The 72,089-nt window shown below is 46.7% G+C and overlaps 4 protein-coding genes and 1 pseudogene across 4 annotated transcripts in view; 3 read left to right on the plus strand and 2 right to left on the minus strand.

The window, feature by feature from the left end:
- Positions 1-8,094: 8,094 nt before the first annotated feature.
- Positions 8,095-9,060, plus strand: LOC119565177 (olfactory receptor 51G2-like). The gene has a single exon (XM_037889632.2). The coding sequence runs from the start codon at positions 8,125-8,127 to the stop codon at positions 9,058-9,060; it is 936 nt and encodes a 311-aa protein (XP_037745560.1). The 5' UTR covers positions 8,095-8,124.
- A 9,448-nt stretch (positions 9,061-18,508) lies between these two features.
- Positions 18,509-19,436, minus strand: LOC119565178 (annotated as a pseudogene).
- Positions 19,437-34,259: 14,823 nt separating this feature from the next.
- Positions 34,260-35,195, plus strand: LOC119565179 (olfactory receptor 51G2-like). The gene has a single exon (XM_037889633.1). It carries the CDS (start codon positions 34,260-34,262, stop codon positions 35,193-35,195), a length of 936 nt encoding a protein of 311 aa, XP_037745561.1.
- A 9,938-nt stretch (positions 35,196-45,133) lies between these two features.
- LOC119565180 (olfactory receptor 51G2-like) lies at positions 45,134-46,069 on the minus strand. Its single transcript, XM_037889634.2, has one exon. The coding sequence runs from the start codon at positions 46,067-46,069 to the stop codon at positions 45,134-45,136; it is 936 nt and encodes a 311-aa protein (XP_037745562.1).
- Positions 46,070-71,538: 25,469 nt separating this feature from the next.
- LOC119565181 (olfactory receptor 51G2-like) overlaps positions 71,539-72,089 on the plus strand; it is a 966-nt gene continuing 415 nt past the window's right edge. The window contains exon 1 of the mRNA XM_037889635.2: positions 71,539-72,089. This exon is cut by the window's right edge and continues 415 nt beyond it. Within this exon, the coding sequence (XP_037745563.1) occupies positions 71,569-72,089 (521 nt within the window). The 5' untranslated portion in view covers positions 71,539-71,568.

Here is a 72,089-nt window from a genome sequence, read left to right on the forward strand (position 1 = left end):
GCATAGGCGAGAGGAGGGGGTCTCCACCCACAAGAGAAAGTTAAGCCCGTGGGAGACTCCTCCATTTTGTTTTCAGCTGGCTAAGGGTATAGCGTCTCCACCCCCAAGGATACCTGAATGAAACTGGAACAAAGGACAGTAACTACAGGGGCTGTGAGTGCTTGCTGGACCCAGACTAGAAGGAGGCTGGTCTGTAAAAGAGAGCTTACGGGAACTGCTGAGGTTTTTGTCTGTATTCTGTTTGATTCGACATAGACTTGCCTCTTTTATTTTGTTTTGCTTGGTAATACACTTTGTTCTGTCTGTTACTACTTGGAACCACTTAAATCCTACTTTCTATATTTAATAAAATCACTTTTTATTTATTAATTAAACCAGAGTATGTATTAATACCTGGGGGGCGGGGAGCAAACAGATGTGCATATCTCTCTATCAGTGTTATAGAGGGAGAACAATTTATGAGTTTACCCTGTAAAATCATAAATGGTTGGCATCTGAGTGTTAAAGGCAGGAACACTTCTGTAAGCTGCTTTCAGTTAGGCGTCCAGCTGTTAGGGGACGTAGTTCAGGCCTAGGTCTGGGTTTGCAGCTGGCTAGCAGGTTTGGCTCAAACGAGGCAGGGCACTGATATCCTCAGCTGCCAGGGCAGGAAAGCAGGAGCAGACGTCGTCTTGGCACATCAGGTGACAGCTCTCAGGGGGTTTCTGTGATCCAACCCATCACAGGAGGCATTTCTATGTGCTTCCCCTGCCCCGCAGACCCACTCCCCCGCTCCCCTCCAGGGGCACACAGAGATGTTCCAGCAGCTGCACAGCAGGCCGGGGAGTAACGATGTTGTCTCTGCTGGGACTCAACTGAGATTGTCAATTCAGGACAAATTGCTTCGAGCAGGGCAGTCACAGCCCAAAGCTGGGGGTCCTTTACATCTAAGGCACGCCAAACCAGCAAACAGAGAGGACTTTGGTTTTACCCTACTGGCTAATCAGAAGTCACACAAGCAATTCCCTTAGACACTCCAGTTTCCCAGTATCATCACCAGTGCCACTCATTATGAGGGTGAATAGTTATTAAAACCAATGCCCCAGTAAAAGAAAAAAGGTTCTCCCGATCCCAAAGGAACAAGCCCCTGACCCAGGTCAATATACAAGTCAGATCTTACCCACAAATCATGCTGTTGCCAATCCTTTAGAATCTAAAACCTAAAGGTTTATTCATAAAAAGAAAGAAATATATAGATGAGAGCTAAAATTGGTAAAATGGAATCAGACAGTTCTTGGTTCAGCCTTTGCAGCAGTGATGGAATAAACTGCAGGTTCAAATCAAGTCTCTGGAGTCCATCCACAGCTGGGATGGGTCATTCAGTCCATTCTTCAGAGCTTCAGTTTGTAGCACAGTTCCTCCAGAGGCAAGAAGCAGGATTGAAGACAAAATGGAGGAATTTCCAAGGCCTTTATATTCTCTGCCATGTGGAAAGACACCCCTTTGTTCTTACTGTGGAAATCACAGCAGCAAGATGGAGTTTGGAGTCACATGTCCATGCATGACTCAGTTCTTTGCAGGCCAATGCCATTGTTTACATGATAGTTTGAACGTTCCCAGCAAAACTCAGGTGTGGTTTGGAGTCCCTCAAAGTCAATTGTGAGTTAAGTGTTTCTTGATTGGGCACTTAATCTGCAGAGTCCCTTCTCAAGAGGCTCACCAAATGCTTCACTTATGCGACACATTGAGATACAAGTACGTAGCCAATATTCATAACTTCAACTACAAAATGATACACACATACAGATAGCATAATCATAACCAACAAATCATAACCTTTTCATAGACCCCTCATATGACAACCTTTGTACAATATTTGCTGCAAATATATAACAGTGGTTGCAACAATGATCTATACGGTCACAGTTTTTGTCAATAATATCACACAGGGCTAAGGGGGCTCCCTCCCCACTCTGCCTCCCTCCCTCCACCCCGCTCCCAGAAGTGGCAGGCACGTCCCTCCAGCCCCTGGGGCCAGGGGGGTGTCACTGTGTGCTGCCCTCACCCTGAGCGCTAACTCCACAGCTCCTATTGGCCAGGAACTGCTGCAAATGGGAGCTGCTGGGGTGGCGCCTGCCGCCAACCGCCGCCCCCCCCTCCCCCCCGGCCTAGAAGCTGCTGCCAAAGGGGAGTGAATGCCAGTCACTTTGGGAGCCGCGCCACCCTAGGTAAGTGCCACGCCCCTGACCCCCTCCCACACCGCAAGGCCCTGGCCCAGCCCAGAACCCACACCCATCACCCAAACTTCGTCTCAGAGCCCGACCCCCTCACGGCCTCCCATACCCCAACCCCCTGCCTCAGGCCAGAGCCGTCACTCCAACCTCCTGCCCCAGCCCAGAACCCACACCCAAACTTCCTCCCAGAACCTGACTCCCCACAGCCCCTCCCATACCCCAACCCTCTGCCCCAGGCCAAAGCCTGCACCCCGCACCCAAACGACCTCCCGGAGCCCAACCCCCACACCCCTTCCCACACCCCAACCCCCTGCCTCAGCCCAGATCCTGCACCCCGCTCCCAAAGGTCCTCCCAGAGCCCAACCCCCACACCCCTTCCCACACCCCAACCCCCTGAATCAGCCCAAAAACTGCACCCAAACTTCCTCCCAGAACCTAACTCCCCACACAACCTCCCATACCCCAACACCCTTCCCCCGGCCAGAGCCTGCACTCTGCACCCACACCCCCTCCCACACCCCAACCCCCTGCCCCAGGCCAGAGCCTGCACCCTGCACCCACACCCCCTCCCACACCGCAACCCCCTGCGCCAATCAAGGTACCTCACTCTATTTTCATTTACTTCCTATTACTTATAGTAGAGGAGGAGGAGGAAGAAAAACAGAATGAAAAATGGGAGGGGCAGATAAGAGAGAATGTTCTTTTCTTGGCTGGGTCCCAAACGGGGGGGAGCCCTGTCAAGGTTCCTCCCCCACTCTGAACTCTAGGGTACAGATGTGGGGACCTGCATGAAAAACCTCCTAAGCTTATCTTTACCAGCTTAGGTCAAAACTTCCCCAAGGTACAAAATATTCCACCCTTTGTCCTTGGATTGGCCGCTACCACCACCAAACAAATACTGGTTACTGGGGAAGAGCTGTTTGGACACGTCTTTCCCCCCAAAATACTTCCCAAAACCTTGCACCCCACTTCCTGGACAAGGTTTGGTAAAAAAGCCTCACCAATTTGCCTAGGTGACTACAGACCCAGACCCTTGGATCTTAAAAACAATGAACAATCCTCCCAACACTTGCACCCCCCCCTTTCCAGGGAAATGTTGGATAAAAAGCCTCACCAATTTGCATAGGTGACCACAGACCCAAACCCTTGGATCTGAGAACAATGAAAAAGCATTCAGTTTTCTTACAAGAAGATTTTTAATAGAAATAGAAGTAATTAGAAATAAGAAATCCCCCCTGTAAAATCAGGATGGTAGATACCTTACAGGGTAATTACATTCAAAACATAGAGAACCCCTCTAGGCAAAACCTTAAGTTACAAAAAAGATACCCAGACAGAAATAGTTATTCTATTCAGCACAATTCTTTTCTCAGCCATTTAAAGAAATCATAATCTAACACGTACCTAGCTAGATTACTTACTAAAAGTTCTAAGGCTTCATTCCTGGTCTATCCCCGGCAAAGACAAAATATAGACAGAGACACATACCCTTTGTTTCTCTCCCTCCTCCCAGCTTTTGAAATTATCTTGTCTCCTCATTGGTCATTTTGGTCAGGTGCCAGCGAGGTTACCTTTAGCTTCTTAACCCTTTACAGGTGAGAGGAGATTTCCTCTGGCCAGGAGGGATTTTACAGGGGTTTACCCTTCCCTTTATGTTTATGACAAGCCCAAAAATAAAGCGACACATGGGGCCCCACTAACTCTAAATCCCCCACTGGTAACGACAAGCCCGGACTCCAGGAATAGAGCCTGTGGCAGGGTTGGAGCTGCCGTCCAGTTGGGCAGCATCACCGGGCGTCCCCTGTGAATTGGCCTCCGGCAGTTTGCCGTTGGTCACGACAGGAGTTAAAGCTGGTGCGTACAAAGCCAGGCAGCTGACATTCCCTGATGGCCAAGTGGCCCCCGAGGGACTGTGCCGGCACGCTTCATAAAGACAGTTGCCTCCCTATCTGAACAGAGACTGCCTGCTGCTGATGCAACCGCTCCGATGACTCCTTGTCCTTTAGGGTGAAGACCTCTGGTGTCAGCGGCTCCCCTTCTAGCAGGAATTGGGTAAATTGGCAGGTTTCACTGTCTTTAAAATGTGAAGTGGAGGGGAAAGGCTGGAAGCTGTTTCCATTGGCAGATGTTCTGTGCAGTGCAGAGGACACAGCTGGGCTGTCGGGGTGACTCAGTGAGGGGTTTGGAAGACAGGCAGCACTAGGCAGCTTGGGAACCGTGCTCCACGGTGGGCTGCTCAAGCTACACAGAAATCTGACATTCAAAGTGAGCTCAGACTATGACAATTCCCATGCCCTGCATCAGGATCTCTCAGTGGATCCTATGTCTAGGTGCCGTGTGCTCTGGGCCTGATCCTGCCAGTGGCTGAGCGAGAGGAGATCCCACTGATTATCAGTGACTAGTCCCCAAATCGCCTCACGTTTATTTGCTCCTGGAATTTTATTCAGCAAATGCATTTTGAAAGATTTTATTGTCTGGCTCGATTGTGAACTCAGGAATTCAGAGCTGCGTTGCTCTGTGGTAACAGGTCCGATAGGGTGTATGTCTGTTTCAAGAATGGCTGAGGGCTATAGAATCTCTGCTCTATAGAAACCCCTCAGAGTTACAGGGCTCCCGGCATCTCTGTCCTCTCTCTGGTTTCCTAGTTCCATTTTCAAAGATTTTACTCTCTGGCTCAATTGTGAATGCAGGAATTCAGAGCTGCAGATTCTCCGTGCACAGGCTACAGACTGACAGAACAGACCCTGAAGAGACCCAGTCAGCTATGAACCCAGGGACAGGGGAGCTACTAGACTTTTGTTTGCTGACAAGCGACTTAATGAGGGTTGAGACACTGCAATCTTTTCAGATTCTGAAGAAATCCAGATGACAGACGCTCCATTTTAAGTCCCACTGTATCCTGACAAATCATAGAATATTAGGGTTGGAAGAGACCTCAGGAGGTCATCTAGTCCAGTCCCTGCTCAAAGCAGGACCAATCCCAACTAAATCATCCCAGCCAGGGCTTTGTCAAGCCTGACCTTTAAAACCTCTAAGGAAGGAGATTCCATCACCTCCCTAGGTAACCCATGCCAGTGCTTCACCACCCTCCTCGTGAAATATTGTGTATATTAAAGTACAGATGTGTAAATGTTATGCCAAAACTTCTCATTGTAATACAAATATTACAAATCAAACTTTCTTGACATGCCTGTATATTGAAAGCCAGCAGTGGAGTTGTTGGAATCTCTACAGGAAAGAGTAGTGGAAACTTTACTGCTTAATGGCTTTTGCTTTAGAAAGTATTTCGGAAATACTCCACATACTGGTTGCAATGGGTTTCTGCTATGGACTCTTTGTTCAGTGAACAGTTGTCTGACACTGTCTCCTGGTAATTGACCAGAAGATGTTTCTAACACTTACATTCAAGGTCATGAACACAATCCCTCTGCAAATCTCTCTTTCAGCAGTAGAGAGCTGAGGTGCAGGAAAGAGGAGTGTTATAGAGGTTGTATGAAATTTACAGATATCACCTCTTACATGAGCATGGCAGAAGTAACTTGGACACTCGACTGGATATGAGGGGCAACCTAGTGTTTGCACGGCGTCAGACGTGGGTGACGCCAACCCCTCCCCCATCCAACTGAAGTAACTGTCCATGTTAGCTTATAACTTGCCAGATAACTACAATCCCTTGCATGGGGAGAGGATGCAGGTCCTATGAGGATTAAGAGAAGGCTGTAGGATGATCCTCATCTCTGGATTCAGGCAACGCTATTCAGGCAAAGCACTTCAGCTTCTCTTGGAGGGATTCTTGGGGCTCAGATTGTATCACCGGGAGCATTTGGTAAGGGAAAGTTCATAGATCCCAGTTCTGATCAAATTTACACATTTAAATCGAGAGTGATGCAGTTGAAGTCTCTATTATTGAATTAAGAACCTGGCCCTAAGAATTTATCCCATGTACCTTAAGAGACAGTGGCATAATTTGGACTCTCAGGAGGTAAAAAAATTATATATAATGTCACCCTTCTGCCAATCAGAGTTGGCAGCAACAAGGGCCAGGTTCAGTATCTAGGGGGTCCATTCCAATAACACAATGCAAAACCGGCTCGAGCCCCCACCCAGTGACCTGGGACAAATATATACCACGCCCTCTCACAAGCACAGAGTCTGAGTGTAGCAAAAAGCCTTTTAATAACAGAGGGAAATAATGTGGCATTATGTTGGGCAAACACCACCAATAGGATTCGTAACACAACCCAGGAGCAAAAAAAACACCCCAAGCAAATTGGGACATGTCCTTTCCCTTTGGTTCTTGAGTCCAGCAACCCAAAATCACCCAAAGTCCCAAAAGTCCAACAACCCAAAAGTCTCTGTCCCTGGTCAGGGCAGCCCCAGAGTTCGAAAGTTTATCTGCAGTTTTACCTCCCAGCCTGGGTGGAGATGCGGGGGGAAGGGGGGGACGAAGAAGGTTAAGGGGCACCTTAAGTGGTCCAAAGCTGATTGTCCCACCTCTCCATGGGGCTCCACTCTGCCAGCTGCCCCCATGAGCTGCTCCAGGCATCCGACAAACTGCTCCGCTCCATCAGCCGCTCTGCTCTGCCAACCAGCCGTCCCACAAACTGCTTTGCGATATATTTTCAAGCTCCCCCACTACGTAACGCAACACTCAGTGATTTCAGCTCTTAGTAAGTTTAGCTCTTTTGTGATTTCAGCTTGTAGTAGGGGAACCTCAGTGCTCATACACCATTAGTCCAAAACGAATTCAGCTTAACATCCTGTGACTAGACTCCTAATAGAATCATAATTAGCTCTGATAGTACACAGTAGAGAGAAAAAGAGGCACAATCAACATGTAATACCCTCACTAGGAGGACCCATACCACCAAGTATTAACACCTGTCCCCATCCTCTCTCCAGTCACTGGGTTTTGGAACCCATGACCCTTGCCTAGCGAGTGCTGCTTAGTTGAAGGTGAGTCCCTCCATCATAACAAAAGGCCAAGTACAGCTCCACTGTCCTTGAGTCACATAATCAGGATAATAACAGTTTATTCCTGTCCCAATAACAGAGAAACTGGGGCTCTTAAAGCAGCCAAAGTGACCACTAGGCAGGGTGGGTGTGCCTATGCAAATGAGATCAGCCACTGAAGTTCTTTTCCACAACACACCATGACTCGCCACCAGATGTCAGGGTAGAGCTCATCCTGACTCTGCTTACATATATATATATAGATAGATAATGAGGCAATGAAACACGTTTATGAATGGCTTCTATGCAGGGCAGATAAATACAATGACCTTTTTCACCATGCACTTTCCATGTGTTTACACAAATGTCATGATACAATGGGCCATACTCAGAAGTTAAGAGCCAGAAAGGGTGTCTCTGCGAAGATCACAATTGTAAAATAACAGCGTTCAAGTAGGCTGCGGAACTCAAAGCCACAAGATATCAGTGGGGCCAAGAGCTTAGAACCTTTCAAAGAGTGACTGGGTGTGTATATGGGTAACCAGAATATACAATTCCAGTGTTGAGGATTGTTTTAAAAAGTCTTGGAAGGGCACACAACCTTCCTGATTTATACCACAAAATATGTCTTACTAGTGGGTGTTCAGGGAAACTTTTCCTGGGAGCAGGTCGTCTCATAGCTGCCTATTATAGGGCTTCTTCCACCTTCCACTGAAGCATCAAGAACTGGTCACTGGATACTGAGCTAGATGGACTGCAGGTCCAGTCTGGCAGTGCCTATCTTCTAATCCGTGGTGTAAATCCAAGACTATGTTTTTGCTGATCTTCCTTGAGCTCCTGGGAGTCTCTAGAATTGCACAGAGAGCAAAATGATGTCTCATTAAATATCACCTTGTCACCTGTTCTTTTTCCTTTCAGGAAGGAAAGTCCAAAACTCTTGGGACCTCCCGTGTACATTATGTCAGCTGTCAATGACACCAAACTCAACTCTGCAATGTTCCTTCTCACCGCGATACCTGGGCAGGAAGACCTCCATCTCTGGACCTCTATCCCCTTCTGCTTCATTTATGTTTTTTCAATATTGGGAAATTCAACCATTCTGTTCATTATAAAAACAGATTCAAGCCTTCATGAGCCCATGTACATTTTCCTTTCCATGTTGGCCGTCACAGATCTTGGCTTATCGATATCCACCATACCGACAATACTGGGTATATACTTGTTTAACTCTAGGGAGATCAGCCTCGATGCCTGTTTTGCCCAGCTGTTCTTCATCCACTCATTTGCAATGATTGAATCCTCCATACTCTTGCTCATGGCATTTGACCGCTTTGTCGCAATCTCTAACCCACTGAGATATGCTTCCATCTTAACCCTGCCGAGAATATTCAAGATGGGACTGGTATGTGTGCTAAGAGGGGTGGCCGTATCATTCCCATTCCCCTTTCTCCTGAAACGGTTCCAATACTGTCGAGTCAATGTCCTCTCCCATTCCTACTGCCTGCACCAGGATGTCATGAAGCTGGCTTGTTCGGATATCACAGTCAACTACATCTATGGCTTGTTTCTTACCGTTTCCATGGATGGGTTAGATTCACTGCTCATCTTCCTCTCTTATGTGATGATCCTCAAAACGGTGCTGAGTGTTGCATCCCACACGGAGTGCTTCATGGCCCTGAACACCTGCGTCTCCCACCTCTGTGCCGTCCTGCTCTTCTACATACCAGATATCGGCTTAGCTTTGATACACAGATTGGGGAAGGGCTCTTCTCCCTTACTACAGATTGTCCTGGGCTACATCTACCTGCTCGTCCCACCCCTGATGAACCCAATCGTGTACAGTGTGAAAAGCAAACACCTTCGTGGGAGGATAATCAGAGTGTTTCTCAAGTGAAAGGTCAATGCTGGCTCCAGTGCTGCTGACCTGGGAGATGAAAAACATGGGCCACCATTCCTAGCTGGACCCTTACATCTGAGACAACATGAGCTACTGATCTCCAGTCTGTAAGGAGAGGTTCAGACAGTGTTTAAGGCCTGGAGCAATGGGAGAGGGGCTGGTGAGGAAGGACAGCTCACTGCGGGATGGAGACCAAGGCAGTCAGCAGCATTTACAAAGGGCTTTTCTACACTGCCAAATTTTGTCAATGAAATTATGTTGACATGAAAAAATCGACAGAAGCATAGTCACCAAAGCGAGTCTACATTTGCTCTCCCTGTCAACAGATTGTGTCCACATTTGGGGCACCATTGTCGACAGCGTGAGCGATGCATTGTGAGTATCTATCCCACAGTGCCTGGTGACACCATTCTGACGTTGCACCCTATAATGCTTTCTGGAAATATGCTCATGAATGTAGATATGACATAACTGGAATATGTTTGATTCTACCTATGACATGAAACATATCCCTGTAAAGGTTTTGATCTACTGAATATATTCATCCTATTTGTATGCATGTGTCATTATTGTGTTTAAAGTTATGAATAGTGGCTGTGTACTTGTTTGATTTTAAGTAGCCTTCGTAAGACATTTGGTCATCCTCTTAAGAAAGGAATTTACAAGTTAAGTGCCCAATCAAGAAACACTTAATTGACAATGGAACCTTGGAAGACTCCAATCCACATAAGAAGTCTACTTGTGATGTTCAAGGTAGCATGTGAAGAATGGCTGCCACCTGTAAAGTTCTGAGTCATGCATGGACATGTGACTTGCCCATGTGACTCCAAAACTGCAGCTTGTAGCTGGATTCTGCATAGGAGAGAGAAGGGATTTCCACCCACAAGAGAAAATCTATTTAAGCCTGGTGGAGACCCCTCCAATTTGTCTTCAGCTGGCTCAAGAGATAGCCTTTCCACTCCCAAAAGAATACCTGAAAGAAACTGCAACAAAGGACAGCAACCACAGGGGTGTGAGTGATTGCTGGACCCAGACTAGAAGGAGGCTAGTCTGTCAAAGAAACTTACTGGAATATCTCTGAGGTTAAGATTTCATCCTTAATCATTTTCTTATTGTACTAGCTTTAGACTTGCGTGCTTTATTTTATTTTGCTTGGTAATTCACTTTGTTCTGTCTGTTATTACTTGGAACCACTTAAATCCTACTTTCTGTATTTCATAAAGTCACTGTTAACTTATTAATTAACCCAGATTATGTATTAATACCTGGTGGGGGAGGGGGGGTATTTGAAATACAGATATATAGTCCATGTTGATAACTTCAGGTACAAAAATGAAACATGCACACAAATAGGATAATAATATTCAGCAAATCCTAACTTTTCCAGTGACACACCACAAGACATATCTTATACCAGATGCAACATAATTATGTCATAATCATGTCATAATCATACCACTATCATCAATATGGGATGTAGTGTCACAACCTCCTTTACTGACCCCTCGATGTGGGATTCAATTTGTCTCCTAAAAAGAGGGACTCGGGTGTGGGAAACTCCCTCACATCCTCTGCAGTGAACACCAATGCAAAGAATTAATTTAGCCTCTCCGTAATGGCCTCATATTCCTTGAGTGCTCCTTTAACACCTCAGTCATCCACTGGCCCCACTCATTCTTTGGCAGGCTTCCTGATTCTGATGTACTATAAAAAATTTTTCCTAATTTTTATGACTTTTCCTAGTTTCCCTTCACATCTTTTGAACTACTTGCGCAGTATTGCCGAGCCCAATTCAAAAACTATGAGCCATACCCCAGAAAATCATCACATGGTTCAAAATAATGAGATTTAGAAATATACTTAGGAGAGCCCCGTTACGCCACAGACCTCCGGACATAACAGTGACTAGCTCGCAGAGACACTTGGTACCTGAGACACAACTCACTCTCTCCCCTTCTTCAGCCAAGAGACATGCAAACACTGGGTAAGCAAGGTTATGTACATTCTGAATAGAAAGAGGCATGGCCCAAATCCAGCTACAACTCTCTGTTGGACCCAAACAACCCCCTCCCCCGATCCAGCTACCCCCAAACTGGGTGATAATGGAAATTTGGATGCAGAGTGTGAGGTCTATCACCAGCACTAGAGCGGCTCTCACTGATCATGGAGCAGCTGGGGGTCAGGAACAAAGTGAGGGGCAGCCCAGCAGGGCTCTGTTTGCCCAGACAACACTCTCCAGATCCTTCACTCTCTGAAACCACGTCCTGATTCTCCCTCTTACTGCCGAGCTGCAGGAGGGGCCCAGAACTCCCTCATCAAAAGGTGCTGTGCTAATGACAGGCCTCATCACCACGGGGTGTTGGGAAGAGTTCAGGTTCTCCACCCAATACTCCAAATCATCCTTATGAGGCATAGAGCTCAAATCTCTCTAAAGCTCTTAGCTCCAGCCCCAATTATTGTAGCGTTTGAGCACCTCTCAAACTGTGACATATTTATCAGTACAACATCCCAAGCGGCAGGGCAGAGCTACTGACACCACAGGGCAGATCCCAAAGCCAGAAGGCACCATTGCTATCTCGTAGTCTGACGGCCTTTATAGCACGTGGCAGAGACCTGCACCAAAATACGTCCTTGAGCAGAGCTGTTAGAACCACATCCTGACTTGATGTAACAATTGTCAGTGATGGCAAATCTACTACTGCCCTTGGTAAATTGTTCCAATGCTTAATTACCCTCATTGTTAGAAAACATTACACCTTAGTTCCAGTCTGAATGTGTCTTGCTTCGGCTCCAGCCACTGGATCCTGTTACAACTTTCTCTGGTAGATTGAAGAGCCCATTGTTAAATGTTTGGTCCACATGCAGGCACTTACAGACTGTGATTAAATCACCCCTTAACCTTCTTTTCCTTATGCTAAATACATTGAGCTCCTTCAGTCTATCACTCTAAGCCCTGGTCTAAACTTGGAGTTGAGGTCGAATTTAGCAGCGTTAAATTGATTTAACCCTGCACCCGTCCACACAAAGAAGCCCTTTTTTTCCACTAAAAAGGCTCTTAAAATTGATTTCCTTACTCCACCCCCGACAAGGGAATTAGCACTGAAATCGGCCTTGCTGGGTCGAATTTGGGGTATTCTGGATGCAATTAGATGGCATTGGCCTCCGGGAGCTATCCCAGAGTGCTCCATTGTGACAGCTCTGGACAGTACTCTCAACTCAGATGCACTGGCCAGGTAGACAGGAAAAGGCCCGCGAACTTTTGAATTTCAATTTCCTGTTTGGCCAGCGTGGCACGCTGCATGTGAGTGCAGAGCTCATCAGCAGAGGTGATCATGATGGAGTCCCAGAATTGCAAAAGAGCTCCAACATCGACCGAACGGGAGGTACAGGATGTGATTGCTGTATGGGGAAAGGAACTCCATTCCAGGTTTTGAAATGCCAAAATATTAGTCAAAATCTCCCAGGGCATGAAGGACAGAGGACATAACAGGGACCCGAAGCAGCGCCGCGTGAAACTTAAGGAGCTGAGGCAAACCTACCAGAAAACCAGAGAGGCAAACGGCCGCTCCGGGTCAGATCCCCAAACATGCCACTTCTACGATGAGCCGCATGCCATTTTAGGGGGTTCAGACACCACCACCCCAGCCTTGTTGTTTGACTCCTTCAATGGAGATGGAGGCAACATGGAATCAGGTTTTGGGGACAAGGAAGATGATGATGATGAAGCTGTAGACAGCTCACAGCAAGCAAGCGGAGAAACCGGTTTTGCCGACAGCCAGGAACAGTTTCTCACTCTGGACCTGGAGCCAGTAGCCCCCGAACCCACACAAGGCTGCCTCCCAGACCCGCCAGGCACTGAAGGGACCTCTGGTGAGTGTACCTTTTAAAATACTATACATGGTTTAAAAGCAAGCATGTTTAATGATTAATTTGCCCTGGCCTTTGCGGCTCTCCTGGATGTACTCCCAAAGCCTTTGCAAAAGGTTTCTGGGGAGGGCAGCCTTATTCCATCCACCATGGTAGGACACTTTACCACACCAGGCCAGTAGCACCTACTCGGGAATCATTGTAGAACAATGCATTGCAGGGTATGTTTGCTGGCATTCAAACAACATCCGTTCTTTATCTCTCTGTATTATCCTCAGGAGAGTGATATCATTCATGATCACCTGGTTGAAATAGGGTGCTTTTCTTAAGGGGACATTCAAAGGTGCCCGTTCCTGCTGGGCTGTTTGCCTGTGGCGGAACAGAAATGTTCCCCGCTGCTAGCCACGGGGAGGGGGGAGGGGCTAGCCATGCGCTGGTGGGAGGCAAAATGCGACCTTGGAACGGAAGCACATGTGCTGTGTATGTAATGTTAACAGCAAGGTTTACCCTGAAAGAGTGTACCCATTGTTCTATAAAATGTGTCTTTTTAAATACCACTGTCCCTTTTTTTTTTCTCCACCAGCTGCATGTGTTTCAAGGATCACAGGATCTTTTCCTTCCCAGAGGCTAGTGAAGAGTAGAAGGCAAAAAAAACGCACTCGTGATGAAATGTTCTCTGAGCTCATGCTGTCCTCCCACACTGACAGAGCACAGACGAATGCATGGAGGCAGACAATGTCAGAGTGCAGGAAAGCACAATACGACCGGGAGGAGAGATGGCGGCTGAGGAGAGTAAGTGTCGGGCTGAAGAGAGGGCTGAAGCTGAAAGGTGGCGGCAGCATGATGACAGGAGGCAGGATTCAATGCTGAGGCTGCTGCAGGATCAAACTAATATGCTCCAGTGTATGGTTGAGCTGCAGGAAAGGAAGCAGGAGCACAGACTGCTGCTACAGCCCCTGTGTAACCAACCGCCCTCCTCCCCAAGTTCCATAGCCTCCTCACCCAGATTCCCAAGAAAGCGGTGGGGGGGCCTCCGGCCACCCAGCTACTCCACCCCAGAGGATTGCCCAAGCAACAGAAGCCTCGCATTCAATAAGTTTTAAAGTTTTAAAATTTTAAAGTGCTGTGTGGCCTTGTCCTTCCCTCCTCCACCGCCCCTCCCGGTGCTTCTCTCCTCCACCACCCCTCCCAGGCTACCTTGGCAGTTATCCCCCTATTTGTGTGATGAATTAATAAAGAATGCATGAATGTGAAGCAACAATGACTTTATTGCCTCTGCAAGCAGTGATCAAAGGAAGGACGGGAGGGTGGTTAGCTTACAGGGAAGTAGAGTGAACCAAGGGGCAGGGGGTTTCATCAAGGAGAAACAAACAGAACTTTCACACCACAGCCTGGACAGTCATGAAACCTGGTTTTCAAACCTTCTCTGATGCGCACCGCATCCTCCTGTGCTCTTCTAAGTGCCCTGGTGTCTGGCTGCGCGTAACCAGCAGCCAGGCGATTTGCCTCAACCTCTCACTCCACCATAAACGTCTCCCCCTTACTCTCGCAGATATTGTGAAGAAAACAGTAAGCAGTAACAATAGTAGGAAGATTGGTTTCGCTGAGGTCTAACCCAGTCAGTAAACTGCGCCAGCGCGCTTTTAAACATCCAAATTCACATTCTACCACCATTTTGCACTTCCTCAGCCTGTAGCTGAACAGCTCCTGACTACTGTCCAGGCTGCCTGTGTACGGCTTCATGAGCCAGGGCATTAAGGGGTAGGCTGGGTCCCCAAGGATAACTATAGGCATTTCAACATCCCCAACGGTTATTTTCTGGTCTGGGAAGAAAGTCCCTTCCTGCAGCTTTTGAAACACACCAGAGTTCCTGAAGATTCGAGCGTCATGTACCTTTCCCAGCCATCCCACGTTGATGTTGGTGAAACATCCCTTGTGATCCACCAGTGCTTACAGCACCATTGAAAAGTACGCCTTGTGGTTCATGTACTCACCGTCTTGGTGCCCTGAACCATCCTTCTTCTCTGGGGCAAGTGACTGAGTGGGGGCAGCTGGCAGCTCAGCATGCTGCAATTACCAGAAACTCATGCAATTACAGTCCTGTGACAACACTAAACAGGAACCCAAGAACAATTCCTTTTCCAGACAATAAGGCTGAGTCATACTTTCTCCTGAATCTCCTGAGGGACAGATCCATCGGCCAGGGCACAGAGCAGGGTCATAGTGGACAAGCAATTCCACAGGAGCTCTCAGTGTGACTCAGAATGGCCTAATGTGATCCATAGCAACATGAGACTGGAAGGGACCTCCTGGGTCAATGAGTCCAGTCCCCTGTTATGGCAGGCGATCCCGCCATATCACCCAGTGCATAAACCTGTCAAGCTCTATCTTCAAATGTTGTTTCCCCCCCTTTCTGTTGGGAAGCTGTTTCAGAACCTCCCTACTCTAATGCTCAGAAACCAACTTCTCATTTCCAGCCTCAGTTGGCCCTTGGCCAGTTTCTCCTCATTTGTTCTTGTGCCAATGCTCTCCTTTAGCTTCAGGAGCTTGGCTCCCTCCCTGGTGTTTCCCCCTTCCCCGACCTGATGTATTTATACAGCAATCTGATCTCCATGCAATCTGCATTGTCTTATGCTGAACCAGCCAAATTCTTCCAGTCTCCTCCAAAAGCCGGGCCCTCCATTGCCCTGACCATCCTAGGAGCCCTTCTTTGCACCTTTTCCAGTCTGAATTCTTCTTTCTGTAATATGTGTGACCAGAATTTTACATAGTTTGCCAGAGGAAGTCTGACCAGTGTCTTACTACTTCCCTATCTCGCCTCACACATTCTAGGATCTCATTTGCTTTGTTCACTCCTGCAGCACACTGGCACACATATTTTTGACTGTGTTTGTCATTAACCAGGGGAACAAACTCTCAAAGGATGTTGTGGATTCTCCTGATGTCTCCAAACCAATATTACATGCCTTCCTAAAAGATACGCCTTAGAGGCACAGAAGTGATACTTTAGTCAGATAGAAGTCATTGGGCTCAATATGGGGGTAAACTAGGAAAAAGTCTCCAGGAGGTCAGACTTGATAATCTAATGGTCCCTTTTTTCCTCAACTTCTATAAATCTATCATTTGTTGTCTTGAGTGAATTTCTATTTTGAATGCAACTGGAGAATGTAAGCATTCAGAATAGCAACTATCACTCAACAAGAATATATGCTGGCCTAGAAGACTCAAGACTGTCACAGTGAAACCAGGATATATGGTCTCTTTACCCTGTAAACCAGATGCTTTCCTGTCATGAGAGGAATCTAACAATTTAATCATGACATGTGTACGGAAAGTACATAGGGAAGTGTTATTTATTCCTTCTCATAACATAAGAACTAGGGTCACCAAATGAAACTAATAGGCAGCAGGTTTAAAACAACAAAAGGAAGTATCTCTTCACACAACGCACAGATACCCTATGGAACTCCTTGCCAGAGGATTTAGTGAAGGCCAAGATTATAACAGGGATCAAAAAAGAACTAGATAAATTAGTGGAGGAGAGGTCCTTCAATGCCTATTAGCCAGGATGGGCAGGGATGGTATTTCTCGCTTACGTTTCCCAGAAGCTGGCAGTGGATGACAGGAGAAGGATCACTTGATGATTCCCTGTTCTGTTCATTCCCTCTGGGGCACCTGGCATTGGCCACTATTGGAAGACAGGATACTGGGTTAGATGGAACATTTGTCTGACCCACTATGGCTCTTCTTGCATTCTGATGTTTTTAATTGTCCCACTGTTTGAGCTGGGAACAACATCCCATCGATGATAAAAGCTTATCACCCAGCAGCACTGAATGGACACTTGAGACTCTTACTTGTGACCAGAGCTATACAGTCACCCCCAGCCTCCTTGAAATGAGTAGCTTTCGTAGCAAACAGAACTGGCCCAACTTACATTCTTTTGGGAAGACAAGAAGCTCTTGGGACCCAGCCTAGTTTCCCTGTGGCTCTTGGAGCATCGTCCCATCTGTCTTTCCTTTTTGGGTGGAAGCAGCCTTTGCTGAAACCTGTGAGAGCCTAGGCGCAGCCACCATAGTGCTCAGCCGCATCTGTGTTACAGGGCCTAGGTGTGAAGCTGACCTTTGCCCTCAGACTGCTTTCTCTCAACCAGACAATCAAAGAGGAGGCCCCCGAGGCCATTGATCCATAGTTTGGCAGTGAGACCCATTTAGCCTCAATGGCTTACAATCACTGGTTCTGTGACTGTGCTGAACCTCCCTGCGACACTCCAACATTACCCTCAGAAATCCACTACTTAAACTTCACTCTCACCCCCACATCTGCCACACACACTAAGGGGCTGGAGTCATGGGGCTTCCCAGAAGCCAGCTGTCACAGGAGGCTAATGGTAAGAGGCCTTTTATAGACAAATGTCAGAGGTGTTGCTCTGTGGAACCCTGACAGAGACTTGATCTTAGGGTCTCAGAGTATCTAACTGCATTGAAAGTATTTATTCTCTCACCACAGCTGTGAGGCAGGGCACGGCTATTATCCACCTGTGCAGAGATATCCAATGGCTTGGCCACAGTCACACATGGCCTGGGAATCAAACCCAGCTGTCTGGAGTTGCAGAGCTGTGCCCAGACAACAGGACCAGCCTTCCAGACACCTGAGCGGTGACAGGCCTGGTTGCATTCTCTGCTGCGCCAGCAGACCTCCCCTCTTCACTGTATAGAGTGGGCATGGCCATGTGCCAGTTACAGGGGTTTGATTCACTGGCCTGTTTTCTCCCTGCCTCAGCACAGTTTAGAGCAGCCTGGGGGCTGGGATGACATCTGCCCATTGGTAACGACTTCCAAGAGAACAGCCCACTTTGGCCAAGTCCCTGCGGATGGAACCACCCCAGAGTGCTCCCTTGGGGTCTGAGGTGGCCCTGCAGGAACCCTGCCCATCCCTCTACGGTCCTTGCAATCACTTACTCTCAGCCTCGGATACTTAAAACAAGAGCCCCCTTTGTGGGGTTGCATTTATTTAGTCTTCTCCAAAACACAAGGTCTCTTACCCTCCAGCCCCAGCCTTCTCCTGCACTCAGGATCACCCCCACGGTCCTGATTACTGCAGACAGCGTTGGTTCAGACCCTATTCCCCATTTTCCCCTGAAGCCCTCTCCTCTGCCTCATATCTTCTCACGAAGCCCAGCCTCTTGCTCCTCCACTTTCCCCAAGGCTCTGTCTCTGAGCCAGGCCAGAGTCGGGCCATCTTAAGAGCTGCCCTGGGAGCAAAGGTTGCTGTGGGGAGCCCAAGACTCTCCACATTCCCTGACTTGTACATCCTGGGGGATAAAATGTAGAGGGTGTAGGGTACCTCACAGTGGCTCTGGCTCCCTGTGCAACTCTTAGCAAGGCCTGACTCTGGCTAAGGGGGCAGAGTCTCGGGTAAAGGGGAATAGGAGAGGTGTGGTCTTCGGAGAAGAGATGGGGCAGAGGAAAGGGCTTCATGGGCAGAGGATCCAGGATGGAATTCGTGGCCATGCCCATTGCTCGTGTTTTTCCTCCCCCATGTCACCAGCACTGGAGCCAGGTGATGAACTGACCCTTCACTTGACAAATGCCCTGATTATCCTCTCACGCAGGTATTTGCTTTTCACACTGTACACAATTGGTTTCATCAGGGGCGGGACCAGCAGGTAGATGTAGCCCAGGATAATCTGAAGCAAGTGAGTAGAGCTATTTCCAAATCTGTGTATCAAAGACAGGCCAATGTCTGATATGTAGAAGAGCACGACAGCGCAGAGATGGGAGACACAGGTGTTCAGGGCCCTGAGGCACTCTCTGTGGGATGCGATACTCAGCACTGTTTTGAGGATCATCACAGAAGATGAGGAAGGAGTCCAACCGAACCGTGATGACTTTAACAAACAAGCCATAGATGCTTTTCACTGAGGTGTCTGAACAAGCTGCCTTCATGATGTCCGGCTGCAGGCAGTAGGAATGGAAGAGGACATTGTCTCGACAGTATCGGAACCATTTCAGGAGAATGGGGAGTGGGAGTATTAGGGCCACCGATCTTACCACAGCCACCAGGCCCATCTTGGATATTCTCGGAGGAATTAAGATGGAGGCATATCTCAGTGGGTTACAATTTGTGATGAAGCGGTCAAAGGCCATCAACAAGAGGACAAAGGACTCAATTTTTGAAAGCGAGTGGATGAAGAACATCTGGGCAAAACAGGCCTCGAGGCTGATTCTCCTAGAGTTAAACAAGCATATGCCCAGTATCGTCGGTATGGTGGTTATGGATAAGGCAAGGTCTGTGACGACCAACATGGAAAGGAAAATGTACATGGGCTCATGGAGGCTTGGATCTGTTTTTATAATGAACAGAATGACTGAATTTCCTACGATTGAAAGAACATACATGAAGCAGAAGGGGATAGAGATCTAGAGGTGGATGTCTTCCAGCCCAGGTATCCTGGTGAGAAGGAACATTACAGAGTTGAATTTAGTGTCATTGACAGCTGACATAATGTACTGGGCAGTTCTGGGGACTTTTGAACTTTTCTTCCTGAAAAGAAATAGAACAGGAGACTAGGTGATAGTTAGCGAGAAATCTTTCTGCTCTCAGTGCAAGTCGAGAGATTCTCAGGACCTCAAGGGAAAATCAGCAAAAACATTGTCTTGGATTTATGCCCCCAATAGGAAGGTAGGCACTGACGGACTGGATCAGACCTACAATCTGTCTAGCCAAGTCTCCAGTAGGCATTATGAGATGCTGCAAAGGAAGGTGGAAGAAGCCCTGCAATAGGAAACTAAGAGATACTCTGATCCCAGGGAAGTTTCTCCCTGACTCCCACTGGTTAGACATATTTTGTCAAGTAAATCGGGAAGGTTTAGAGTACTTACATCTGTAGTATGCAAGGTCTTGGAGAAAATTTTGAAGGAGAAGATAGTTAAGGACATTGAACTCAATGGTAAATGGGACAAAATACAACATGGTTTTACAAAAGGTAGATCATGCCAAACCAACCTGATCTCCTTCTTTGAGAAAGTAACACATTTTTTAGACAAAGGAAACGCAGTGGATCTAATTTACCTAGATTTCAGTAAGGCGTTTGATACCATGCCACATAGGGAATTATTAGTTAAATTGGATAAGATGGGGATCAATAGGAAAATTGAAAGGTGGATAAGGAATTGGTTAAAGGGGAGACTACAACGGGTCCTACTGAAAGGTGAACTGTCACGCTGGAGGGAGGTTACCAGTGGAGTTCCTCAAGGATCGGTTTGGTGGACTAATCTTATTTAATCTTTTATTACTGACCTCGGCACAAAAAGTGGGAGTGTGTTAATATAGTTTGTGGATGATACAAAGCTGGGAGGTTTTGCCAATTTAGAGAAGGACAGAGATATCCTACAGGAGGATCTGGGTGACCTTGTAAACTGGAGTAATAGTAATAGGATGAAATTGAATAGTGAGAAGTGTAAGGTCATGCATTTAGGGATTAATAGCAAGAATTTTCGTTATAAGCTGGGGACGCATCAATTAGAAGTAACGGAGGAGGAGAAGGACCTTGCAGTTTTGGTTGATCATAGGAGGACTATAAGCCGCCAATGTCATATGGCTGTGAAAAAAGCTCATGCGGTCTTGGGATGCATCAGGAGAGGTATTTTCAGTAGGGATAAGGAGGTTTTAGTACCATTATACAAGGCACTGGTGAGACCTCACCTGGAATACTGTGTGCAGTTCTGGTCTCCCATGTTTAAGAAGGATGAATTCAAACTGAACAGGTACAGAGAAGGGCTACTAGGATGATCCGAGGAATGGAAAACTTGTCTTATGAAAGGAGATTCAAGGAGCTTGGCTTGTTTCGCCGAACTAAAAGAAGGTTGAGGGGAGATATGATTCCTCTCTATAAATATGTGAGAGGGATAAATACTGGAGAGGGAGAGAAATTATTTAAGCTTAGTACCAATGTGGACACAAGAACAAATGGATATAAACTGGCCACCAGGAAGTTTAGACTTGAAATTAGACGAAGGTTTCTAACCATCAGAGCAGTAAAGTTTTGGAAGAGCCTTCCAAAGGAAGCAGTGGGGGCAAAAGATCTGTCTGCCTTTAAGATTCAACTCGATGAGTTTATGGAGGAGATGGTATGATGGGATAACATGGTTTTGGAAATTAAATATTCATGGTAAATAGGCCCAATAGCCTGTGATGGGATATTAGATGGGGTGAGATCTGAGTTACCCAGGAAAGAATTTTCTGTAGTATCTGGCTGGTGAATCTTGCCCATATGCTCAGGGTTTAGCTGATCGCCATATTTGGGGTCGGGAAGGAATTTTCCTCCAGGGCAGATTGGAAGAGGCCCTGGAGGTTTTTCACCTTTCTCTGTAGCAAGGGGCACGGGTCACTTGCTGGAGGATTCTCTGCTCCTTGAAGTCTTTAAAGCACATTTTGAGGACTTCAATAGCTCAGACGTAGGTGAGAGGTTTTTTGCAGGAGTGGTGGGTGAAATTCTGTGGCCTGCGTTATCCAGGAGGTCAGACAAGATGATCATAATGGTCCCTTCTGACCTAAATATCTATGAATCTAAGACTTTTTTTTCAAAAATACTCAGTACTGTAATAAATGTTAAATTTTCAGAATGGAGAGGGGAAACTAGTGGTGTTTCCCAAGGGTCAGTCCTACGACCAATCCTATTCAACTTCTTCATAAATGATCTAGAGAAAGGGGTAAACAGTGAGGTGGCAAAGTTTGCAGATGATACTAAACTGCTCAAGATAGTTAAGACCAAACCAGACTGTGAAGAACTTCAGAAAGATCTCACAAAACTAACTGATTGGGCAACAAAACGACAAATGGAATTTAAGGTGGATAAATGCAAAGTAATGCACATTGGAAAATATATTCCCAAGTCCACGCAGTCTGCAGCGGCAGTCAAAAAAAAAGCAAACAGGATGTGAGGAATCATTAAAAAAGGGATAGAGAATAAGATGGCATTAGAAAAGGTTCAGAAAAGGGCAACTAAAATGATTAGGGGTTTGGAACGGGTCCCATATGAGAAGAGATTAAGGAGGCTAGGCCTTTTCAGCTTCGAAAAGAGGAGATTGTGGAGAAAGTGAAAAAGGAAATGTTATTTACTTGCTCCCATAATATAAGAACAAGGAGCCACCAAATGAAATTAATGGGCAGCAGGTTTAAAACAAAGAAAAGGAAGTTCTTCTTCACTCAGTCAACCTGTGGAACTCCTTGCCTGAGGAGCTTGTGAAGGCTGGGACTATAACAGAGTTTAACATGGATCCATTCATGGAGGTTAAGTCCATTAATGGTGATTAGCCAGGATGGGTAAGGAATGGTGTCCCTAGCCTCTGTTTGTCAGAGGGTGGAGATAGATGGCAGGAGAGAGATCACTTGATCATTACCTGTTCGGTTCACTCCCTCTGGGGCACCTGGCATTGGCCACTGTTGGTAGACAGGATACTGGGATGGATGGACCTTTGGTCTGACCCAGGAAGGCCATTCCTATGTTCTTATGTAATTGGATTTCCTGATTACCTATTTAAACATCCCATCCCTCTTTGAAGCCTGAGATGTTCTTGGCCACATTGATATCTTGTGGCTGCGAGTTCCATAGCCTACTTGAGCACTATGTGATTTTACAGTTCTGACCTTCATACAGACACTCTTTCTGGCCATCCACTTCTGAGTTGGCCCATTGTATCATGATGCCCATAAACACATGGCAAGTGCATGGGGAAGACGGTCATTTTATTTATCTGCCCTGCATTGAAGCTATTTATAAACGTGTTTCATTGCCTCACACATATACTTTCTATTTTCTCCACTCCTGAGATTTCAAATTATTGCACTCTCTCTTTCCAGCACATGGGATAAATTCTTAGTGCCAGGTTCTTAATCCAATAGTCATGACTTCTACTGGGTTGCTCCAGATTTACATGTGTAAGTTCAGTCAGAACCGGGCTCTGTTAACTTTCCCTTACCATATGCTCCCGGTGATACACTCTGACCCCCAAGAATCCCCCCAAGGGAAGCTGAAGTTCTTTGCCTGGCCAATGTTAACTGAAGCCTGAGCATTCGATCTTCCTCACAGGACCTGCATCCTCTCCCCAGGCATGGGTCTGTAGATACTTGGCAAGTTACAAGCTAACATAGGTAGTTACTTCAACTGGGTGGGAGAGGAATTGGCGTCACAAATGGGTGAATATGCAAACACTACTTTTGCACTAATACCCATTTACACATGCATAGTTTAGCATACACCTGTCAACCCATTCCTTCCCCTCTGATCTTCTTTCAGAGATGATTTCTCAGTTTACAGTGGGACTTAAAATGCAGGGTTTGTCATCTGGATTTCTTCAGAATCTGAAAAGATCGCAGGGTTTCAGCCCTCATTCAGTCCCTTGTCAGCAAACAGAAGCCGAGTAGCTCCTCTGTCCCTGGGTTAATAGCTGACTGGTTCTCCTCAGGTTCTCTTCTGTCAGTCTGTAGCCTGTATCCAGAGTGGTAACAAGCCTTGGAGTCAGGATAGAAAATATTCATTCCCTGAGCTCTGACTCACTCCTACATCGTAACCCCAGCACCGGTTATTCATCCACGATGAGGGTTTGCAGGAAGTGGATTTCAAAGTCAAATGCATGAGTATTCATGGAAATGGAACTTCATTTGCCACTTGAAAGTAGTTAATTGCTCTCTCTCTCGCTTGCACTTTGACTGTCTCTCTCCTGTATTCATTAACTATGTGGCATCTGGGAACAGCATTGTGACAGACATGGAGCTGAGCTGCCATAATGAATGTGTATGTTAAACCCGGTTCTTGGGAAGTTTGCTGCAGAGCTATATTGGGTTAACATTTGGGATGTTTATGTTATGGCTCTATTGGGTGAAACCAATATGGATCTTCCTAGGTTCATAGCAGGCTGCTGGAAAACAAGCAAGAAGGGAAGCAATAGCTCAAGAAAAGCCGTCTCTCAGTCACCACCCCAGGGAGGTCAAGAGACAACACAGAAGCTACAAGCTGGGAAGAGCCCATTTCTGAGTTCCAGCCGCATTCCACAGCTTGTTTTGCCAGTTCTGTCAGTCTGTCCAGAGGTGGGGCAGCTGTTGTGAGAATCTCTTCAGACTGACAGGCACAGACACCGCTGGGAAGTCTGAAGGCCCTCAGCCTGCCTCAGTCCCCATCAGAGCAGAAGGGCTTGGGGTCAGAAATCTGTACAGATTGCTGTTTTTTTAAACCCTCTGATTCTCCCATCTTCCACTTTCTTCCTGCTGTTTGGATTCAACAGTATTTTGGTTCTCGAAGGCTTGATGGTCACTCGTCTCACCACTGGTCACAGACTCCCAGAGGGGAGAACCACAGACACTCGGACCTGCTTGGCAAGCACAGTTGACCGCAGTGTGTTGTAGCCCAGAGCCTAGTCTGAGGGTGGGAGAATTGTGGGATTCCACCCCATGAGAGGGAAGACTACAAGGCCTGACATCTGGCACTCAAAGACCAGAGAGGGGACAGAGATACTGGAAGCCCTGTAACTTTGAGGGGTAGGCTATACTTGTTCTTCTTAAAATTTAAGTTTCAAAGGAAATAGGGTAAGCTTGGTTTCCCTAAGTTTTTATTTTTTGTTTATCAGGTTTTGATTTTAAGTTTAAGTTAGTCAAGTAAACCCTAAGTTCGCTTCAATAGCTCATAGCATTTGTGTCTTCTACGCACTGCATCCCTCAATGAAGAATTGAGAAACCTGAACCGCAAAGCTGTTCCTGTGTCTCTTACCACCAGGTTATCAAGGGCGGGTGTGACTATATTAACCAAAGCTTTGTTGCATTTAATACAATATTATCACATGTATCATCTGAATAGCAGTAATGCAATTGTAACTTTGAAACTCTGAATATTTTACCATTAACTTATATTATTGATTTTAAGAAAAAGTCTTTAAGGCTATATCTGCCTCAGCGTGAGTTTCCCGTCATACCCCGAGGGTCCTTTTTAAATTCTGTGGAGCCTGATTTGGGACAAGAACTTTTATCTTCTGATCAAACAGATTGGCAAGCCTAAAATCCATACTATTAATATTCGTAATCAATTAGTATTAATACTATTAATCAAATTCAATTCAATTACACTACATTAAAATTGATGAATTATATTAATATTATTTGTGCACCCTAAATCAGGCTACAACTGAGATGATTTAGGAACTAGTCACTGGTCTTGCGTGGGGTTTCTTCTCACTCAGCCCCTGGCAGAATCGTCCCAGAGCACACGGCACCTCTGGAAATGGGACCCCTTGAAAAATCCTGACTCGGGGCATCGGGGTTTGAACACTTCGAAGCTGCTTTCAATGTGAGACGTCTGTGTTGCTTGAACAGTCCACCATGAACAATGGGCAGGTGTGGGGGAGGGGTTCCCAAGCTACCTAGCGCTGCCTGCCCTCCAGCCCCGTCACTGAGTCACCCTGACAGCCCCGCTGAGTCCTCTGCCGCTGCACAGAACATCTGCCAATGGAAACAGCTTCCAGCCTTTCCCCTTCACTTCGCATTTTAAAGACAGTGAAACCTGCCAACGCACCCAGTCCCTGCTCAGCGTGAAGCTGCTGACTCCAGAGGTCTTCACCCAAAAGGACACGGAGTCATCGGAGAGGTGGTAGAGGCGGCAGGCAGTCTCTGTTCAGACGGGGAGGCAGGTGTCTTTATGAAGATGCCGGCACAGTCCCCTGGGGGCCACTTGGCCATCAGGGAACCTCAGCTGCTTGGTTTCATGCGCATCAGCTTTAACCCCGTCATGGCCAATGGCAAACTGCAGGAGGCCAAATCACAGGGGATTTGTGGTGATGCTACCCAACTGGACTGCAGTGCCAGCCCTGCTGCGGGCTCTGCTCCTGGACCCCAGGCTTGTCATCACGTTTATCCCTGAGTGCTGAGTACTCAGCACTGGTGAAGCCACACCTGGAGTATTGCCTCCAGTTTTGGTTCCCCTACTACAGAAGGGATGTGGACAAATTGAAGAGTGTCCAGAGGAGGGAAATGAAAATGATTAGGGGGCTGGGGCACATGACTTATGAGGAGAGGCGGAAGGAACTGGGGTTATTTAGTCTGCAGAAGAGAAGAGTGAGGGGGCATTTGATAGCAGCCTTCAACTACCTGAAGGGGGGTTCCAAAGAGGATGGACCTCGGCTGTTCTCAGTGGTGGCAGCTGACAGAACAAGAAGCAATGGTCTCAAGTTGCAGTTGGGGAGGTCTAGGTTGGATATTAGTAAACACTATTTCACTCGGAGGGAGGTGAAGCACTGGCATGGGTTACCTAGAGAAGTGGTGGAATCTCCATCCTTGGAGGTTTTTAAGGCCTGGCTTGACAAAGCCCTGGCGGGCATGATTTAGTTGCTGTTGGTCCAGCTTTGAGGAGGGGATTGTCTAGACAACCTCCTGAGTCTCTTCCAACCCTAATATTCTATGATTCTGTGATAATTCTCGTAGATTGGTGAGGCATGATTTCCCTTTACAAAAAACATAGAATCATAGAATCATAGAATATCAGGGTTGGAAGGGACCTCAGGAGGTCATCTAGTCCAACCCCCTGCTCAAAGCAGGACCAATCCCCAATTAAATCATCCCAGCCAGGGCTTTGTCAAGCCTGACCTTAAAAACTTCTAAGGAAGGAGATTCTACCACCTCCCTAGGTAACGCATTCCAGTATTTCACCACCCTCCTAGTGAAAAAGTTTTTCCTAATATCCAACCTAAACCTCCCCCACTGCAACTTGAGACCATTACTCCTTGTCCTGTCCTCTTCTACCTCTGAGAATAGTCTAGAACCATCCTCTCTGGAACCACCTCTCAGGGAGTTGAAAGCAGCTATCAAATTCCCCCTCATTCTTCTCTTCTGCAGACTAAACAATCCTAGTTCCCTCAGCCTCTCCTTATAACTCATGTGTTCCAGACCCCTAATCATTTTTGTTGCCCTTCGCTGGACTCTCTCCAGTTTATCCACATCCTTCTTGTAGTGTGGGGCCCAAAACTGGACACAGTACTCCAGATGAGGCCTCACCAATGTCGAATAGAGGGGAACGATCACGTCCCTCGATCTGCTAGCTATGCCCCTACTTATACATCCCAAAATGCCATTGGCCTTCTTGGCAACAAGGGCACACTGCTGACTCATATCCAGCTTCTCGTCCACTGTCACCCCTAGGTCCTTTTCCGCAGAACTGCTGCCTAGCCATTCGGTCCCTAGTCTGTAGCTGTGCATTGGGTTCTTCCGTCCTAAGTGCAGGACCCTGCACTTATCCTTATTGAGCCTCATCAGATTTCTTTTGGCCCAATCCTCCAATTTGTCTAGGTCCCTCTGTATCCTATCCCTGCCCTCCAGTATATCTACCACTCCTCCTAGTTTAGTATCATCCGCAAATTTGCTGAGGGTGCAATCCACACCATCCTCCAGATAATTTATGAAGATATTGAACAAAACCGGCCCCAGGACCAACTCCTGGGGCACTCCACTTGACACCGGCTGCCAACTAGACATGGAGCCATTGATCACTACCCGTTGAGCCCGACAATCTAGCCAACTTTCTACCCACCTTATAGTGCATTCATCCAGCCCATACTTCTTTAACTTGCTGACAAGAATACTGTGGGAGACCGTGTCAAAAGCTTTGCTAAAGTTAAGAAACAATACATCCACTGCTTTCCCTTCATCCACAGAACCAGTAATCTCATCATAGAAGGCGATTAGATTAGTCAGGCATAACCTTCCCTTGGTGAATCCATGCTGACTGTTCCTGATCACTTTCCTCTCATGTAAGTGTTTCAGAATTGATTCTTTGAGGACCTGCTCCATGATTTTTCCGGGGACTGAGGTGAGGCTGACTGGCCTGTAGTTCCCAGGATCCTCCTTCTTCCCTTTTTTAAAAATTGGCACTACATTAGCCTTTTTCCAGTCATCCGGGACTTCCCCCGTTCGCCACGAGTTTTCAAAGATAATGGCCAATGGCTCTGCAATCACATCCGCCAATTCCTTTAGCACTCTCGGATGCAACTCGTCCGGCCCCATGGACTTGTGCATGTCCAGCTTTTCTAAATAGTCCCTAACCACCTCTTTCTCCACAGAGGGCTGGCCATCTACTCCCCATGTTGCGATGCCCAGCGCAGCAGTCTGGGAGCTGACCTTGTTAGTGAAGACAGAGACAAAAAAAGCATTGAGTACTTTAGCTTTTTCCACATCCTCTGTCATGGGGTTGCCTCCCTCATTCAGTAAGGGGCCCACACTTTCCTTGGCTTTCTTCTTGTTGCCAATATACCTGAAGAAACCCTTCTTGTTACTCTTGACATCTCTTGCTAGCTGCAGCTCCAGGTGCGATTTGGCCCTCCTGATTTCATTCCTACATGCCCGAGCAATATTTTTATACTTTTCCCTGGTCATATGTCCAACCTTCCACTTCTTGTAAGCTTCTTTTTTATGTTTTAGATCTGCTAGGATTTCACCATTAAGCCAAGCTGGTTGCCTGCCATATTTACTATTCTTTCGACTCATCGGGATGGTTTGTCCCTGTAAACTCAATAGGGATTCCTTGAAATACAGCCAGCTCTCCTGGACTCCTTTCCCCTTCATGTTAGTCCCCCAGGTGATCCTACCCATCCGTTCCCTGAGGGAGTCGAAGTCTGCTTTCCTGAAGTCTAGGGTCCATATCCTGCTGCTTACCTTTCTTCCCTGCGTCAGGATCCTGAACTCAACCAACTCATGGTCACTGCCTCCCAGATTCCCGTCCACTTTTGCTTCCCCCACTAATTCTTCCGGTTTGTGAGCAGCAGGTCAAGAAAAGCTCCCCCCCAGTTGGCTCCTCTAGCACTTTGTCAAGGTTCCTCCCGCACTCTGAACTCTAGGGTACAGATGTGGGGACCTGCATGAAAAACCTCTTAAGCTTATCTTTACCAGCTTAAGTCAAAAACTTCCCCAAGGTACAAAATATTCCACCCTTTGTCCTTGGATTGGCCGCTACCACCACCAAACTAATACTGGTTACTGGGAAAGAGTTGTTTGGACATGTCTTTCCCCTCAAAATACTTCCCAAAACCTTGCACCCCACTTCCTGACAAGGTTTGGTAAAAAGCCTCACCAATTTGCCTAGGTGACTACAGACCCAGACACTTGGATCTTAAGAACAATGAACAATCCTCCCAACACTTGCACCCCCCCCTTTCCAGGGAAATGTTGGATAAAAAGCCTCACCAATTTTCATAGGTGACCACAGACCCAAACCCTTGGATCTGAGAACAATGAAAAAGCATTCAGTTTTCTTACCAGAAGACTTTTAATAAAAATAGAAGTAAATAGAGATAAAGAAATCCCCCCTGTAAAATCAGGATGGTAGATACCTTACAGGGTAATTAGATTCAAAACATAGAGAACCCCTCTAGGCAAAACCTTAAGTTACAAAAAAGATACACAGACAGAAATAGTTATTCTATTCAGCACAGTTCTTTTCTCAGCCATTTAAAGAAATCATAATCTAACACGTACCTAGCTAGATTACTTACTAAAAGTTCTAGAGGAGAGGAGCTTTCCCCTGGCCAGGAGGGATTTCAAAGGGGTTTACCGTTCCCTTTATATTTATGACACACTTGCACCAGGAAATTGTCCCCTACATTTTCCAATAACTTCTTGGATTGTCTATGCACCGCTGTAGTGCTCTCCCAGCAGATATCAGGAAGATTAAAGTCGCCCATGAGAACCAGGGCGTGCGATCTAGTAGCTTCTGCGAGTTGCCAGAAGAAAGCCTCGTCCACCTCATCCCCCTGGTCCGGTGGTCTATAGCAGACTCCCACCACTACATCACTCTTCTTGCTCACACTTCTAAACTTAATCCAGAGACACTCAGGTTTTTCTGCAGTTTCATACCAGAGCTCTGAGCAGTCATACTGCTCCCTTACATACAGTGCTACTCCCCCACCTTTTCTGCCTTGCCTGTCCTTCCTGAACAGTTTATAACCATCCATGACAGTACTCCAGTCATGTGAGTTATCCCACCAAGTCTCTGTTATTCCAATCACGTCATAATTCCTGTTTTACTCTTCCTCCCCAAATTATATTCATCTAAATGTCTGACAATTTTGTTCTTTACTACAGTTTCAACCAGTTTGCCCATGACTGAAATTAGTCTTACCAGCCTGTTATTGCTTAGATCACCCCTGCAGCCCTTTTTAAGAATTGCCATCAAAATTAGCTACCCTCCAGTCTTTTGGTACAGAAGCTAAGTGATAGGTTCCAAACCATAGTTAGTAGTTCTGTAATTTCACATCTGAGTGTGTGGTAGGGTGCCCATTGGTCCCGTTTTGGCTTGTACAGTCCCTTAGTTAAGTCCTGTCACAGCTGACCTGACATTTTTTTCCAAAAGAGGCTTTTGTCCCGTATGCTCTTGCTGACTTCGTAAGTGCTAACAGGAGAAACGTCTGCTCCTGTCAAAACATCTGCCAGTGGGAGCTACTGAGGTGGTGCCTGCCGCCAACCGCCCCGGCCTAGAAGCTGCTGCCAGAGGGGTGTGAATGCCAGTCACTTTGGGAGCCGGGCCACCCTAGGTAAGTGCCACCCCCCTGACCCCTGCTGCACCACGAGGCCCTGGCCCAGCCCAGAACCCACACCCGTCACCCAAACTTCCTCCCAGAGCCCGTCCCCCCACCCCATTCCACACCACAACCCCGTTCCCCAGCCCCGAGCCTGCACCACTACCGCACCCAAACTTCTTCAGAGCCCACACTCCTCACCCACTCCTGCACCCCAAGCCCCTGCCCCAGCCCAGATCCTGCACCAAACATCCTCCCAGAACCCGACCCCCGACACCCCCTCCCATACCCCAACCCCCTGCCCCAGGCCAGAGCCTGCACTCCGCACTCAAACGTCCTCCCAGAACTGACCCCTCGCACCCCTCCCACACCCCAAATCCCTGCCCCAGCCCAGAACCCACACCCGTCACCCAAACTTCCTCCCAGAACCCGATCCCCCACACCTCCTCCCATACCCCAACCCCCTGCCCAAGGCCAGAACCTGCACTACGCATTGAAACGTCCTCCCAGAACCTGACCCCTCGCACCCCTCCCACACCCCAACTCCCAGCCCCACGCCAGAGCTTGTACCCCAACCCCCTGTCCCAGCCCAGAATCTGCACCAAAACTTCCTCACACAACCTGACCCCGCACACCCCGTCCCATACCCCAACGCCCTGCCCCAGGCCAAAGCCTGACCCCGCACCCAAACATCCTCCCGGAGCCCAACCCCCACACCTCTTCCCACACCGCAACCCCCTGCCTCAGGCCTGAACCTGCACCCTGCACCCACACCCCCTCCCACAACCCAACCCCCTGCGCCAATCAAGGTACCTCACTATATTTTCATTTACTTCCTATTACTTATAATAGAGGAGGAGGAGGAGGAGGAAGAAAAACAGAATGAAAAAAGGGGGGCAGATAAGAGAGAATGTTCTTTTCTTGGCTGGGTCGCAAAAAGCGGGGGGGGGACCCAAAAATAAAGCGACGCATGGGGCCCCACTAACTCTAAATCCCCCACTAGTAACGACAAGCCCGGACTCCAGGAATAGAGCCTGTGGCAGGGCTGGAGCTGCCGTCCAGTTGGGCAGCATCACCGGGCGTCCCCTGTGAATTGGCCTCCGGCAGTTTGCCTTTGGTCACGACAGGGGTTAAAGCTGGTGCGTACAAAGCCAGGCAACTGACATTCCCTGATGGCCAAGTGGCCCCCGAGGGACTGTGCCAGCACGCTTCATAAAGACAATTGCCTCCCTATCTGAACAGAGACTGCCTGCTGCTGATGCAACCGCTCCGATGACTCCTTGTCCTTTAGGGTGAAGACCTCTGGTGTCAGCGGCTCCCTTCGAGCAGGAATTGGGTACGTTGGCAGGTGTCACTGTCTTTAAAACGTGAAGTGAAGGGGAAAGGCTGGAAGCTGTTTCCATTGGCAGATGTTCTGTGCAGTGGCAGAGGACACAGCTGGGCTGTCGGGGTGACTCAGTGAGGGGTTTGGAAGACAGGCAGCGTTAGGCAGCTTGGGAACCGTGCTCCACGGTGGGCTGTTCAAGCGACACACAAATCTGACATTCAAAGTGAGCTCAGACTATGCCCTGCATCAGGATTTCTCAAGGGGTCCTATTTCTAGAGGTGCCGTGTGCTCTGGGCCCGATCCTGCCTGGGGCTGAACGAGAGGAGATCACACCGATTATCAGTGACTAGTTCCCAAATCGCCTCAGGTTTATTTGCTCCTGGAATTTTATTCAGTAAATGCATTTTGAAAGGTTTTATTGTCTGGCTCAATTGTGAATGCAGGAATTCAGAACTGCAGATTCTCCGCGTACAGGCTGCAGACTGACAGAACAGAACCTGTGGAGACCCAGTCAGCTATTAACCCAGGAACAGGGGACCTACTAGACTTTCGTTTGCTGATAAGTGACTGAATGAGGGTTGAGACACTGCGATGTTTTCAGATTCTGAAGAAATCCAGATGACAGATGCCCCATTTTAAGTCCCACTGTATCCTGAGAAATCATAGAATATTAGGGTTGGAAGAGACCTCAGGAGGTCATCTAGTCCCATCCCCGCTCAAAGCAGGACCAATCCCCAACTAAATCATCCCAGCCAAGGCTTTGTCAAGCCTTAAAACCCTCAAAAGGATGGAGATTCCACCACCTCCCTAGGTAATCCATACCAGTGCTTCACCACCCTCCTCGTGAAACATTGTGTGTATGAAAGTACAGATGTGTAAATGTTATGCCAAAACTTCTCATTGTAATACAAATATTACAAATCAAACTTTCATGACATGCCTGTATATTGAAAGCCAGCAGTAGCGTTGTTGGAATCTCTACAGGAAAGAGTAGTGGAAACTTTACTGCTTAATGGCTTTTGCTTTAGAAAGTATTTCGGAAATATTCCACATACTGGTTGTAATGTGTTTCTGCTATGAACTCTTTGTTCAGTGAACAGTTGTCTGACACTGTCTCCTGGTAACTGACCAGAAGCTGTTTCTAACACTTACATTCAGGGTCAAGTACACAATCCCTCTGAAAATCTCTCTTTCAGCAGTATAGAGCTGAGGTGCAGGACAGAGGAGTGTTATAGAGGTTGTATGAAATTTACAAATATCACCTCTACATGAGCATGGCAGAAGTAACTTGGACACTCGACTGGATATGAGGGGCAACCTAGTGTTTGCACGGCGTCAGATGTGGGTGACGCCAACCCCTCCCCCATCCAGCTGAAGTAACTGTCCATGTTAGCTTATAACTTGCCAGATAACTACAATCCCTTGCATGGGGAGAGGATGCAGGTCCTATGAGGATGAAGAGAAGGCTGTAGGATGATCCTCATCTCTGGATTCAGACAACACTATTCAGGCAAAGCACTTCAGCTTCTCTTGGAGGGATTCTTGGGGCTCAGATTGTATCACCGGGAGCATTTGGTAAGGGAAAGTTCATTGTTAACAATTCTGATCAAATTTACACATTTAAATCGAGAGTGATACAGTTGAAGTCACTATTATTAAAGTAAGATCCTGGCCCTAAGAATTTATCCCATGTACCTTAAAAGACAGTGGCATAATTTGGACTCTCAGGAGGTGAAAATATATACAATATACATATATATATAATGAGGCAATGAAACAGCTTTATGAATAGCTTCTATGCAGGGCAGATAAATACAATGACCATTTTCACCATGGACTTGCCGTGTATTTACACACATGTCATGATACAATGGGCCATACTCAGAAGTTAAGAGCCAGAAAGGGTGTCTCTGCGAAGGTCACAACTGTAAAATAACAGCGTTCAAGTAGGCTGCGGAACTCAAAGCCACAAGATATCAATGGGTCCAAGAGCTTAGACCCTTTCAAAGAGTGACTGGGTGTGTATATGGGTAACCAGAAAATACAATTCCAGTATTGAGGATTGTTTTAAAAAGTTTTGGAAGGGCACACAACCTTCCTGATTTATGCCAAAAAATATGTCTTACTAGTGGGTGTCGAGGAAACCTTCTCCTGGGAGCAGGTCATCTCATAGCTGCCTATTATAGGCCTTCTTCCGCCTTCCACTGAAGCATCGAGAACTGGTCACTGGATACTGAGCTAGATGGACTGCAGGTCCAGTCTGGCAGTGCCTATCTTCTTATCCGTGGTGTAAATCCAAGACTATGTTTTTGCTGATCTTCCTTGAGATCCTGGGAGTCTCTAGGATTGCACAGAGACCAGAATGATGTCTCATTAAATATCACCTTGTCACTGTTGTTTTTCCTTTCAGAAAGGGAAGTCCAAAACTCCTGGGACCTGTCCTGTACATTATGTCAGCTGTCAATGACACCAAACTCAACTCTGCAATGTTCCTTCTCACCGGGATACCTGGGCAGGAAGACGTCCCTCTCTGGATCTCTATCCCCTTCTGCTTCATTTATGTTTTTTCAATATTGGGAAATTCAACCATTATGTTCATTATAAAAACAGATCCAAGTCTCCATGAGCCCATGTACATTTTCCTTTCCATGTTGGCCATCACGGACCTTGGCTTATCGATATCCACCACACCGACAATACTGGGTATGTACTTGTTTAACTCTAGGGAGGTCAGCCTCGATGCCTGTTTTGCCCAGCTGTTCTTCATCCACTCATTTGTATTAATTGAATCCTCAATACTCTTGTTGATGGCATTTGACCGCTTTGTCGCAATCTCTAACCCACTGAGATATACTTCCATCTTAACCCTGCCGAGAATATTCAAGATGGGATTGGTATGTGTGCTAAGAGGGGTGGCCGTATCATCCCCATTCCCCTTTCTCCTGAAACGGTTCCACTACTGTCGAGTCAATGTCCTCTCCCATTCCTACTGCCTGCACCAGGATGTCATGAAGCTGGCTTGTTCGGATATCACAGTCAACTACATCTATGGCTTGTTTCTTATGGTCTCCATCGTGGGGTTGGATTCACTGCTCATCTTCCTCTCTTATGTGATGATCCTCAAAACGGTGCTGAGTGTTGCATCCCACACGGAGTGCCTCAGGGCCCTGAACACCTGCGTCTCCCACCTCTGTGCCGTCCTGCTCTTCTACATACCAGATATCGGCTTGTCTTTGATACACAGATTGGGGAAGGGCTCTTCTCCCTTACTACAGATTGTCCTGGGATACATCTACCTGCTCGTCCCACCCCTGATGAACCCAATCGTGTACAGTGTGAATAGCAAACACCTTCGTGGGAGGATAATCAGAGTGTTTGTCAAGTGAAAGGTCAATGCTGGCTCCAGTGCTGCTGACCTGGGAGATGAAAAACGTGGGCCACCTATTCCTTGCTGGACCCTTACATCTGAGATGACATGAGCTACTGATCTCCACTCTGTGGAGAGAGTTTCAGACTGTGTTTAAGGTCTGGAGCAATGGGAGAGGGGCTGGTCAGCAGCATTTACAAAGGGCTTGTCTACACTATCAAGTTTTGTCAATGAAACTTATGTTGACACGAAAAAAGCAAAGTCGCCAAAGCGAGTCTACATTTGCTCCCTCTGTCAACAGATTGTGTCCACATTCGGGCACCATTGTCGACAGCGTGAGCGATGCATTGTGAGTATGTATCCCACAGTGCCTGGGGTGACACCATTCTGACGTTGCACCCTATAATGCTTTCTGGAAATATGCTCATGAATGTAAATATGACATAACTGGAATATGTTTGATTCTACGTATGCCATGTAAGACAGCCCTGTAAAGGTTCTGATCTACTGAATATATTCATCCTATTTGTATGCATGTGTCATTATTGTGTTTGAAGTTATGAATAGTGGCTGTGTACTTGTTTGATTTTAAGTAGCCTTAGTAAGGCATTTGGTCAGCTTCTTAAGAAAGGAATTTGCAAGTTAAGTGCCCAATCAAGAAACACTTAATTGATAATGGAACCTTGGAAGACTCCAATCAACATAAGAAGTCTACTTGTGATGTTCAAGGTAGCATGTGAAGAATGGCTGCCACCTGTAAAGTTCTGAGTCATGCATGGACATGTGACTTGCCCATGTGACTCTAAAACTGCAGCTTGTAGCTGGATTCTGCATAGGAGAGAGAAGGGATTTCCACCCACAAGAGAAAATCTATTTAAGCCTGGTGGAGACCCCTCCAATTTGTCTTCAGCTGGCTCAAGAGATAGCCTTTCCACTCCCAAAAGCATACCTGAAAGAAACTGCAACAAAGGACAGCAACCACAGGGGTGTGAGTGATTGCTGGACCCAGACTAGAAGGAGGCTAGTCTGTCAAAGAAACTTACTGGAATATCTCTGAGATTAAGATTTCATTCTTAATCATTTTCTTACTGTACTAGCTTTAGACTTGCGTGCTTTATTTTATTTTGCTTGGTAATTCACTTTGTTCTCTCTGTTATTACTTGGAACCACTTAAATCCTACTTTCTGTATTTAATAAAATCACTGTTAACTTGTTAATTAACCCAGATTATGTATTAATACCTGGTGGGGGGGGGGGGTATTTGAAATACAGATTTATAGTCCATGTTGATAACTTCAGGTACAAATATGAAACATGCACACAAATAGGATAATAATATTCAGCAAATCCTAACTTTTCCAGTGACACATCACAAGACCTATGTTATACCAGATGCATCATAATTATGTCATAATCATGTCATAATCATACCGCTATCATGAATATGGGGTGTAGTGTCACAACCTCCTTTACTGACACCTCGATGTGGGACTCAATTTGTCTCCTAAAAAGAGGGACTCGGGTGTGGGAATCTCCCTCACATCCTCTGCAGTGAACACCAATGCAAAGAATTCATTTAGCCTTTCCGTAATGGCCTCATCTTCCTTGAGTGCTCCTTTAGCACCTCAGTCATCCAGTGCCCCCGGTCATGGTTCCTTCCCCACTCTGAACTCTAGGGTACAGATGTGGGGACCTGCAGGAAAGCCTCCTCAGCTTACTTTTACCAGCTTAGGTTAAAACTTCCCCAAGGTACAAACTATTTTACACTTGGACTTCCATTGCCACCACCAAACTTTATCTGGGTTCCTGAAAAAACCTAGTTTGGAAACATCTTTCCCCCCAAAATCCTCCCACCCCTTGCACCCCACTTCCTGGGGAAGGTTTGGTAAAAATCCTCACCAATTTGCATAGGTGACCACAGACCCAAACCCTTGGATCTGAGAACAATGAAAAAGCATTCAGTTTCCTTACAAGAAGACTTTTCATAGAAGTAAAAAGAAAAGAATCACCTCTGTAAAATCAGGATGGTAAATACCTTACAGGGTAATTAGATTCAAAACATAGAGAATCCCTCTAGGCAAAAGCTTTAAATTACAAAAAAGACACACAGACAGGAGTATTCATTCTATTCAGCACAGCTATTTTCTCAGCCATTTCAAGAAATCATAATCTAACACATACCTAGCTAGATTACTTACTAAAAGTTCTAAGACTCCATTCCTGTTTTGTCCCCGGCCAAAGCATGATACAGACAGACCCAGACCCTTTGTTTTTCTCCCTCCTTCCAGCTTTTGAAAATATCTTGTCTCCTCATTGGTCATTTTGGTCAGGTGCCAGCGAGGTTACCTTTAGCTTCTTAACCCTTTACAGGTGAGAGGATTTTTCCTCTGGCCCGGAGGGATTTTAAAGGGGTTTACCCTTCCCTTTATATTTATGACAGCCCCACTCATTCTTTGGCAGGCTTCCTGCTTCTGAGGTATTTTAAAAAATTGTTCCTAATTTTTATGACTTTTCCTAGTTTCCCTTCACATCTTTTGAACTACTTGCGCAGTATTGCCGAGCCCAATTCAAAAACTGTGAGCCACACCCCAGAAAATCATCACATGGTTCAAAATAATGAGATTTAGAAATATACTTAGGAGAGCCCCGTTACGCCACAGACCTCCGGATATAACAGTGACTAGCTCGCAGAGCCACTTGGTACCTGAGACACAACTCAGTCTCTCCCCTTCTTCAGCCAAGAGACATGCAAACACTTGGTAAGCAAGGTTATGTACATTCTGAATAGAAAGAGGCATGACCCAAATCCAGCTACAACTCTCTGTTGGACCCAAACAACCCCCTCCCCCGATCCAGCTACCCCCAAACTGGGTGATAATGGAAATTTGGATGCAGAGTGTGAGGTCTATCACCAGCACTGGAGCGGCTCTCAATGATCATGGAGCAAGTGGGGGTCAGGAACAAGGTGAGGGGCAGCCCAGCAGGGCTCTGTTTGCCCAGACAACACTCTCTAGACCCTTCACTCTCTGAAACAACATCCTGATTCTCCCTCTTACTGCCGAGCTGCAGGAGGGGCCCAGAACTCCCTCATAGAATCATAGAATCATAGAATATCAGGGTTGGAAGGGACCTCAGGAGGTCATCTATTCCAACCCCCTGCTCAAAGCAGGACCGATCCCCAATCAAATCATCCCAGCCAGGGCTTTGTCAAGCCTGACCTTAAAAACTTCCAAGGAAGGAGATTCCACCAACTCCCTAGGTAACCCATTCCAGTGTTTCACCACCTTCCTAGTGAAAAAGTTTTTCCTAATATCCAATCTAAACCTCCCCCACTGCAACTTGAGACCATTACTCCTTGTCCTGTCATCTGCTATCACTGAGAATAGTCTAGAACCATCCTCTCTGGAACCACCTCTCAGGTAGTTGAAAGCAGCTATCAAATCCCCCCTCATTCTTCTCTTCTGCAGACTAAACAATCCCAGTTCCCTCAGCCTCTCCTCATAACTCATGTGTTCCAGACCCCTAATCATTTTTGTTGCCCTTCGCTGGACTCTCTCCAATTTATCCACATCCTTCTTGTAGTGTGGGGCCAAAACTGGACACAGTACTCCAGATGAGGCCTCACCAATGTCGAATAGAGGGGAACGATCACGTCCCTCGATCTGCTAGCTATGCCCCTACTTATACATCCCAAAATGCCATTGGCCTTCTTGGCAACAAGGGCACACTGCTGACTCATATCCAGCTTCTCGTCCACTGTCACCCCTAGGTCCTTTTCCGCAGAACTGCTGCCTAGCCATTCGGTCCCTAGTCTGTAGCTGTGCATTGGGTTCTTCCGTCCTAAGTGCAGGACCCTGCACTTATCCTTATTGAACCTCATCAGATTTCTTTTGGCCCAATCCTCCAATTTGTCTAGGTCCCTCTGTATCCTATCCCTGCCCTCCAGCGTATCTACCACTCCTCCCAGTTTAGTATCATCAGCAAATTTGCTGAGAGTGCAATCCACACCATCCTCCAGATAATTTATGAAGATATTGAACAAAACCGGTCCCAGGACCAACTCCTGGGGCACTCCACTTGACACCGGCTGCCATCTAGACATGGAGCCATTGATCACTACCCGTTGAGCCCGACAATCTAGCCAACTTTCTACCCACCTTATAGTGCATTCATCCAGCCCATACTTCTTTAACTTGCTGACAAGAATACTGTGGGAGACCGTGTCAAAAGCTTTGCTAAAGTCAAGAAACAATACATCCACTGCTTTCCCTTCATCCACAGAACCAGTAATCTCATCATAGAAGGTGATTAGATTAGTCAGGCATGACCTACCCTTGGTGAATCCATGCTGACTGTTCCTGATCAATTTCCTCTCGTGTAAGTGCTTCAGGATTGATTCCTTGAGGACCTGCTCCATGATTTTTCCGGGGACTGAGGTGAGGCTGACTGGCCTGTAGTTCCCAGGATCCTCCTTCTTCCCTTTTTTAAAGATTGGCACTACATTAGCCTTTTTCCAGTCATCCGGGACTTCCCCCGTTCACCACGAGTTTTCAAAGATAATGGCCAATGGCTCTGCAATCACAGCCGCCAACTCCTTTAGCACTCTCGGATGCAACTCGTCCGGACCCATGGACTTGTGCATGTCCAGCTTTTCTAAATAGTCCCTAACCACCTCTTTCTCTCCCAGCAAATATCAGGAAAATTAAAGTCGCCCATGAGAACCAGGGCGTGCGATCTAGTAGCTTCTGCGAGTTGCCGGAAGAAAGCCTCATCCACCTCATCCCCCTGGTCCGGTGGTCTATAGCAGACTACCACCACTACATCACTCTTCTTGCTCACACTTCTAAACTTAATCCAGAGACACTCAGGTTTTTCTGCAGTTTCATACCGGAGCTCTGAGCAGTCATACTGCTCCCTTACATACAGTGCTACTCCCCCACCTTTTCTGCCCTGCCTGTCCTTCCTGAACAGTTTATAACCATCCATGACAGTACTCCAGTCATGTGAGTTATCCCACCAAGTCTCTGTTATTCCAATCACGTCATAATTCCTTGACATCACCAGGACCTCCAGTTCTCCCTGCTTGTTTCCAAGGCTTTGTGCATTCGTATATAAGCACTTGAGATAACCTGCTGATCGCCCCTCATTCTCAGTATGAGGCAGGAGACCTCCCCTCACAGACGTTCCTGCCTGTGCTTCCTCCTGGTATCCTGTTTTCCCACTTACCTCAGGGCTTTGGTCTCCTTTCCCCGGTGAACCTAGTTTAAAGCCCTCCTCACTAGGTTAGCCAGCCTGCTCGCAAAGATGCTCTTCCCTCTCTTCGTAAGATGGAGCCCGTCTCTGCCCAGCACTCCTCCTTCATGGAACACCATCCCATGGTCAAAGAATCCAAAGCCTTCTCTCCGACACCACCTGCGTAGCCATTCGTTGACTTCCACGATTTGACGGTCCCTGCCCTGGCCTTTTCCTTCCACGGGGAGGATGGACGAGAACACCACTTGCGCCTCAAACTCCTTTATCCTTCTTCCCAGAGCCACGTAGTCCGCAGTGATCTGCTCAAGGTCATTCTGGGCGGTATCATTGGTGCCCACGTGGAGAAGCAGGAAGGGGTAGCGATCCGAGGGCTTGATGAGTCTCAGCAGTCTCTCTGTCACATCACGAATCTTAGCCCCTGGCAAGCAGCAGACTTCTCGGTTTTCCCGGTCAGGGCGGCAGATAGATGACTCAGTCCCCCGGAGGAGAAGTCCCCGACCACCACCACCTGCCTCCTTCTCTTGGGAGTGGTGGTCGTGGAACCCGCCATCTCAGGACATCGCATCTCATGCCTTCCAACCAGCGGAGTCTCCTTCTGCTCCCTTCCCTCAGATGTATCATCTGGTCCACTCTCTGCATTAGTACCTGTGGAGAGAACATGAAAGCGGTTAGTTACCTGTGTCCGCTTTGCTGAAACCCGGACATTCCCCCTTCTTCTTCTGGAGGTCACTTGTTGCCAAGCTTCTTCACTGGCCTCTTGGCTCCGCTGTGCAACCAGCTCTAAATCTTTAGAGCTTTGTCCCCGTAGAAGCATATCCTGACTTTTGTCCAGAAAATCCTCCGTTTCTCGTATGCAACGCAGGGTCGTTATCTGTTGCTCCAGACCTTCAATCTTCTCTTCCAATATGGAGACCAGCTTGCACTTTGTACAGACAAAGTCGCTTTTGTCCTGTGGAAGAAAGACAAACATGGCACATCCAGTGCAGGTCACAACAGCTGAACCCCCCTCTTCCATATCACCTTCCTACTATGAGCTTCCTCAGAGGAGTTGGCAAGTTGTAAGCCTCACTGGGCTCACTCCAGGCGAACTCCCAGGCAAACTCCTGCTGTGTGCTGCTCTGCTGTCCCCTGCCGCTCAGCTGGTTCGCGAAGCTCTGGCTATTTTTAAACAGCCAGGCTTCCCTGAAACAAACAAACAGACAGCCCCAATGCCCGCCCCCTGCAGGCTACCAGCCAAACAGGCACTCGCTCAGGCTCTCACACTGCCCTCCCAGCAAACACACACTCGGATACTTACTCAGCAAACACGCAAACATGCACTCGGATACTCACCAATCCCAGGCAAACTCCTGCTGTGTGCTGCTCTGCTGTTCCCTGCTGCTCTGCTGTCCCCCGCTGCTCAGCTGGTTCGCGAAGCTCTGGCTATTTTTAAACAGCCAGGCTTCCCTGAAACAAAGCTTCCTCATCAAAAGGTGCTGTCTAATGACAGGCTTGTCTTATGCTGAACCAGCCGAATTCTTCCAGTCTCCTCCGAAAGAAAGGCCCTTCATTGCCCTGACCATCCTAGGAGCCCTTCTTTGCACCTGTTCCAGTCTGAATTCTTCTTTCTGTAATACGCGTGACCAGAATTTTACATAGTTTGCCAGAGGAAGTCTGACCAGTGTCAGTTATGAGGATCTTACTACTTCCCTATCTCGCCTCACACATTCTAGGATCTCATTTGCTTTGTTCACTCCTGCAGCACACTGGTGGCTCACAGTCATCCTGGGACTGACTAATACATCCTCCTCGGTCACTTCCAACCTACCCTTGGCTGCATAAACTGGCACGTAGTGAGTCGAACTCGGGAAGATTCAGAACTGACTTGATAATAGTGTGCAAGCCCTTTTACAGGAATGAAATACCAGGTACTAATGGGCTCTTTAACCTTGCCGGGAAAGGTATAACAAGGACCAATGGCTGGAAACTGAAGCCAGAGAAATTAAATTTGGAAATGAGAGACACATATTTTTGACTGTGTTGGTCATTAACCAGGGGAACAAACTCTCAAAGGACGTTGTGGATTCTCCTGATATCTCCAAACCAATATTACATGCCTTCCTAAAAGATACGCTTTAGAGGAACAGAAGTGATACTTTAGTCAGATACAAGTCATTGGGCTCAATATGGGGGTAAACTGGGAGAAAGTCTCCAGGAGGTCAGACTCGATAATCTAATGGTCCCTTCTTTCCTTAACTTCTATAAATCTATCATTTATTGTCTTGAGTGAATTTCTATTTTGGATGCAACTGAAGAAAGTTGCTATTCTGAATGCTTACAATCACTCAACAAGAATATATGCTGGCCTAGAAGACTCAAGACTGTCACAGTGAAACCAGGATTTATGGTCTCTTTACCCTGTAAACAAGATGCTTTCCTGTCATGAGAGGAATCTAACAATTTAATCATAACAGGTGTGGAGAAAGTACACAGAGAAGTGTTATTTACTCCTTCTCATAACACAAGAACTAGGGTCACCAAATGAAACTAATAGGCAGCAGGTTTAAAACAACAAAAGGAAGTATTTCTTCACACAATACACAGCCACCCTATGGAACTCCTTGCCAGAGGATTTAGTGAAGGTGAGGATTTTAACAGGGATGAAAAAAGAACTAGATAAATTAGTGGAGGAGAGGTCCTTCAGTGCCTATTAGCCAGGATGGGCAGGGATGGTATTTCTCGCTTACGCTTCCCAGAAGTTGGCAGTGGACGACAGGAGAAGGATCACTTGATGATTCCCTGTTCTGTTCATTCCCTCTGGGGCACCTGGCATTGGCCACTATTGGAAGACAGGATACTGGGTTAGATGGAACATTTGTCTGACCCACTATGGCTCTTCTTGCATTCTGATGTTTTTAATTGTCCCACTGTTTGAGCTGGGAACAACATCCCATCGATGATAAAAGCTTATCACCCAGCAGCACTGAATGGACACTTGAGACTCTTACTTGTGACCAGAGCTATACAGTCCCCCCAGCCTCCTTGAAATGAGTAGCTTTCGTAGCAAACAGAACTGGCCCAACTTACATTCTTTTGGGAAGACAAGAAGCTCTTGGGACCCAACCTAGTTTCCCTGTGGCTCTTAGAGCATCGTCCCATCTGTCTTTCCTTTTCAGGTGGAAGTAGCCTTTGCTGAAACATGTGTGAGCCTGGGGTCAGCCACCATAGTGCTCAGCCGCGTCTGTGTTACAGGCCTAGGTGTGAAGCTGACCTTTGCCCTCAGACTGCTTTCTCTCTACCAGACAATCAAAGAGGAGGCCCCTGAGGCCATTGATCCATAGTTTGGCAGTGAGACCCATTTAGCCTCAATGGCTTACAATCACTGGTTCTGTGACTGTGCTGAAGCTCCCTGCGACACTCCAACATTACCCTCAGAAATCCACTACTTAACCTTCACTGTCACCCCCACATCTGCCACACACACTAAGGGGCTGGAGTCATGGGGCTTCCCAGAAGCCAGCTGTCACAGGAGGCTGTGGTAAGAGTCCTTTTATAGACAAATGTCAGAGGTGTTGCTCTGTGGAACCCTGACACAGACCTCATCTTAGGGTCTCAGAGTATCGAACTGCATTGAAAGTATTTATTCTCCCACCACCGCTGTGAGGCAGGGCAAGGCTATTATCCACCTGTGCAGAGATATCCAATGGCTTGGCCACAGTCACGCATGGCCTGGGAATCAAACCCAGCTGTCTGGAGTTGCAGAGCTGTGCCCGGACAACAGGACCAGCCTTCCAGACACCTGAGTGGTGACAGGCCTGGTTGCATTCTCTGCTGCGCCAGCAGACCTCCCCCCTGCGCTGTATAGAGTGGGCATGGCCATGGGCCTGTTTCAGGGGGTTGATTCACTGGCCTGTTTTCTCCCTGCCTCAGCAGAGTTTAGAGCAGCCTGGGGGCTGGGATGACATCTGCCCATTGGTAACGACTTCCAAGAGAACAGCCCACTTTGGCCAAGTCCCTGAGGATGGAACCACCCCAGAGTGCCCCCTTGGGGTCTGAGGTGGCCCTGCAGGAACCCTGCCCATCCCTCTACGGTCCTTGCAATCACTTACTCTCAGCCTCGGATACTTAAAACAAGAGCCCCCTTTGTGGGGTTGCATTTATTTAGTCTTCTCCAAAACACAAGGTCTCTTACCCTCCAGCCCCAGCCTTCTCCTGCACTCAGGATCACCCCCACGGTCCTGATTACTGCAGTCAGCATTGGTTCAGACCCTACTCCCCTTTTTCCCCTGAAGCCCTATCCTCTGACCTATATCTTCTCACAAACCCAGCCTCTTGGTCCTCCACTTTCCCCAAGGCTCTGCCTCTGAGCCAGGCCAGAGTCGGGCCATTGTAAGAGCTGCCCTGGGAGCAAAGGTTGCTGTGGGGAGCCCAAGACTCTCCACATTCCCTGACTTGTACATCCTGGGGGATAAAATGTAGAGGGTGTAGGGCACCTCACAGTGGCTCTGGTTCCCTGTGCAACTCTTAGCATGGCCTGATGCTGGCTAAGGGGGCAGAGTCTCGGGTAAAGGGGAATAGGAGAGGTGTGGTCTTCGGAGAAGAGATGGGGCAGAGGAAAGGGCTTCATGGGCAGAGGATCCAAGATGGAATTCGTGGCCATGCCCATTGCTCGTGTTTTTCCTCCCCCATGTCACCAGCACTGGAACCAGGTGATGAACTGACCCTTCACTTGACAAATGCCCTGATTACCCTCTCACGAAGGTGTTTGCTTTTCACACTGTACACAATTGGGTTCACCAGGGGCGGGACCAGCAGGTAGATGTAGCCCAGGATAATCTGAAGCAAGTGAGTAGAGCTATTTCCAAATCTGTGTATCAAAGACAGGCCAATGTCTGATATGTAGAAGAGCACGACAGCGCAGAGATGGGAGACACAGGTGTTCAGGGCCCTGAGGCACTCTCTGTGGGATGCGATACTCAGCACTGTTTTGAGGATCATCACATAAGAGAGGAAGATGAGAAACGAGTCCAACCCAACCGTGACGACTTTGACAAACAAGCCATAGATGCTGTTCACTGAGAAGTCTGAACAAGCCGCCTTCATGATGTCCTGGTGCAGGCAGTAGGAATGGGTGAGGACATTGTCTCTACAGTATCGGAACTGTTTCAGGAGAATGGGGAATGGGAGTATTAGGGCCACCGATCTTACCACAACCACCAGGCCCATCATGGCTATTCTCAATGGAGTTAAGATGGAGGTATATCTCAGTGGGTTACAAATTGCTATGAAGCGGTCAAAGGCCATCAACAAGAGGACAAAGGACTCAATTTTTGAAAGCGAGTGGATGAAGAACATCTGGGCAAAACAGGCCTCGAGGCTGATTCTCCTAGAGTTAAACAAGTATATGCCCAGTATCGTCGGTATGGTGACAATGGATAAGCCAAGGTCCGTGACGGCCAACATGGAAAGGAAAATGTACATGGGCTCATGGAGGCTAGGATCTGTTTTTATAATGAACAGAATGACTGAATTTCCTACGATTGAAAGAACATACATGAAGCAGAAGGGGATAGAGATCCAGAGGTGGATGTCTTCCAGCCCAGGTATCCCGGTGAGAAGGAATATTACAGAGTTGAATTTAGTGTCATTGACAGCCGACATAATGTATTGGGCAGTTCTGGGGACTTTTGAACTTTTCTTCCTGAAAAGAAATAGAAGAGGAGACTAGGTGATAGTTAGCGAGAAATCTTTCTGCTCTCAGTGCAAGTCGAGAGATTCTCAGGACCTCAAGGGAAAATCAGCAAAAACATTGTCTTGGATTTATGCCCCCAATAGGAAGGTAGGCACTGCCAGACTGGATCAGACCTACAGTCTGTCTAGCCAAGTCTCCAGTTGGCATTATGAGATGCTGCAAAGGAAGATGGAAAAAGCCCTGCAATAGGGAACTAAGAGATACTCTGATCCCAGGGAAAGTTTCTTCCTGACATCCACTAGTTAGACATATTTTGTCATGTAAATCAGGAAGGTTTAGAGTACTTACATCTGTAGTATGCAAGGTCTTGGAGAAAATTTTGAAGGAGAAGATAGTTAAGGACATTGAACTCAATGGTAAATGGGACAAAATACAACATGGTTTTACAAAAGGTAGATCATGCCAAACCAACCTGATCTCCTTCTTTGAGAATGTAACACATTTTTTGGACAAAGGAAACTCAGTGGATCTAATTTACCTAGATTTCAGTAAGGCGTTTGATACCGTGCCACATAGGGAATTATTAGTTAAATTGGATAAGATGGGGATCAATAGGAAAATTGAAAGGTGGATAAGGAATTGGTTAAAGGGGAGACTACAACGGGTCCTACTGAAAGGTGAACTGTCAGGCTGGAGGGAGGTTACCAGTGGAGTTCCTCAGGGATCGGTTTGGGGACCAATCTTATTTAATCTTTTTATTACTGACCTCAGCACAAAAAGTGGGAGTGTGCTAATAAAGTTTGCGGATGATACAAAGCTAGGAGGTATTGCCAATTTAGAGAAGAACAGGGATATCCTACAGGAGGATCTCGATGACCTTGTAAACTGGCGTAATAGTAATAGGATGAAATTGAATAGTGAGAAGTGTAAGGTCATGCATTTGGGGATTAATGACAAGAATTTTCATTATAAGCTGGAGACGCATCAATTAGAAGTAATGGAGGAGGAAAAGGACCTTGGAGTTTTGGTTGATCAGAGGAGGACTATGAGCCGCCAATGTCATATGGCTGTGAAAAAAGCTCATGCGGTCTTGGGATGCATCAGGAGAGGTATTTCCAATAGGGATAAGGAGGTTTTAGTACCGTTATACAAGGCACTGGTGAGACCTCACCTGGAATACTGTGTGCAGTTCTGGTCTCCCATGTTTAAGAAGGATGAATTCAAACTGAACAGGTACAGAGAAGGGCTACTAGGATGATCCGAGGAATGGAAAACTTGTCTTTTGAAAGGAGATGCAAGGAGCTTGGCTTGTTTCGCCGAACTAAAAGAAGGTTGAGGGGAGATATGATTGCTCTCTATAAATAAATGAGAGGGATAAATACCGGAGAGGGAGATGATTTATTTAAGCTCAGTACCAATGTGGACACAAGAACAAATGGATATAAACTGGCCACCAGGAAGTTTAAACTTAATTAGAAGACGGTTTCTAACCATCAGAGGAGTAAAGTTTTGGAAGAGCCTTCCAAGGGAAGCAGTGGGGGCAAAAGATCTGTCTGGCTTTATGATTAAACTCGATAAGTTTATGGAGCAGATGGTATGATGGGATAACATGGTTTTGGTAATTAAATATTCATGGTAAATAGGCCCAATGGCCTGTGATGGGATATTAGATGGGGTGGGATCCGAGATACCCAGGAAAGAATTTTCTGTAGAATCTGGCTGGTGAATCTTGCCCTTATGCTCAGGGTTTAGCTGATTGCCATGTTTGGGGTCGGGAAGGAATTTTCCTCCAGGGCAGATTGGAAGAGGCCCTGGAGGTTTTTTGCCTTCCTCTGTAGCATGGGGCACGGGTCACTTGTTGGAGGATTCTCTGCTCCTTGAAGTCTTTAAACCACGATTTGATGACTTCAATAGTTTAGATATAGGTGAGAGGTTTTTTCTGTGGCCTGTGTTCTGCAGGAGGTCAGACTAGATCATCATAATGGTCCCTTCTGACCTAAATATCTATGAATCTAAGACATTTTTTTTCAAAAATTCTCAGTACTGTAATAAATGTTAAATTTTCAGAATGGAGAGGGGTAACTAGTGGTGTTCCCCAAGGGTCAGTCCTACGACCAATCCTATTCAACTTCTTCACAAATGATCTGGAGAAAGGGGTAAACAGTGAGGTGGCAAAGTTTGCAGATGATACGAAACTGCTCCAGATAGTTAAGACCAAACCAGACTGTGAAGAACTTCAAAAAGATCTCACAAAACTAAGTGATTGGGCAACAAAACGACAAATGAAATTTAAGGTGGATAAATGCAAAGTAATGCACATTGGAAAAAATATCCCCAAGTCCACGCAGTCTGCAGCGGCAGTCAAAAAAAAAAGCAAACGGGATGTGAGGAATCATTAAAAAAGGGATAGAGAATAAGATGGAGAATATCTTATTGCCCTTATATAAATCCGGGGTGCACCCACATCTTGAATACTGCACACAGATATGGTCCCCTCATCTCAAAAAAGATATACTGGCATTAGAAAAGGTTCAGAAAAGGGAACTAAAATGATTAGGGGTTTGGAACGGGTCCCATATGAGAAGAGATTAAAGAGGCTTGGACATTTCAGATTGGAAAAGAGGAGACTGTGGAGAAAGTGAAAAAGGAAACGTTATTTACTTGCTCCCATAATATAAGAACAAGGAGCCACCAAATGAAATTAATGGGCAGCAGGTTTAAAACAAGAAAAGGAAGTTCTTCATCACTCAGTCAACCTGTGGAACTCCTTGTCTGAGGAGCTTGTGAAGGCTGGGACTATAACAGGGTTAACATGGATCCATTCATGGAGGTTAAGTCCATTAATGGCTATTAGCCAGGATGGGTAAGGAATGGTGTGCCTAGCCTCTGTTTGTCAGAAGGTGGAGATGGATGGCAGGAGAGAGATCACTTGATCGTTACCTGTTCGGTTCACTCCCTCTGGGGCACCTGGCATTGGCCACTGTTGGTAGACAGGATACTGGGCTGGATGGACCTTTGGTCTGACCCAGGAAGGCCATTCCTATGTTCTTACGTGATTGGATTTCCTGATTACCCATTTAAACATCCCATCCCTCTTTAAAGCCTGAGACGTTCTTGGCCACATTGATATCTTGTGGCTGCGAGTTCCATAGCCTACTTGAGCACTATGTGATTTTACAATTCTGACCTTCATACAGACACTCTTTCTGGCCATCCACTTCTGAGTTGGCCCATTGTATCATGATGCCCATAAACACATGGCAAATGCATGGGGAAGACGGTCATTTTATTTATCTGCCCTGCATTGAAGCTATTTATAAACGTGTTTCATTTCCTCACAGATATACATTTTATTTTCTCCACTCCTGAGACTTCAAATTATTCCACTCTCTCTTTCCAGCACATGGGATAAATTCTTAGTGCCAGGTTCTTAATTCAGTAATCATGACTTCTACTGGGTTGCTCCAGATTTCATGTGTAAATTCAGTCAGAACCGGGCTCTGTTAACTTTCCCTTACCATATGCTCCCGGAGATACACTCTGATCCCCAAGAATCCCCCCAAGGGAAGCTGAAGTGCTTTGCCTGGCCAATGTTAACTGAAGCCTGAGCATTCAATCTTCCTCACAGGACCTGCATCCTCTCCCCATGCTCGGGTCTATAGATACTTGGCAAGTTACAAGCTAACACAGACAGTTACTTCAGCTGGGTGGGAGAGGAATTGCCATCACAAATGGGTGAATATGCAAACACTATGTTTGCACTAATACCCATTTACACATCTGTAGTTTAGCACACACCTGTCAACCCATTCCTCCCCTCTGATCTTCTTTCAGGGATGATTTCTCCGCTTACAGTGGGACTTAAAATGCAGGGTTTGTCATCTGGATTTCTTCAGAATCTGAAAAGATCGCAGGGTTTCATGTAAGTCTAGTAGCTCCTCTGTCCCTGGGTTAATAGCTGACTGGTTCTCCTCAGGTTCTCTTCTGTCAGTCTGTAGCCCGTATCCAGAGTGGTAACAAGCCTTGGAGTCAGGATAGAAAATATTTATTCCCTGAGCTCTGACTCACTCGTACATCGTAACCCCAGCACCGGTTATACATCCACAATGAGGGTTTGTAGGAAGTGGATTTCAAAGTCAAATGCATGAGTATTCATGGAAATGGAACTTTATTTACCAATGAAAGTAATCTATTGCTCTCTCTCTCACTTGCACTTTGACTGTCTCTGTCCTGTATTCATAAACTTTGTGGCATCTGGGAACAGCATTGTGACAGACATGGAGCTGAGCTGCCATAATGAATGTGTATGTTAAACCCAGTGCTTGGGATGGTTTCAGAGTAGCAGCCGTGTTAGTCTGTATTCGCAAAAAGGAAAGGAGTACTTGTGGCACCTTAGAGACTAACCAATTTATTTGAGCATAAGCTTTCGTGAGCTACAGCTCACTTCATCGGATGCATAAAAGTGGAAAATGCAGTGAGGATGTTTTTATACACACAGATCATGACAAAATGGGTGTTTATCACTTCAAAAGGTTTTCTCTCCCTCCACCCCACTCTCCTGCTGGTAATAGCTTATCTAAAGTGATCACTCTCCTTACAATGCGTATGATAATCAAGGTGGGCCATTTCCAGCACAAATCCAGGGTTTTACAAGAACGTCTGAGGAAGGCGGGGGGGGGGGGGGGGTAGGAAAAGACAAGGGGAAATAGGTTACCTTGCATAATGACTTAGCCACTCCCAGTCTCTATTCAAGCCTAAGTTAATTGTATCCAATTTGCAAATGAATTCCAATTCAGCAGTCTCTCGCTGGAGCCTGGATTTGAAGTTTTTCTGTTGTAATATCGCAACTTTCATGTCTGTAATCGCGTGAGCAGAGAGATTGAAGTGTTCTCCGACTGGTTTATGAATGTTATAATTCTTGACATCTGATTTGTGTCCATTTATTCTTTTATGTAGAGACTGTCCAGTTTGACCAATGTACATGCAGAGGCGCATTGCTGGCACATGATGGCATATATCACATTGGTAGATGTGCAGGTGAACGAGCCTCTGATTTTGTGGCTGATGTTATTAGGCCCTGTGAAGGTGTCCCCTGAATAGATATGTGGGATAGATTTTCTTTGTTAGGCCTGTCCTGTAGTAGGTGACTTCTGGGTAATCTTCTGGCTCTGTCAATCTGTTTCTTCACTTCAGCAGGTGGGTATTGTAATTGTAAGAATGCTTGATAGAGATCTTGTAGGTGTTTGTCTCTGTCTTAGGGGTTGGAGCAAATGCGGTTGTATTGTAGAGCTTGGCTGTAGACAATGGACCGTGTGGTGTGGTCTGGGTGAAAGCTGGAGGCATGTAGGTAGGAATAGCGGTCAGTAGGTTTCCGGTATAGGGTGGTGTTTATGTGACCATCGCTTATTAGCACTGTAGTGTCCAGGAAGTGGATCTGTTGTGCGGACTGGACCAGGCTGAGGTTGATGGTGGGATGGAAATTGTTGAAATCATGGTGGAATTCCTCAAGGGCTTCTTTTCCATGGGTCCAGAGGATGAAGATGTCATCAATATAGTGCAAGTAGAGTAGGGGTATTAGGGGACGAGTGTTGAGGAAGCATTGTTCTAAGTCAGCCATAAAAATGTTGGCATACTGTGGGGGTACCCGCATGGCCTAACAAAGAAAATAACAGAACGCCACTAGCCGTCACCTTCAGCCCCCAACTAAAACCTCTCCAAGGCATTATCAAGGATCTACAACTTATCCTGAAGGAAGACCCATCACTCTCACAAATCTTGGGAGACAGGCCAGTCCTTGCCTACAGACAGCCCCCAACCTGAAGCAAATACTCACCAGCAACTATATACCACACAACAGAACCACTAACCCAGGAACCTATCCTTGCAACAAAGCCCGTTGCCAACTGTGCCCACATATCTATTCAGGGGATACTGTTAGGATATAGATATTCAGGCCTGTCTGCAAAGGCCTGTACTTTAAGAATTTAGGTGTATTCTTATCACTTGGCTAGTTATAGAGGTATAAAAGAAAGAATCAAAATCACTGTCTGCCAGTGTAAGGGCCTTTTCTTACTGTGACAGTCTGAGGCCCTGTTCTTAGGCTAAGGCCTTTGGCTAAGCAGCAGAGGCAGCCATAAGCTGGGAAGCGACCGGTCACATCCTCACATTCCAAACTAGTCACATTGAAATAAGGTGCTATTGGGCTGTTAGGAATACAATCCTGTCCTGATAATGCCTATCACCTCCAGAGAAAGGGAAGTGCCTAGAAAATGTAAAAGGAAACTTAGTTTGATAGCATCCTGTCTGTCAAGAACTCACTTATCGATAGCTGGGATGTGAAATCCTCACTGTTTTGTCATTATAGTTACCACTTTGCTATTGTTTGTCTGTATAATCTCTGTCTGGTTCTGTGATTGTTTCTGTCTGCTGTATAATTAATTTTGCTGGGTGTAAACTAATTAAGGTGGTGGGATATAATTGGTTACGTGGTCATGTTACAATACGTTAGGATTCGTTAGTTAAATTTCAGGAAAGTGATTGGTTAAGGTATAGCTAAGAGGAACTCAAGTTTTACTATATAGTCTGCAGTCAATCAGAAAGTGTGGGGGGGTGGGAAGGGGAAATGGGAACAGGGAATGGGGGTAAGGAAATTGGAATCATGTTTTGCTAAAGAGGGGAAATGGGAACAGGGAATGGGAGTAAGGGAATTGGAATCATGTTTGGCTAAGGGCAGGAATGGGAACAGGGACACAGGTGTACGACTCTGTGGTATCAGAGCTGGGAAGGGGGACACTAAGGAAGGAAAAGGGAATCATGCTTGCTGGAAGTTCACCCCAATAAACATCGAATTGTTTGCACCTTTGGACTTCGGGTATTGTTGCTCTCTGTTCATGCGAGAAGGACCAGGGAAGTAAGTGGGTGAAGGAATAAGCCCCCTGACAGACACCATCACAGGGCCTAATAACATCAGCCACACAATCAAAGGCTTGTTCACCTGCACATCTACCAATGTGATATATGCCATCATGTGCCAGCAATGCCCCTCTGCCATGTACATTGGTCAAACTGGACAGTCTCTACGTAAAAGAATAAATGGACACAAATCAGATGTCAAGAATTATAACATTCATAAACCAGTCGGAGAACACTTCAATCTCTCTGCTCACACGATTACAGACATGAAAGTTGCGATATTACAACAGAAAAACTTCAAATCCAGGCTCCAGCGAGAGACTGCTGAATTGGAATTCATTTGCAAATTGGATACAATTAACTTAGGCTTGAATAGAGACTGGGAGTGGCTAAGTCATTATGCAAGGTAACCTATTTCCCCTTGTCTTTTCCTACCCCCCCCCCGCCTTCCTCAGACTTTTTTGTAAAACCCTGGATTTGTGCTGGAAATGGCCCACCTTGATTATCATACGCATTGTAAGGAGAGTGATCACTTTAGATAAGCTATTACCAGCAGGAGAGTGGGGTGGGGGCAGAGAAAACCTGGATTTGTGCTGGAAATGGCCCACCTTGATTATCATACACATTGTAAGAAGAGTGATCACTTTAGATAAGCTATTACCAGCAGGAGAGTGGGGTGGGGGGAGAGAAAACCTTTTGAAGTGATAAACACCCATTTTGTCATGATCTGTGTGAATAAAAACATCCTCACTGCATTTTCCACTTTTATGCATCCGATGAAGTGAGCTGTAGCTCACAAAAGCTTATGCTCAAATAAATTGGTTAGTCTCTAAGGTGCCACAAGTACTCCTTTTCTTTTAGTTCTTGGGATATTTGCTGTAGAGCAATATTGGGTTAACATTTGGAATGTTTATATTATGGCTCTATTGGGTGAAACCAATATGGATCTTCCTAGTTTCATAGCAGGCTGCTGGAAAACAAGCAAGAAGGGAAGCAATAGCTCAAGAAAAGCCATCGCTCAGCCACCACCCCAGGGAGGTCAAGAGACAACACAGAAGCTACAAGCTGGGAAGAGCCCGTTTCTGAGTTCCAGCCGCATTCCACAGCTTGTTTGGCCAGTTCTGTCAGTCTGTCCAGAGGTGGGGCAGCTGTTGTGAGAATCTCTTCAGACTGACAGGCACAGACACTGCTGGGAAGTCTGAAGGCCCTCAGCCTACCTGGGTCCCCGTCAGAGCAGAAGGGCTTGGGATCAGAGATCTGTACAGATTGCTGTATTAAAACCCTCTGATTCTCCCATCTTCCACTTTCTTCCTGCTGTTCGGATTCAACAGTATTTTGGTTCTCGAAGGCTGGCTGGTCTCTCATCTCACCACTGGTCACAGACTCCCAGAGGGGAGAACCACAGACACTTGGACCTGCTCGGCAAGCACAGTCAACCGCAGTGTGTTGTAGCCCAGAGCCTAGTCTGAGGGTGGGAGAATCGTGGGATTCCACCCCATGAGAGGGAAGACTACAAGGCCTGACATCTGGCACTCAAAGACCAGAGCGGGGACAGAGATACTGGAAGCCCTGTAACTCTGAGGGGTAGCTACAGTGTAGAAATGCTGGAGCCCTCAGACAGTCAGGAAATGGAAATATAGTAAAACCTTTGAAAATGCATTTAATGGTTACATTTCCCTGCAAAAGTAAACCTGTGTAGCCTATAGGACTAACCTGCTTGCTTGCATATATATATATATATATATATATATATATATATATATATATATATATATGTCTTTTCTTATAGGTTAAGTATTTGATGTACTGTAATAGGTTTATAGATTTATATTCAAGTAAGTTTGGCTGTAATGCAAGAGACCTACAAGCCATATCCTCTATGTTAAGCTAAGGCAAAATTACTATATCTATATTAAGAGCTTTTACCCAGAAAAGTAAAGCTGACCTATACTTTGTTACCTAAATAGATAAGTACCCATGCGTATGTCTATGACCTTTTATCTAGACCGATAGACAATGGAGAATGGCATAGGGGTTTTTTCAATGTTGTACCCACAGACTTAACAGGTACACCACAAGGAAACTTATGTGCAGATGTACCTGTCATCAATACACACAAACATATAAGCCTATGGGGTAAGAGTACCCTAACATTTTGTGGGGGAGGAATGAAATTTGGGCATAGGATGAAGGATTTCCATCACTTTGCCCAAAAAAGAGGTGACCCACCTCGACAGAGTACTCCATTTTCTATTCTTACTTATTCAATTTCTACTCTATCTCTATCTATTCTATCTATCTACGATGACTGCTACTATTAGTAGGCTATACTTCTTCTTCTTAAACTTTAAGTTTCAAAGGAAATAGGCGAAGCTTGGTTTCCCTAAGTATTTATTCTTTGTTTATTAGGTTTTGATTTTAAGTTTATGTTAGTCAAGTAAACCCTAAGTTCGCTTCAATAGCTCGTAGCATTTGTGTCTTCTACGCACTGCATCTCTCACTCAAGTATTGAGAAACCTGAACCGCAAGGCTGTTCCTGTGTCTGTTACCATCAGGCTATCAAGGAAGAGTGTGAGTATATTAACCAAAGCTTTGTTGCATATAATACCATATTATCATATGTATCTTCTGAATAGCAGTAATGCAATTGTAACTTTCAGAGTAGCAGCCGTGTTAGTCTGTATTCGCAAAAAGAAAAGGAGGACTTGTGGCACCTTAGAGACTAACCAATTTATTTGAGCATAAGCTTTCGTGAGCTACAGCTCACTTCATCGGATGCATTGGTTAGTCTCTAAGGTGCCACAAGTACTCCTTTTTTAATTGTAACTTTGAAACTCTGAGTATTTTACCATTGACTTACTATTATTGATTTTAATAAAAAGTCTTTAAGGCTATATCTGTTTCAGCGTGAGCTTCCCGTCATACCCCGAGGGTCCTTTGTAAATTCTGTGGAGCCTGATTTGGGACAAGAGCTTTTATCATCTGATCAAACAGATTGGCAAACCTAAAATCCATACTATTAATATTCATAATTAATTAGTATTAATATTATTAATCAAATTACATTACATTAAAATTGATGAATTATATTAATATTATTCGTGCACCCTAAATCAGGCTGCAAGTGAGATGATTTGGGAACTAGTCACTGGTCTTGCGTGGGGTTTCTTCTCACTCAGCCCCTGGCAGAATCGTCCCAGAGCACACGGCACCTCTAGAAATGGGACCCCTTGAAAAATCCTGACTCTGAGCATCGGGGTTTGAACACTTTGAAGTTGCTTTCAATGTGAGACTTCTGTGTTGCTTGAACAGTCCACCATGAACAATGAGCAGGTGTAGGGGAGGGGTTCCCAAGCTACCTAGCGCTGCCTGCCCTTCAGCCCCGTCACTGAGTCACCCCGACAGTCCAGCTGAGTTCTCTGCTGCTGCACAGAACATCTGCCAATGGAAACAGCTTCCAGCCTTTCCCCTTCACTTCACGTTTTAAAGACAGTGAAACCTGCCAACGTACCCAGTCCCTGCTCGGCGTGAAGCTGCTGACACCAGAGGTCTTCACCCAAAAGGACACGGAGTCATCGGAGAGGGGGCACAATCAGCAGGCAGTCTCTGTTCAGACGGGGAGGCAGGTGTCTTTATGAAGATGCCGGCACAGTCCCCTGGGGGCCACTTGGCCATCAGGGAACCTCAGCTGCTTGGTTTCATGCGCATCAGCTTTAACCCCGTCATGGCCAATGGCAAACTGCAGGAGGCCAAATCACAGGGATTTGTGGTGATGCTACCCAACTGGACTGCAGTGCCAGCCCTGCTGCGGGCTCTGCTCCTGGACTCCGGGCTTGTCATCACTGTTTATGGTTCCAATTAGTCACTTGAGGGCAGGTGAGCGGTAACGATGATCATAGAATCACAGAACCATAGAAGATTCGGGTTGGAAGGAACCTCTGAAGGTCATCTAGTCCTATCCCCTGCTCAAAGCAGGACCAACACCAACTAAATCATCCCAGCCAGAGCTTTGTTAAGCCAGGCCTTAAAAACCTCCAAGGACGGAGATTCCAACACCTCCCTAGGTAACCCATTCCAGTGCTTCACCTCCCTCCTAGTAAAACAGTCTTTCCCAATATCCAACCTAGACCTCTCCCGCTGCAACTTGAGACCATTGCTTCTTGTTCTGTCAGCTGCCACCACTGAGAACAGCCGAGCTCCATCCTCTTTGGAACCCCCCTTCAGGTAGTTAAAGGCTGCTATCAAATCCCCCCTCACTCTTCTCTTCTGCAGACTAAATAACCCCAGTTCCTTCAGCCTCTCCTAGTAAGGCATGTGCCCCAGCCCCCTAATCATTTTCGTTGCTTTCCGCTGGACTATCTCCAATTTGTTCACATCCCTTCTGTAGTGGGGGGAACCAAAACTGGACGCAATACTCCAGATGTGGCCTGACCAGTGATGAATAGAGAGGAATAATCACTTCCCTCCATCTGCTGGCAATGCTCCTACTAATACAGCCCAATATGCCGTTGTCCTTCTTGGCAACAAGGGCACACTGCTGACTCATATCCAGCTTCTCATCCGCTGTAACCCCCAGCTACTTTTCTACAGAACTGCTGCTTAGCCAGTTGGTCTCCAGCCTGTAGCAGTGCATGGGATTCTTCCTTACTAAGTACAGGACTCTGCACTTGTCCTTTTTTAGCCTCATCAGATTTCTTTTGGCCCAATCCTCCAATTTGTCTAGGTCACTCTGGGCCCTATCCCTACCCTCCAGCGTATCTACCTCTCCCGAAGCTTATTGTCATCTGCAAACTTGCTGAGGGTGCAATTCATCCCATCATCCAGATCTTTAATAAAGATGTTGAAAGAAACCTGCCCCAGGACCAACTCTTGGGGCATTCCTCTTCCTACTGGCTGCCAACTAGACATCAAGCCGTTGATCACTATCCATTGAGCCGGACAATCTAGCCAACTTTCTATCCACTTTATAGTCCATTCATCCAATCCATACTTCTTTAACTTGCTGACAAGAATTCTGTGGGAGACTGTATCAAAAACTTTGCTAAAGTCAAGGAATAACACGTCCACTGCTTTCCCCATATCCACAGAGCCAGTTATCTCATCATAGAAGGCAATCAGGTTGGTCAGAATTGACTTGTCCTTGGTGAATCCATGTTGACTATTCCTGATCAGCTTCCTCTCCTCCAAGTGCTTCAAAATGGATTCCTGCAGGACCTACTCCATGATTTTGCCAGGGACTGAAGTGATGCTGACCAGTCTGTACTTCCCCGGGTTCTCTTTCTTCTCTTTTTTTAAATACGGCATTATATTTGCCTTTTTCTAATCATCTGGGACCTCCCCCAATCACCAGGAATTTTCAGAGATAATGGCCAATGGCCATTTCATGGGGTCAACAAGCTGGTGGATAAGGGGCATTCAGTGGATATAGTGTCCTGAGTTTTATCAGGGTCCCTCAACGAGGAGTCCTTGTGGCACCTTAGAGACTAACAAATTTATTTGGGCATAAGCTTTTATGGGCTAAAACCCACTTCATCAGATGCCTGGAGTGAAAAATACAGGAAGAAGAATATATATCAAAGCACATGAAAAGATGGAGTTGCCTTACCAAGTGTTGGGGGGGTCAGTGCTAACGAGACAATTCAATTAAGGTGGAAGAGAGTTCTATTCTCAACAGTTGACAAGAAGGGGTGAATACCAAGGGAAGGAAAATGCTAATGAAGCCAGTGGAATCAGGGTGGCCCATTTCCAACTGTTGACAGGAAGGAAAATTCTTTGTGTAGGGAATTTCTTCTCATGGATTGATAACTGGTTAAAAGATAGGAAACAAAGGGTAGGGATAAATAGTCAGTTTCAGAATGGAGAGAGGTAAATAGTGGTGTCCCCCAGGGGTCTGTCCTCGGACCAGTCCTATTCAACATCTTCATAAATGATCTGGAAAAAGGGGTAAAGGGTGAGGTGATAAAATTTGCAGATGATATCAAGCAGCTCAATACAGTTAAGTCCCAAGCAGACTGCGAAGCACTTCTGAATGATTTCACAAAATTGCATGACTGGGCAACAAAATGGCAGATGAAATTCAATGTTGATAAATACGAAGTAATGCACACTGGAAAACATAATCCCAACTACACATATAAGATGTTGGAGACTAAATTAGCTGTTACCGCTAAAGAAAGAGATCCTGGAGTAATTGTTCCGTGGAAACATCAACACAATGTGCAGCGGCAGTCAAACAAAACCATATCAAAATGTTGAGAATCATGAAGAAAAGGAGAGATAATAAGACAGAAAATATAAATCCATGGTATGCCCACATCTTGAATACTGTGTGCAGATGTGGTTACCCTATCTCAAAAAAGATATATTGGAATTGGAAAAGGTTCAGAAAAGGGCAAGAAAAAGGAATAGGTGAATGGAACGGCTGCCATGTGAGGAGAGATTAATAAGGTTGGGCCTTTTCAGCTGGAAAAGAGACGACTAAGGGGGGTATGACAGAGGTCTATAAAATCATGACTGGCATGGAAAAAGTAGATAGGGAAATGTTATTTACTCCTTCTCATAACACAAGAACTGGTTGGCAGCAAATGAAATCAATAGGCAGCAGGTTTAAAACAAACAAAAGGAAGTATTTTTTCACATAACACACAGTCAACCTGTGGAACTCCTTGCCAGAGGATGTCGTGAAGGCCAGGACAAAAACAGGGTTCAAAAAAGAACTAGATAAATTCATGGAGGATAAGTCTATCAGTGGATATTGACCAGGATTGGTAGGGATGGTATCCCTAGCCTTCTTTTGCCAGAAGCTGGGAATTGGGAGGCAGGAGATGGGTCACTTGATGATTATCTGTTCCATGCACTGCTACAGGCTGGGGACCGACTGGCTAAGCATAAATTCTGCAGAAAAGGATCTGGGGATCACAGTGGACGAGAAGCTGAATATGAGTCAGCAGTGTGCCCTTGTAGCCAAGAAGGCCAACTGACTATTGGGCTTTATTAGTTGGAGCATTGCGAGGAGATCGAGGGAAGTGATTATTCCCCTCTATTTGGCACTGGTGAGACCACACCTGCAGTATTGCCTCCAGTTTTAGTCCCCCCACTACAGAAGGGAAGTGGACAAATTGAAGAGTGTCCAGAGGAGGGCAATGAAAATGATTAGGGGGCTGGGGCACATGACTTATGAGGAGAGGCTGAGGGAACTGGGGTTATTTAGTCTGCAGAAGAGAAGAGTGAGGGGGGATATGATAGCAGCCTTCGAATACCTGAAGGGAGGTTCCAAAGAGGATGGAGATCAGTTGTTCTCAGTGGTGGCAGCTGACAGAACAAGAAGCAATGGTCTCAAGTTGCAGTGGGGGAGGTCTACATTGAATATTAGGAAGCACTATTTCACTCGGAGGGAGGTGAAGCACTGGCATGGGTTACCTAGGCAGGTGGTGGAATCTCCATCTTGGAGGTTTTTAAGGCCTGGCTTGACAAAGCCCTGGCTGGCATGATTTAGTTGGTGTTGATCCTGCTTTGAGCAGGGGAGTGGACAAGACAACCTCCTGAATCTCTTCCAACCCTAATATTCTATGAGTCTATGATCATTCTAGTAAATTGGTGAGGCATGTTTTCCCTTTACAAAAACCATGTTTACTCTTCCCACCCAAATTATATTCATCTAAATGTCGGACAATTTTGTTCTTTACTACAGTTGCAACCAGTTTGCCCACTTCTGAAATTAGTCTTACCAGCCTGTAATTGCTTAGATCACCCCTGAAGCCCTTTTTAAGAATTGCCATCAAAATTAGCTACCCTCCAGTCTTTTGGTACAGAAGCTAAGTAAGTGTGTGGTAGGGTGCCCACTTGTTGTGTTTTGGCTTGTACAGTCCCTTAGTTTTGGCTTGTACAGTCCCTTAGTTAAGTCCTGTCACAGCTGACCTGACATTTTTTTCCAAAAGAGGCTTTTGTCCCATATGCTCTTGCTGACTTCGTAAGCGCTAACAGGAGAAACGTCCATTCCTGTCAAAACGGTGGGAAGCAGAGGAATGCTCGTTGGAGACGAATGGAGATGCCAGCTCCCCGCATGGGGTAGGCAGAGCTGGAGGCAGGGTTCCAGCCACAGGTGAGAAGACAGGGTTCCAGCCACAGGAGACAGCCTTGCACAGGAGGGGACGGGGGTGGCCTCTGGCGAGCAGCTGGGTGTCTCCTGTTTTCTCCTTAGGAAATATGGTCACCCTAAAGGACTGCCCAATGTGGGAGTGCTGCCACCCAGGGCTGTGTCCTATAGCACAAGGGACAGAGGCTGATGCTGGGCTGGAAAACAGACACCGTAAATAACTGAGATTCAAACTGAAATGTTCCCCTTTCACCCATTTATTCAGGAGGAGTTGTCATAGGAAACAGATCATTTTTCTCTGAAAGCTCAGCTGCCATGATGCTGCCCAGCTGCAGCTGCCTGGAACCCCAAGAGAAATTGGAAGTTTTTCGTCTGCCTGGTCCTTATAACATCAATGACGGTTGCACTGACGGAGTCTATAGCTGCACTCTGGGTATGGAAATGTCAGAACCTCCTGACCAGTCTATGGCTGGGGTATTGTGCCCCTCAGCTACTCTCCCCAGCCCTCCCATCTCTGTGCAGCCCCCTCCACCCTCTACCATGCCCCTTCAGCAGATCCTGCAGGCAGTGGCTGCTGTGACAGGCCTGGTAGCACATCTCTGATGAACCTGTGCTAGCAGGGAGCTGGAGACGGTCCTAGAGCAGTTGTGGAGGCCCAGAAACTGGGGTGGGTGGGTCTGTCTACCAGTGGATCACTGAGATCTGTGCCTAACTTTGGGGATCCCTGGAGGCTGGGTCCCCCTTTTCATTCCTCAGGGAGAAGGGAAGGAAAGCCCTCCACAGAACAATCCGAGGGAAATTTCCCTGAACAGAGCCTTGTGGAATCTCCCTTCCATGGCCTGCACCCTGGGTTTGTAATTCAGGAAAGGGGGCTGCCGGGGAGAAACCAGGTCCCATATTATTATTCTATTTCAGTTTATTTCAGCACCATCACATCTCTGACAGCATCATCAGTGCCACTTGGCCACCCCGAGGTAGCCATGTGACTAATCAGAACCAAATGAAGAGTGATGACCAGCAGTGGATTAAACAAGGAACAAACAGTGTGGTGACATGGGTCCCCCAACAACAGGAGGGGTTCACAAAATGCAGGAGAAATCTCATCTAACAACGTGTCCCCAAGTCCTGGCTGGCGGCGTAGCAGGGCTCAGGCAGGCAGCCTGCTTGCATGCTATGGCTGGTGGTCCTATGCCACGCCCAGTAGCAGCTGACTGCTAGCGCGTCTCTGTGCACCCCTGGAGTGGGGTGGGAGGTGTGACGGTGCCCCCCATAAGGCTTTATGGAAATATGCTTATAAATATCTATGACATAACTTGAATATATTCTATGCTACATATGCCGTGTAATATATCTATGTAAAGGTTATGATCTACTGAATCTATTAATCCTATTTGTATGCATGTCTCATTTCTGTATTCGAAGTTATCAATATTGGCCATGTACTGGCTTGATTTCTAAATAACTTTAGTAGAGCATTTGGTCAGTCCCTGGAGAAAGGAATTCGCAAAGTTAAGTGCCCAATCAAGAAGCACTTAAGGAACAATGCAGCTTGGAAGGCTCCAGTCCACATAAGAAGTCTTCCTGGAGATATTCAAGATGCCATGTGGGCAATGGCTACTGCCTGTAAAAACTGAGAGTCATGCATGGACATGTGACTGGCCCAGGTGACTCCAGAACTCCATCTTGGAGCTGGACTCTGCATAGGCAAGAGGAGGGGGTCTCCACCCACAAGAGAAAGTCGAGTTAAGCCCGTGGGAGACTCCTCCATTTTGTTTTCAGCTGGCTAAGGACATAGCGTCTCCACCCCCAAGGATATCTGAATGAAACTGGAACAAAGGACAGTAACTACAGGGGGTGTGAGTGCTTGCTGGACCCAGACTAGAAGGAGGCTGGTCTGTAAAAGAGAGCTTACGGGAACTGCTGAGGTTTTTGTCTGTATTCTGTTTGATTCGACGTAGACTTGCCTCTTTTATTTTGTTTTGCTTGGTAATTCACTTTGTTCTGTCTGTTACTACTTGGAACCACTTAAATCCTACTTTCTATATTTAATAAAATCACTTTTTATTTATTAATTAAACCAGAGTATGTATTAATACCTGGGGGGCGGGGAGCAAACAGATGTGCATATCTCTCTATCAGTGTTATAGAGGGAGAACAATTTATGACAGGTTTCAGAGTAACAGCCGTGTTAGTCTGTATTCGCAAAAAGAAAAGGAGGACTTGTGGCACCTTAGAGACTAACCAATTTATTTGAGCATGAGCTTTCGTGAGCTACAGCTCACTTCATCGGATGCATACTGTGGAAATCGCAGAAGACATTATGTACACAGACACCATGAAACAATACCTCCTCCCACCCCACTCTCCTGCTGGTAATAGCTTATCTAAAGTGATCATCAAGTTGGGCCATTTCCAGCACAAATCCAGGTTTTCTCACCCTCTGCCCTCCCACAAACAAACTCACTCTCTTGCTGGTAATAGCCCATCCAAAGTGACCACTGTCTTCACAATGCGTATGATAATCAAGGTGGGCCATTTCCTGCACAAATCCAGGTTCTCTCACCCCCTCACCCCCCTCCAAAAACCACACACACAAACTCACTCTCCTGCTGGTAATAGCCTATCCAAAGTGACCATTCTCCTTACAACCTGCATGAAAATCAAAGTGGGCCATTTCCAGCACAAATCCAGGTTTTCTCACTCCCCCACCCCCATACTCACACAAACTCACTCTCCTGCTGGTAATAGCTCATCCGAAGTGACCACTCCCCCTACAATGTGCATGATAATGAAGGTGGGCCATTTCCAGCACAAATACAGGTTTTCTCACCACCACCACCCCCCCACACACACACACAAACTCACTCTCCTGCTGGCAATAGCTCATCCAAACTGACCACTCTCCCCACACTGTGCATGACAATCAAAGTGGGCCACTTCCAGCATAAATCCAAGTTTAACCAGAACGTCTGGGGGTGGGGAAGGAAAAAACAAGGGGAAATAGGCTACCTTGCATAATGACTTAGCCACTCCCAGTCTCTATTTAAGCCTAAATTAATAGTATCCAATTTGCAAATGAATTCCAATTCAGCAGTTTCTCGCTGGCGTCTGGATTTGAAGTTTTTTTGTTGTAAGATGGCGACCTTCATGTCTCTGATTGCGTGACCAGAGAGATTGAAGTGATACGCATTGTGAAGACAGTGGTCACTTTGGATGGGCTATTACCAGCAAGAGAGTGAGTTTGTTTGTGGGAGGGCGGAGGGTGAGAAAACCTGGATTTGTGCTGGAAATGGCCCAACTTGATGATCACTTTAGATAAGCTATTACCAGCAGGAGAGTGGGGTGGGAGGAGGTATTGTTTCATGGTGTCTGTGTACATAATGTCTTCTGCGATTTCCACAGTATGCATCCGATGAAGTGAGCTGTAGCTCACGAAAGCTCATGCTCAAATAAATTGGTTAGTCTCTAAGGTGCCACAAGTCCTCCTTTTCTTTTTGCGAACAATTTATGAGTTTACCCTGTAAAATCATAAATGGTTGGCATCTGAGTGTTAAAGGCAGGAACACTTCTGTAAGCTGCTTTCAGTTAGGCGTCCAGCTGTTAGGGGACATGGTTCAGGCCTGGGTCTGGGTTTGCAGCTGGCTATCAGGTTTGGCTCAAACCAGGCAGGGCACTGATATCCTCAGCTGCCAGGGCAGGAAAGCAGGAGCAGACGTCGTCTTGGCACATCAGGTGGCAGCTCTCAGGGGGTTTCTGTGATCCAACCCATCACAGGAGGCATTTCTATGTGCTCCCCCTGCCCCGCACACCCACTCCCCCGCTCCCCTCCAGGGGCACACAGAGATGTTCCAGCAGTCGCACAGCAGGCCGGGGAGTAACGATGTTGTCTCTGGCGGAACTCAGCTGAGAGTGTCAATTCAGGACAAATTGCTTCGAGCAGGGCAGTCACAGCCCAAAGCTGGGGGTCCTTTACATCTAAGGCACGCCAAACCAGCAAACAGAGAGGACTTTGGTTTTACCCCACTGGCTAACCAGAAGTCACACAAGCAATTCCCTTAGACACTCCAGTTTCCCAGTATCATCACCAGTGCCACTCGTTATGGGGGTGAATGGTTATGAAAACCAATGCCCCAGTAAAAGAAAAAAGGTTCCCCCGATCCCAAAGGAACAAGCCCCAGACCCAGGTCAATATACAAGTCAGACCTTACCCACAAATCACGCTGTTACCAATCCTTTAGAATCTAAAACCTAAAGGTTTATTCATAAAAAGAAAAAAAATCATAGATAAGAGCTAAAATTGGTTAAATGGAATCAATTACAGACAGTTCTTGGTTCAGGCTTGCAGCAGTGATGGAATAAACTGCAGGTTCAAATCAAGTCTCTGGAGTCCACCCAGAGCTGGGATGGGTCATTCAGTCCTTTGTTCAGAGCTTCAGTTTGTAGCACAGTTCCTCCAGAGGCAAGAAGCAGGATTGAAGACAAAATGGAGGAATTTCCAGGGCCTTTTATATTCTCTGCCATGTGGAAGGACACTCCTCTGTTCTTACTGTGGAAATCACAGCAGCAAGATGGAGTTTGGAGTCACATATCCATGCATGACTCAGTTCTTTGCAGGCCAATGCCATTGTTTACATGATAGTTTGAACGTTCCCAGCAAAACTCAGATGTGCTTTGGAGTCCCTCAAAGTCCATTGAGAGTTAAGTGTTTCTTGATTGGGCACTTAATCTGCAGAGTCCCTTCTCAAGAAGGTCACCAAATGCTTCACTTATGCGACACATTGAGATACAAGTACGTAGCCAATATTCATAACTTCAACTACAAAATGATACACACATACAGATAGCATAATCATAACCAACAAATCATAACCTTTTCATAGACACCTCATATGTCAACTTTTGTACAATATTTGCTGCAAATATATAACAGTGGTTGCAACAATGATCTATACAGTCACAGTTTATGTCAATAATATCACACAGGACGACGGCGGCTCCCTCCGCACTCTGCCTCCCTCCCTCTACCCCGCTCCCAGAAGTGGCGGGCATGTCCCTCTAGCCCCTGCAGGGGGTGTCACTCTGTGCTGCCCTCACCCCGAGCGCAAACTCCACAGCTCCTATTGGCCTGGAACATCTGCCAGTGGGAGCTACTGAGGTGGCGCCTGCCGCCAACCGCCACGCCCCACCCCCGGCCTAGAAGCTGCTGTCAAAGGGGAGTGAATACCAATCACTTTGGGAGCCGCGCCACCCTAGGTAAGTGCCACGCCCCTGACCCCTTCCCACACCTCAAGGCCCTGGCCCAGCCCAGAACCCACACCCATCACCCAAACTTCCTCCCAGAACCTGACTCCCCACAGCCCCTCCCATACCCCAACCCTCTGCCCCAGGCCAAAGCCTGCACCCCGCACCCAAACGACCTCCCGGAGCCCAACCCCCACACCCCTTCCCACACCCCAACCCCCTGCCTCAGCCCAGAACCTGCACCCCACACCCAAACGATCTCCCGGAGCCCGACCTCCACACCCATTCCCACACCCCAACCCCCTGCCTCAGCCCAGAACCTGTACCCCGCACCCAAAGGTCCTCCCAGAGCCCAACCCCCACACCCCTTCCCACACCCCAACCCCCTGCCCCAGCCCAGAACCCATACCCAAACTTCCTCCCAGAACCTGACTCCCCACAGCCCCTCCCATACCCCAACCCTCTGCCCCAGGCCAAAGCCTGCACCCCGCACCCAAACAACCTCCCGGAGCCCAACCCCCACACCCATTCCCACACCCCAACCCCCTGCCTCAGCCCAGAACCTGTACCCCGCACCCAAAGGTCCTCCCAGAGCCCAACCCCCACACCCCTTCCCACACCCCAACCCCCTGCCTCAGCCCAGAAACTGCACCCAAACTTCCTCCCAGAACCTGACTCCCCACACAACCTCCCATACCCCAACACCCTTCCCCAGGCCAGAGCCTGCACCCTGCACCCACACCCCCTCCCACACCCCAACCCCCTGCCCCAGGCCAGAGCCTGCACCCTGCACCCACACCCCCTCCCACACCGCAACCCCCTGCACCAATCAAGGTACCTCACTTTATTTTCATTTACTTCCTATTACTTATAAAAGAGGAGGAGGAGGAAGAAAAACAGAATGAAAAATGGGAGGGGCAGATAAGAGAGAATGTTCTTTTCTTGGCTGGGTCCCAAAGGGGGGGAAACCCAAAAATAAACCTAGGCATGGGGCCCCACAAACTCTAAATCCCCCACTGGTAATGACAAGCCCGGATTCCAGGAATACAGCCTGTGGCAGGGCTGGAGCTGCCGTCCAGTTGGGCAGCATCACCGGGCGTCCCCTGTGAATTGGCCTCCGGCAGTTTGCCATTGGTCACGACAGGAGTTAAAGCTGGTGCGTACAAAGCCAGGCAGCTGACATTCCCTGATGGCCAAGTGGCCCCCGAGGGACTGTGCCGGCACGCTTCATAAAGACAGTTGCCTCCCTATCTGAACAGAGACTGCCTGCTGCTGATGCAACCGCTCCGATGACTCCTTGTCCTTTAGGGTGAAGACCTCTGGTGTCAGCGGCTCCCTTCGAGCAGGAATTGGGTACGTTGGCAGGTTTCACTGTCTTTAAAACGTGAAGTGGAGGGGAAAGGCTGGAAGCTGTTTCCATTGGCAGATGTTCTGTGCAGTGGCAGAGGACACAGCTGGGCTGTCGGGGTGACTCAGTGAGGGGTTTGGAAGACAGGCAGCGCTAGGCAGCTTGGGAACCGTGCTCCACGGTGGGCTGTTCAAGCTACACAGAAATCTGACATTCAAAGTGAGCTCAGACTATGACAATTCTCATGCCCTGCATCAGGATTTCTCAGTGGATCTTATGTCTAGGTGCCGTGAGCTCTGGGCCCGATCCTGCCAGTGGCTGAGCGAGAGGAGATCCCACCGATTATCAGTGACTAGTCCCCAAATCGCCTCAGGTTTATTTGCTCCTGGAATTTTATTCAGCAAATGCATTTTGAAAGGTTTTATTGTCTGGCTCAATTGTGAACTCAGGAATTCAGAGCTGCGTTGCTCTGTGGTAACCGGTCCGATAGGGTGTATGTCTGTTTCCTGAATGGCTGAGGGCTATAGAATCTCTGCCCTATAGAAACCCCTCAGAGTTACAGGGCTCCCGGCATCTCTGTCCTCTCTCTGGTTTCCTAGTGTCCTTTTCAAAGATTTTACTCTCTGGCTCAATTGTGAATGCAGGAATTCAGAGCTGCAGATTCTCCGCGTACAGGCTGCAGACTGACAAAACAGAACCTGAAGAGACCCAGTCAGCTATGAACCCAGGGACAGGGGAGCTACTAGACTTTTGTTTGCTGACAAGCGACTTAATGAGGGTTGAGACACTGCAATCTTTTCAGATTCTGAAGAAATCCAGATGACAGACGCTCCATTTTAAGTCCCACTGTATCCTGAGAAATCATAGAATATTAGGGTTGGAAGAGACCTCAGGAGGTCATCTAGTCCAGTCCCTGCTCAAAGCAGGACCAATCCCAACTAAATCATCCCAGCCAGGGCTTTGTCAAGCCTGACCTTTAAAACCTCTAAGGAAGGAGATTCCACCACCTCCCTAGGTAACCCATTCCAGTGCTTCACAACCCTCCTCGTGAAATATTGTGTATATTAAAGTACAGATGTGTAAAAGTTATGCCAAAACTTCTCATTGTAATACAAATATTACAAATCAAACTTTCTTGACATGCCTGTATATTGAAAGCCAGCAGTAGAGTTGTTGGAATCTCTACAGGAAAGAGTAGTGGAAACTTTACTGCTTAATGGTTTTTGCTTTAGAAAATATTTCGGAAATACTCCACATACTGGTTGTAATGGGTTTCTGCTATGAACTCTTTGTTCAGTGAACAGTTGTCTGACACTGTCTCCTGGTAACTGACCAGAAGATGTTTCTAACACTTACATTCAGGGTCATGAACACAATCCCTCTGCAAATCTCTGTTTCAGCAGTAGAGAGCTGAGGTGCAGGAAAGAGGAGTGTTATAGAGGTTGTATGAAATTTACAAATATCACCTCTTACATGAGCATGGCAGAAGTAACTTGGACACTCGACTGGATATGAGGGGAAACCTAGTGTTTGCACGGCGTCAGACGTGGGTGACGCCAACCCCTCCCCCATCCAGCTGAAGTAACTGTCCATGTTAGCTTATAACTTGCCAGATAACTACAATCCCTGGCATGGGGAGAGGATGCAGGTCCTATGAGGACGAAGAGAAGGCTGTAGGATGATCCACATCTCTGGATTCAGGCAACGCTATTCAGGCAAAGCACTTCAGCTTCTCTTGGAGGGATTCTTGGGGCTCAGATTGTATCACCGGGAGCATTTGGTAAGGGAAAGTTCATAGATCCCAGTTCTGATCAAATTTACACATTTAAATCTGGAGTGATGCAGTTGAAGTCTCTATTATTGAATTAAGAACCTGGTCCTAAGAATTTATCCCATGTACCTTAAGAGACAGTGGCATAATTTGGACTCTCAGGAGGTAAAAAAATTATATATAATGTCACCCTTCTGCCAATCAGAGTTGGCAGCAACAAGGGCCAGGTTCAGTATCTAGGGGTTCCATTCCAATAACACAATGCAAACCGGCTCGAGCCCCCACCCAGTGACCTGGGACAAATATATACCACCCCCTCTCGCAAGCACAGAGTCTGAGTGTAGCAAAAAGCCTTTTAATAACAGAGGGAAATAATGTGGCATTATGTTGGGGAAACACCACCAATAGGATTCGTAACACAACCCAGGAGCAAAAAAAACACCCCAAGCAAATTGGGGCATGTCCTTTCCCTTTGGTTCTTGAGTCCAGCAACCCAAAATCACCCAAAGTCCCAAAAGTCCAACAACCCAAAAGTCTCTGTCCCTGGTCAGGGCAGCCCCAGAGTTCGAAAGTTTATCTGTAGTTTTACCTCCCAACCTGGGTGGAGATGCGGGGGGAAGGGGGGGACGAAGAAGTTTAAGGGGCACCTTACGTGGTCCAAAGCTGATTGCCCCTTCTCTCCATGGGACTCCGCTCTGCCAGCTGCCCCCATGAGCTGCTCCAGGCATCCGACAAACTGCTCCGCTCCATCAGCTGCTCTGCTCTGCCAACCAGCCGTACCGCAAACTGCTTTGCGATATATTTTCAGGCTCCCCCACTACTTAACGCAACACTCATGATTTCAGCTCTTAGTAAGTTTAGCTCTTTTGTGATTTCAGCTTGTAGTAGGGGAACCTCAGTGCTCGTACACCATTAGTCCAAAACGAATTCAGCTTAACATCCTGTGACTAGACTCCTAATAGAATCATAATTAGCTCTGATAGTACACAGTGGAGAGAAAAAGAGGCACAATCAGCATGTAATACCCTCACTAGGAGGACCCATACCACCAAGTATTAACACCTGTCCCCATCCTCTCTCCAGTCACTGGGTTTTGGAACCCATGACCCTTGCCTAGCGAGTGCTGCTTAGTTGAAGGTTAGTCCCTCCATCATAACAAAAGGCCAAGTACAGCTCCACTGTCCTTGATTCACATAATCAGGATAATAACAGTTTATTCCTGCCCCAATAACAGAGAAACTGGGGCTCTTAGAGCAGCCAAAGTGACCACTAGGCAGGGTGGGTGTGCCTATGCAAATGAGATCAGCCACTGAAGTTCTTTTCCACAACCCACCATGACTCGCCACCAGATGTCAGGGTAGAGCTCATCCTGACTCTGCTTACATATATATATATATATATATATATATAGATAATGAGGCAATGAAACACGTTTATGAATGGCTTCTATGCAGGGCAGATAAATACAATGACCTTTTTCACCTGCACTTTCCATGTGTTTACACAAATGTCATGATACAATGGGACATACTCAGAAGTTAAGAGCCAGAAAGGGTGTCTCTGCGAAGGTCACAATTGTAAAATAACAGCGTTCAAGTAGGCTGCGGAACTCAAAGCCACAAGATATCAGTGGGGCCAAGAGCTTAGAACATTTCAAAGAGTGACTGGGTGTGTATATGGGTAACCAGAATATACAATTCCAGTGTTGAGGTTTGTTTTAAAAAGTCTTGGAAGGGCACACAACCTTCCTGATTTATACCACAAAATATGTCTTACTAGTGGGTGTTGAGGGAAACTTTTCCTGGGAGCAGGTCGTCTCATAGCTGCCTATTATAGGGCTTCTTCCACCTTCCACTGAAGCATCGAGAACTGGTCACTGGATACTGAGCTAGATGGACTGCAGGTCCAGTCTGGCAGTGCCTATCTTCTAATCAGTGGTGTAAATCCAAGACTATGTTTTAGCTGATCTTCCTTGAGCTCCTGGGAGTCTCTAGACTTGCACAGAGAGCAGAATGATGTCTCATTAAATATCACCTTGTCACCTGTTCTTTTTCCTTTCAGGAAGGAAAGTCCAAAACTCCTGGGACCTGTCCTGTACATTATGTCAGCTGTCAATGACACCAAACTCAACTCTGCAATGTTCCTTCTCACCGGGATACCTGGGCAGGAAGACGTTCATCTCTGGATCTCTATCCCCTTCTGCTTCATTTATGTTTTTTCAATATTGGGAAATTCAACCATTCTGTTCATTATAAAAACAGATCCAAGCCTCCATGAGCCCATGTACATTTTCCTTTCCATGTTGGCCGTCACGGACCTTGGCTTATCGATATCCACCATACCGACAATACTTAGTATGTACTTGTTTAACTCTAGGGAGATCAGCCTCCATGCCTGTTTTGCCCAGCTGTTCTTCATCCACTCATTTGCAATCATTGAATCCTCCATACTCTTGTTGATGGCGTTTGACCGCTTTGTTGCAATCTCTAACCCACTGAGATATGCTTCCATCTTAACCCTGCCGAGAATATCCAAGATGGGACTGGTATGCGTGCTAAGAGGGGTGGCCGTATCATTCCCATTCCCCTTTCTCCTGAAACGGTTCCAATACTGTCGAGTCAA

This window comes from Chelonia mydas, chromosome 1 (assembly GCF_015237465.2).
Source record: "Chelonia mydas isolate rCheMyd1 chromosome 1, rCheMyd1.pri.v2, whole genome shotgun sequence".
Taxonomy (NCBI): Eukaryota; Metazoa; Chordata; order Testudines; family Cheloniidae; genus Chelonia; species Chelonia mydas.

Bases quoted from the DNA above. Each gene is read 5' to 3' on its own strand.
- LOC119565177 (XM_037889632.2), top strand. From the start codon at position 8,125: ATGTCAGCTGTCAATGACACCAAACTCAACTCTGCAATGTTCCTTCTC.
- LOC119565179 (XM_037889633.1), top strand. From the start codon at position 34,260: ATGTCAGCTGTCAATGACACCAAACTCAACTCTGCAATGTTCCTTCTC.
- LOC119565180 (XM_037889634.2), bottom strand. From the start codon at position 46,069: ATGTCGGCTGTCAATGACACTAAATTCAACTCTGTAATATTCCTTCTC.